This window comes from Salmo salar, chromosome 01, assembly GCF_965601325.2.
Source record: "Salmo salar chromosome 01, fSalSal1, whole genome shotgun sequence".
Classification (NCBI taxonomy): Eukaryota; Metazoa; Chordata; class Actinopteri; order Salmoniformes; family Salmonidae; genus Salmo; species Salmo salar.
Genome location: NC_138291.1, coordinates 6,595,636 through 6,667,724, shown reverse-complemented (window position 1 = coordinate 6,667,724; position 72,089 = coordinate 6,595,636). Strand labels below are relative to the sequence as shown.

The following is a 72,089-nucleotide window of genomic DNA, read 5'->3' as shown; positions in this document are numbered from 1 at the left end:
ATTGACTCCCGGTCTAAATAAAGAGACCTTGGTCTCAGCATTGACTCCCGGTCTAAATAAAGACACCTTGGTCTCAGCATTGACTCCCTGTCTAAATAAAGGGTAAATAAAATGTTGTATTCCCTATATAGTGCAGAACTCCATGGGCCCCCCGGGCAAAAGTCCTGCACTACACAGGAATAGGGGTGCCGTTTGGGAAACAGACCTACTGTGTTTCATTTGTAACTGTGCAATATTAGTGGTTCAAAGGAAAGGACCAGAGACTATTGTGTCCCCTACTGCCGTTGTCCCAGAGACTATTGTATTCCCTACTGCCATTGTCCCAGAGACTATTGTGTCCCCTACTGCCATTGTCCAAGAGACTATTGTATTCCCTACTGCCATTGTCCCAGAGACTATTGTGTCCCCCTATTGCCATTGTCCCAGAGACTATTGTGTCCCCTACTGCCATTGTCCCAGAGACTATTGTGTCCCCTACTGCCATTGTCCCAGAGACTAATGTGTCCCCTACTGCCATTTTCCCAGAGACTATTGTGTCCCCTACTGCCATTGTCCCAGAAACTATTGTGTCCCCTACTGCCATTTTCCCAGAGACTATTGTGTCCCCTACTGCCATTGTCCCAGAGACTATTGTGTCCCCTACTGCCATTGTCCCAGAGACTATTGTATTCCCTACTGCCATTGTCCCAGAGACTATTGTGTTCCCTACTGCTGTTGTCCATATTGAAAACATCCCAAGTTCCTATTGAATCCTGACATTTTGTGAAGAGGAATGTGGCTCCAACAACAGCTGCTATTGGACCACAAAGTGATGTTATAAATACAACACTACACACAGCGATCTACTACTAAAGAGGGAATGACTGAGACTTTTTTACAGGAAATAAAGGCATTTTGTGAATACAGGGAAGCTATTTGGTTTGAGTGGATCTCCTTTTCATATTCAGTGTTTGGTTGATGTTGTATTGTTCTTGTACAGAGGTACAGTAGATTGTGGGCAAGGCCCAGCGTCATGTCCAGGGGTGTACTTGTACGTCATGCTGCCTCGCACTACAGAAACAGGAGATAGACCCCTGCTCCTATGAGCTGTTCTCATCAAGCCGCCTCACTACAGAAACAGGAGATAGACCCCGGCTCCTATGAGCTGTTCTCATCAAGCCGCCTCACTACAGAAACAGGAGATAGACCCCTGCTCCTATGAGCCGTTCTCATCAAGCTGCCTCACACTACAGAAACAGGAGATAGACCCCTGCTCCTATGAGCCGTTCTCATCAAGCTGCCTCACACTACAGAAACAGGAGATAGACCCCGGCTCCTATGAGCCGTTCTCATCAAGCCGCCTCAATACAGAAACTCTCTTGTTTTTTTCTATATCAAATTGGCCCTCATGTCAGATTACTCATGGAGACATTATTTGGACATGCAAGCAATGTTATAAAATGCTTCTTGCCTAGTGTATTTCATCATAGATTATGCTCAGTAAAATGTGTGAGAGCTTGGGAATCAAATGGCATTTCCTCTTTCTAGGTCGGACCAGATGTATTTGAATCAGTCCAGTCAGTGACCCCCAACCCAGACCTGAACCCTTGTTCTCCACTCAGCACTCGGATTCAGGTGTGAAATACATCCCAAATGGCACCCTATTCCCTATTTACATTTTAATAATTTAGCAGTAATTTAGCAATAATTTACATTTTAATAATTTAGCAGATTCTCTTATCCAGAGCGATTTACAGGAGCTATGAGGGTGAAGTGCCTTGCTCAAGGACACAGCTACAGATGTTTCACCTCGTCAGCTCGGGGATTCAAACCAGCAACCTTTCAGTTACAAACCCGATGCTCTTAACTGGATGTCTAAAGTAGTGCACTATATAGGGAATAGGGTGTCAGTAGAGCACTATATAGGGAATAGGGTGCCAGTAGAGCACTATATAGGGAATAGGGTGCCAGTAGAGCACTATATAGGGAATAGGGTGCCAGTAGAGCACTATATAGGGAACAGGGTGCCAGTAGAGCACTATATAGGGAACAGGGTGCCAGTAGAGCACTATATAGGGAACAGGGTGCCAGTAGAGCACTATATAGGGAACAGGGTGCCAGTAGAGCACTATATAGGGAACAGGGTGCCAGTAGAACACTATAGTGTCACAAACCAGCTCGAAGTTCGTAACAAAAAGGGAGCCAACGTGGAGATAAGGAATAACAAAATATATTTATTAACTGAAGTAAACTAAATACAATTAACAATGATGTGTGTAGTCAGTAATCAGTAGTGTAAGTGAGTGTTTGCGTGCATAAATGTGATAATGAGGGGTGTTGAAAGGTGCCAACGAAAACAAACGGCCACAAAAAAAAAAATACCACAACCAAAATCTATCAGTGTGTCAGCATGGAGAGAGTCTCCTCAATGAACGGGGAAGAGGTGTATTTATCCTGGGACACACCCGGGCCCAGGTGTGTCCCATTTACCTGACAAGCCTCCCAGCTCCGCCCGCCAACATCCTAATAAGGAAAACAAGAGCAGAGAGACAGAATACGGCAGTTTTTACATTATAACCTTTAGTTACCAAGAGCACAATTCTCACTCAGGTTACACACTAAGAATCAAAACTGTATGGATTCCTTGTGACTTTCTTATGTTCAATGCATCTCAGTGTGTACCCAAAATGGCACCCTATAAGTCCTGGTCTAAAGTTGTGCAGTATAAAAGAAGTAGGGTATCATTTGACACATCCCTCAGCAATGATAGGAAGCAGAAATAAACCAGCACATTAACCTTCCCATGCTAATCCAATGGGTCTTGACCTTGTGACTGTTTGTCCCAGCTTTAAATGACAGCCCAGTCTCATATGGGTGGATATTTTTAGTTTTATTTTCAGCAGGGAAATCTCTTTTAAAACTGATTTTTTTTTTTGTTTTTTTTGAGAGAAGGGGGTTGTTGGTCTGCTTTGGACCACTTCGTTAATTTGGAAATGCTTCAAATCACAGAACAAGGGGAAGAAGTTAGTAAGTAGTTTTATATATTTATACAAATCTTTGTTCAAAATGTGAAAATCTACCCTTCACCATTCCCATCCCTGATTTGTGGAGACGTTGAGCAGTTTTTGTGATGTGATGTGATGACATGGGCTGGATAAACGCACTGAATAGAAAAACAGTTGACTTCAAGTGCCTGGAGAAGACAATCTGTGATTTTTTTTTTTTTTATTAACTGGGAGAAAACAGTTTACTTCAGCATAACTGGTTAACGTTTAATTGATACAAACAATCGGTCTGTTTTGGCTTTTTGTCTTAAATGAAGTGTGACAGTAACTAGTCAAGTCCGTAACTAGCTGAAATATCCACGCTGCAGATTGGAAGGGACTCTGGTCGTTTTGGGGGAACTTCTGTACGACTTTCTGACATTGCATTGATGTCTCTTTTTTTGAGTTATGCTTTCAAGAAAGAAAAGTAAAAAGGAAGCGTCGACACCAGCCGATGTACATGTGAAATATGTGAAGAAGGAGACATCACCACTCCAGAAAAGTAAGTTGGTTAAGTAGATAAATTCGCAACATAGTTGGGTTATCTAGTCAGGTTAACTAGCCAAATTAAATGATATTGGTCACATACACATATTTAACAGACGTCATTGCGGGTGGGTATAATTTGTTGAAACGTTTCAACAGGAATCAGTTCCAAAAAACTTCGTAAAGTACAAGGTTGCCAACAAACAACGCATACAATAATGCATAATTAATTCACCTAACATGATCTAAATAAGGACCGAATAGGCATCAACTCATCACCTAGTTTATTCTTCATGTTTGTCCATAGTCTACCAGAGTGAGGACAGACATGGTGAGTGAGAAACGTAATTAATTAGTCCGGTATGCACTCTGCCGTTGTATAATCTTTGTATGCGTTATTTGTTGGAAACCTTGTTATTTACGAAGTTTTTGGAACTGATTCCTGTTGGTAAATTCCACTAATTATACCCACAAGTGAAATGACGGTTCCTATCTCCAGCAGTGCACAAGTATCTAACAATTCACACATCTAAAAGTAAAATCATGGAATTAAGAAATATAATATTAGGATGAGCAATGTCGGAATGGCATAGACTAAAATACAGTAGAATACAGTAACGTTATACATATGAAATGATTAAAGCAGTATATAAACATTATTAAAGTGTCTATGTATATAGTATAGGGTAGCAGTCTGTAAGGCGCAGGGTTGAGTAACCGGGTGGTCACCTGCTGGTGCTACCAATGTCTCTTCGTAAAAACACTTCTTTTTACAATTCACACGTTTTAGGTCATATGATGATACCCAAGCATAACACGTTGGTAAACTGATTCTACTATCTAATAGTTATTGTGGCTTATGCATGGCTGACTAGCATCTAGCTTGCTAGTGTTAGCCAAAGATGAGATCTGTAGCTAGCTCTGGTCCAGAAGGTTACATTGAGTCAAATCAAATGTATTTATAAAGCCCTTCATACATCAGCTGATATCTCAAAGTGCTGTACAGAAACCCAGCCTAAAACCCCAAACAGGAAGCAATACAGGTGTAGAAGCACGGTGGCTAGGAAAAACTCCCTAGAAAGGCCAGAACCTAGGAAGAAACCTAGAGAGGAACCAGGCTATGAGGGGTGGCCAGTCCTCTTCTGGCTGTGCCGGGTAGAGAGGAACCAGGCTATGAGGGGTGGCCAGTCCTCTTCTGGCTGTGCCGGGTAGAGAAGAACCAGGCTATGAGGGGTGGCCAGTCCTCTTCTGGCTGTGCCGGGTAGATAGGAACCAGGCTATGAGGGGTGGCCAGTCCTCTTCTGGCTGTGCCGGGTAGAGAGGAACCAGGCTATGAGGGGTGGCCAGTCCTCTTCTGGCTGTGCCGGGTAGAGAGGAACCAGGCTATGAGGGGTGGCCAGTCCTCTTCTGGCTGTGCTGGGTGGAGATTATAAAAAAACATGGCCAAGATGTTCAAATGTTCATAAATAACCAGCATGGTCAAATTGAGTCTATTGAGTCTTCTTCTCAAAGCCCTGTAGCTCTACATTCATCCATCCATTGTGGATTCCCCACAGATTTTTTAAAAGTTTTTTTCTTATGTGACATGCTTCAATTTACTTTCGTTAGCCAGCCAATGTAAAGATGTTGGTGGAGTGTTGACTAACCTTGTTGTTTCTGTATGCGCAAAATGTCCATAGCATTGACCACAGGTAGTTAGCTAGCCATCTAAATGTCAAAATATGGTTTGTTGTGCTACATGCTAACTACCTAGCTAAATTATTATGACCTGTAGAATAGATGTCGTTTTTCAGTGTAGAGAACATGGACATATTCCTGGAGGGTTGCAATATTTTTTTTTAATCAATAATCAGATTGTGTATTGGTCAGTTATTTTTTTTTATTTAACCAGGTAGGCCAGTTGAGAACAAGTTCTCATTTACAACTGCGACCTGGCCAAGATAAAGCAAAGCAGTTCGACACATACAACAACAGAGTTACACATAGAATAAACAAAACATACAGTTGAAGAAAATCTATATACAGTGTGTGCAAATGAGGTAAGAAAAGGGGGGTAAGGCAATAAATGGGCCATGGTGGCAACGTAAATATAATATATTGTAGAATACCCAGTCAGTTATCTTTTGGATGATCGTTAGTAACATCCTTTGTCTTGACAAACACCTGTTGGTCCCGTTTCAGCTCTCATGCCCTCGTTCATCCGACATGGACCCACTGTCTCCAGACGCACCGAGGTCCCTCTGCCAGAGCCTGGCCCAGGACCTTCATCCTGCCCCGTGGGACCCAACCCTGAGGTCGCGTTGGCCGACAACAAGAGCTTCCTAAGCTCCCCTGTGCAGAGGCCACCCCACGAGGCGGCTCTGCGGGAACGCCGTCGGATGTCAGCCCCTCCGTACCTACCTGGAAGCCTGGGGGATATAACCCACGAGTTCGGAGGCTCCTCGCAGTCATTCCTCGCAGACGTGAGCGCCATGGCTGAGAACACGGATGCTGGGCTTTACTACTACCCCCTGACTCCGGAGCCTTACTGCGACAGCCAGCAGCAGCAGCAGCAGCAGCAGAGACTGCCTCAGCCACATCAGCACCCCAGAGCCCCTGACCACTTCCATGAGGACTATAGATGCTATGAACATCAAAGACCACCACAACAACACACTCCCTCGGCCCCCAACAGACCGGCAGCAGGTAAAACATAAACAAGTCTTACTCAAGTCAATATCCGTATTCATAATAGTCAAATCAGTTGAACCAATTTAATATTGATGAAATGTCTTATAAGGACTCGGTAATTAGATAGTTGTTTAGTCAACAAGAACAAAATGATGACAAAGGCTTGGAATTGTCTTTATTATGTGAGTTATAATGCTATGAAGGTGGTGCTGGTAGGTCTCTACACTTATGCGCTATTAGCCTTGGTCAAAAGTAGTGGCCTATCAAATTTTATTAGTCACATGCACCGAATGTGAAATGCTTATGAGCCCCTAACCAACAATGCAGTACAAATAACAATAAGAAATAAAAGTAAGAAATCATTAAAGAGCAGCAGTAAAATAACAATAGCGAGACTATATACCAGGGGGTACCGGTACAGAGTCAATGTGGAGGCTATATACAGGGGGGTACCAGTACAGAGTCAATGTGGAGGCTATATACAGGGTGTACCGGTACAGAGTCAATGTGGAGGCTATATACAGGGTGTTACGGTACAGAGTCAATGTGGAGGCTATATACAGGGTGTTACGGTACAGAGTCAATGTGGAGGCTATATACAGGGGGTACGGGTACCGAGTCAATGTGGAGGCTATATACAGGGGGTACCGGTACAGAGTCAATGTGGAGGCTATATACAGGGTGTTACGGTACAGAGTCAATGTGGAGGCTATATACAGGGGGTACCGGTACAGAGTCAATGTGGAGGCTATATACAGGGTGTTACGGTACAGAGTCAATGTGGAGGCTATATACAGGGTGTTACGGTACAGAGTCAATGTGTGGTGGCACCGGTTCGTCGAGGTAATATGTAGGTAGAGTTGGGCCTTTTATAGGTAAAATAGTGCCAGTAGGGAGGTACCCTTGCTTATTGGATGTGGTAACTAGGACTGCCGCTCCTCAGTATGAATACATTGGCTATGGAGCTATAGTTTAACCAGTTGAACACATCTTAGGAACCGGTGTTAAAATAAGTGTTTGTTGCTACCGTGTTTCTGGCTGCTCAACTAGCAGATTCTTGTTTTTAGTTTGGATAGAGCCTTAAGCAAAATGGGTGATACACCTCGCTGTGTCTTCAATACGGCCTCGCTGTGTCTTCAATACGGCCTCGCTGTGTCTTCAATACGGCCTCGCTGTGTCTTCAATACGGCCTCGCTGTGTGTGTCTTCAATACGGGCCTCGCTGTGTGTGTCTTCAATACGGCCTCGCTGTGTGTGTCTTCAATACGGCCTCGCTGTGTGTGTCTTCAATACGGCCTCGCTGTGTGTGTCTTCAATACGGCCTCGCTGTGTGTGTCTTCAATACGGCCTCGCTGTGTGTGTCTTCAATACGGCCTCGCTGTGTGTGTCTTCAATACGGCCTCGCTGTGTGTGTCTTCAATACGGCCTCGCTGTGTGTGTCTTCAATACGGCCTCGCTGTGTGTGTCTTCAATACGGCCTCGCTGTGTGTGTCTTCAATACGGCCTCGCTGTGTGTGTCTTCAATACGGCCTCGCTGTGTGTGTCTTCAATACGGCCTCGCTGTGTGTGTCTTCAATACGGCCTCGCTGTGTGTGTCTTCAATACGGCCTCGCTGTGTGTGTCTTCAATACGGCCTCGCTGTGTGTGTCTTCAATACGGCCTCGCTGTGTGTGTCTTCAATACGGCCTCGCTGTGTGTGTCTTCAATACGGCCTCGCTGTGTGTGTCTTCAATACGGCCTCGCTGTGTGTGTCTTCAATACGGCCTCGCTGTGTGTGTCTTCAATACGGCCTCGCTGTGTGTGTCTTCAATACGGCCTCGCTGTGTGTGTCTTCAATACGGCCTCGCTGTGTGTGTCTTCAATACGGCCTCGCTGTGTGTGTCTTCAATACGGCCTCGCTGTGTGTGTCTTCAATACCGGCCTCGCTGTGTCTTCAATACCGCCTCGCTGTGTCTTCAATACCGCCTCGCTGTGTCTTCAATACCGCCTCGCTGTGTCTTCAATACGGCCTCGCTGTGTGTGTCTTCAATACGGCCTCGCTGTGTGTGTCTTCAATACGGCCTCGCTGTGTGTGTCTTCAATACGGCCTCGCTAAAAACGAGTTATTTGCAGATGGGAGTGGGACCACCTCGAGTCACATGACTAAACCCCAGACTGGTGCATGTCATCTGTTGCCTTTTACCTGTCTTCTCTGTGTTAAACACATGACATTATACACACACGTTACTCTAGAATGCGAGTCTTGATGTAAATTCCCACTGGTGCATCTGGAGGGATGCTGGTGGTGTTTTCAGTGTAGAGAACATGGACACATTCCTGGTAAAATGTCTGCCCTGCTAGAGCTGCCCTGGTCAACTGTAAGTGCTGTTATTGTGAAGTGTAAACATCTAGGAATAATGACTCGGCCTCAAAGTGGTTGGTCACACATGCTCACCGAACGATACCGCTGCGTGCTAAAGTGCGTGAAAATCGTCTGTGCTCAGTTGTAACACTCACTATCGAGTTCCAACCTGCTTCTGGAAGCAACGTCAGCACAATAACTGTTCGTCGGGAGCTTCATGAATTGGGTTTCCATGGCCGAGCAGCCGCACACAAGCATAAGATCACCATGACCAATGCCAAGCGTCGGCTGGAGTGGTGTAAAGCTCACCGCCATTGGACTCCGACGGACTGGTAACACTTCTCTGGAGTGATTAATCACACTTCACCATCTGGCAGTCAGACGGATGCATCTGGGTTTGGCGGATGCCAGGAGAACGCTACTTGCCCTAATGCGTAGTGCCAACTGTAAAGTTTGGAGGAGGAATAATGGTTTGGGCTAGTCCCCTTAGTTCCAGTGAAGGGAAATCTTAACGATTCTGTGCTTCCAACTTTGTGGCAACAGTTTGGGGAAGGCCCTTTTCTGTTTCAACATGACAATGCCCCATGCACAAAGCGAGGTCTGTACAGAAATGGTTTGTCGAGATCGGTGTGGAAACTTGACTGGCCTGCACAGAGCCCTGACCTCAACCTCCATCAAGCACCTTTGGGATGAATTGGAACGCAGACTGCAAGCCAGGTGTCTACATACTTTTGGTAATGTAGTGTATAAGTACTATGGTAGGCGAACGCGGGCTCTGGCCTATGCTTCCAACAATACAATGGGTTTTTATTGTGTGGAGAGGTGTGCACACTTCAGGAGAAAGGACAGATGTAAGCTCTGTTTGAATTTGAGCTCAGATCTCAGCCTTCCTGTCCATTGAATACATTTACTCTCCCATTTCCTACCATTCATCAAGAGAGGTGGGTCACACATCACAGTGTGAGTCAGAGAGAGTAGTACATCTAGGACCGTGTTGTTAGAAAGGGATCAGCAGCAACGCTGTGTTTCAGTGTTTGTACAGTTGGTGTGTCAGAATGTCTCTTTAAATAGAAGTGGACATGTTTCCTCTATAAATGGATGCTGTCACCGGAGGACATGATTCCTCCTCTATAAATGGATGCTGTCCCCTACTCTTTCCTCATAGAGGATGGTACCAGGGCCTGGCAGCAGGTTTTACTACGGGACAGTACCAGGGCCTGGCAGCAGGTTTTACTACAGGATACTTGAAGGTTTAGGGTTTTTAAGGCTTAGGGGTTTTAAGGGTATGTCCCAAGTGGCACCCTATTCCCCATAGGGCTCTTGTCAAAAGTAGTGCACTACATAGGGAATAGGGTGCCATTTTGGAACTTGGTGCATTTGTTTGACCAGCCAGCCATCCTCTGAAGATTTAAGGTATCTAACTCCTCCCCTCCAGGTATCGATCGAATGCAGTCCAAGTCTCTGGGGAACCTGTCCAGTCTGAGCTGTGAGGACCTGCCCCGTGGTTGGATGGTAGACTGGACCATTAGAGGCAGGAAGTATTACATCGACCACAACACCAACACCACCCACTGGTCCCACCCCCTGGAGAGAGAGGGTCTGCCCCCTGGCTGGGAGAAGGTGGAATCGGCTGAGTTTGGACCCTACTACGTGGACCACCTCTACAAGAGTGCTCAGTATAGACACCCCTGTGCTCCTAGGTAGGCTGTATAGACACCCCTGTGCTCCTAGGTAGGCTGTATAGACACCCCTGTGCTCCTAGGTAGGCAGTATAGACACCCCTGTGCTCCTAGGTAGGCTGTATAGACAGATGTACTCCACCCTTGTGCCCCTAGGTAGGATTTCAGAGACACACACACACACGGTGTAAGATGACGTTGCCCTTTGACACTGATCTTGGGTCAGTTTGTCAATTTTGTCACTAATGGTTAGGATTGGAGCAGAGGACCCCTATCCTAGATCTGTACCTAAGGGAAACTCGCACGCGCACACATTTGGTATTCAGTCTCTTTTTAAAAAGTGAGAATTTGTTCAGTCAAATAATTTTATTCTGATATTGTAACTTGACTCCTAGCCTCTGCCAATACTACGCTGAACAAAAATATAAACGCAACATGTAAAGTGTTGGTCCCAGGTTTCATGAGATGAAATAAAACATCCCAGAAATGTTACATATGTACTAAACTTATTTCTCTCAAATGTATTGCACAGATTTGTTTACATCCCTGTTAGTGAGCATTTCTCATTTGCCAAGATAATCCATCCACCTGACAGATGTGGCATATCAAGAAGCTGATTAAACGGCATGATCATTACACAGGTGCACCTTGTGCTGGAGACAACTGTCAGAAACCGTCTCAGGGAAGCTCATCTGCGTGCTCGTCGTCCTCACCATGGTCTTGACCCCACTGTAGTACTGCATTGTAACTGACTTCAGTGAGAAAATGCTTACCTTTGATGGCCACTGGCATGCTGGAGAAGTGTCCTCTTTATGGATGAATCCACGTTTCAACTGTACCGGGCAGATGGTAGACGGCGTGTAGTGTGGGGGAGCGGTTTGCTGATGTCAACGTTGTGAACAGAGTGCCCCATGGTGTCGGTGGTGTTATGGTATTGGCAGACATAAACTACGAACAACAAACTCGATTGCTTTTTATCGATGGCAATTTGAATTCACAGATACCGTGACGAGATCCTGAGGCCCATTGTCGTGCCATTCATCCACCGCCATCACCTGTTTCAGCATGATAATGCACTGCCCCATGTCAACAAGGATCTGTACACAATTCCTGGAAGCTGTAAATGTCCCAGTTCTTCCATGGCCTGCATACTCACCAGACATGTCATCTACTCAGCATGTTTGGGATGCTCTGGACAGACGTGCACGACGGCGTGTTCCAGTTCCCGCCAATATCCAGCAACTTCACACAGTGGGACAACGTTCCACAGGCCACAACCAACAGCCTGATCAACTCTATGTGAAGGAGATGTTGTGCTGCATGAGGCAAATGGTGGTAACACCAGATAGTGACTGGTTTTCTGACCCAATCCCCTACTTTACCTTAATGTTTTTTTTTTAATCAGTGACCAACAGATGCATATCTGTATTCCCAGTCATGTTTAATCCTTAGATTAAGACCTAATGAACTTATTTCAATTGACTGATTTCCTTTGTATATGAACTGTAACTCAGTAAAATGTTTGAAATTGTTGCATGTCGGGGTTTTTTCTTCTTCATTGTAACTGTATAACCTCCTTCTAATCCAGTGTTCCTCACTATGACCAGCCCACTCTGGTTGTACACTGACACACAATTCATTTGTAGTCCTTTTAAAAAAACCAAAAGGGAATACATTTTTAAATATATTATTTGGACTTTTCCATTTCCAGCGTGCTCCAGTATGACCAGCCACCCCTGCCTTCTCCCGTTGTATACCAGCCTCGCCCAGCAGAGAGGGACCATCCAGTGCTGGTACCAGCCAACCCATACCACATGGCAGCGATCCCTGACTGGCTACAGGTGTACGCCCGTGCCCAGCTCAAGTGAGTAGACCGTACCTGGCATTTCTCCCATATACTGGCTCATAACTTCGGAGGTTTCATTGATGAAAAAATAATGTAAAGAAATAAATAAAAATGAACCGGTATTGAAGACACCTTGTGGTTTTGGAGACTGCGTGGCATTTCGATAAAACGATAATTAACGATAAAAATAAGTTAATTGTTTCACCTCAGTCAAGATGCTTAGGTAGCCTGCTAAAATAGTTTACAGATCTAAACTATTTTGCTAGCTATACTAGTTCTGCCGTATCTCCAGACATGACCAAAGTTTCTCCAGTTTTGTTTTACATTTTATGCATTGTGACATGCATCCATGTTCGTTGTCAAATAAAATCTCTGTGTTCCCTTCTGCTCCAGGTATGACCACATCCTGAAGTGGGAGCTGTTCCAGCTGGTGGATCTGGACACGTACCAGGGCATGTTGAAGCTGCTCTTCATGAAGGAACTGGAGCGCATCGTCAAGTCCTACGAGGCTTACCGTCACGCCCTGCTGTCTGAGGTGGACCAAAGGAAACCGAGGCAGCAGTGGTACGCTCAGGCCCAGGAGCAGCCAGGAAAGAACTTCACAGGGAACATGTGAAGTAGGTCATATTCACTAGGAAGCAAACAAGACAAAATGGTGGGGGGGGGGGGCTACCTGGATTTGTCCAATGTTTTTGTTCCTAAATGGGTTGCTACAGTGTGTGCTAATGAATATGACCCTGAACTGACTGGACAGAGGAATGGAGCCTGTGGATAGCTGGACCTGGGACTTCAACCCTTCTCGTTCTACATTGTTCATATGAAGTTCAGTCTGTTCCATTGTCCCACCCCCTTTGAGGTTTTCTATGGTAAGGGAGTTCCGCCCATCGGAGGCCTTCTATGGTAAGGGAGCTCCACCCTCTTGAGGTTTCTACAACAAGAAAGTCTGCCCCTTTGAGGTTTCCGCCCCGGTCGGTCAGGGGTTAATCTCTTTATGATTGACCTCCTTATTGCCGCCGCCTCTTCACCAAAACGTATGTTGTCTCCCGTTATATCAGCCGAATGTCCAGATGCTGCTCACATCATGTGGCTACGCAGGCACCTCTCCCTTCGTGATGATTCAGGACCAGTGAAGAGAGAACATGTGAATGCGCCAATGAAGAAAGAAAATGATACTCCAGCTGGAGAGAGGGAGAAATGTGTTTCTACTAAAGTCGCTTACAGCAAATGTCATCTGAGAACTGGGTTGTGTTCATTAGGCAACAAATGGAAGAACAGACTGAAACATGGAGGGACTACCGGGACTTAAGAAACCATTTGGTTTTTCCGTTTTCAAAAGGTTTTGCTACAGTGTGCCCCACTGAACACGGCCCTGGGTTGTTGTATGGAATCTGTTCTTTTTATAAAGACTGAAGACGATCACAGGGTCTTAAAGACCTGTTAGTGTTTGTTTGAATGTCCATAAGTGACTATAAGATGTACAGACTCTTTTCCTCACAGGAGCAGCACAATGCCTGTTTATATTGCGCTTTGTAAAATGATTGCAACTCTGTCACTTTCTTTTTTTTTTCCCAAGTTGGGAGAGAAGGACTGGCAGCTTCACCTTTTTTATAAATGTATGTTTCCAGAAAAAACATTTATGGAGCAGAATTGATCATTGTATTTCTTTGGCAGCATTTGTAGCCCCTAAAACTGAAGATTTCTTTAACAATAAAAATGTGATGCAATGTTGTTTTTTTTAAATGTCATTATTTTTAAATAAGACAATCCTCTAAAACGTGTAATTGCCTTGCACAAGAAATGTACATCTTTGATATTACATATTTTATGTGAAGACCTGAAACTGTAGGATAAAGCATCACATTCGATGCAGTCATTGGTGTGACTCAGGGCTCACTGCATCACTACACATCAGGAATATCCTTATTATAATGCGATCTGTGTATTAAGACACTCTGGGCCCTGGTCCAAAGAAGTGCACTATAAAGGGAATAGGGTGCCATTTGGCATGGCATAGTTCATATACAGTGGAAAGTATTCAGACCCCTGGACTTTTTCCACATTTTGTTACGTTACAGCCTCATTCTAAAATGGATTAAGTCGTCGTCGTCCCCCTCCTCAATCTACACACAATATCAAATAATGACAAGGCAAAAACAGGTTTTACGTTAACTTATTTTTTGGGGGCTGAAATATCTAATTTACGTAAGTATTCAGACCTTTTTACTCTGTACTTGAGCGTCCAACAAAGTACTTTCAGAGACTTGTCCCGAAGCCAGTCCTGTGTTGTGGGATCTTATAGACATTCACATTACATTTACGTCATTTAGCAGACGCTCTTATCCAGAGCGACTTACAAATTGGTGCATTCACCTTATGATATCCAGTGGAACAACCACTTTACAATAATGCATCTAAATCTTTTAAGGGGGGGGGGGGGGGGTTAGAAGGATTACTTTATCCTATCCCAGGTATTTCTTAGAGGTGGGGTTTCAGGTGTCTCCGGAAGGTGGTGATTGACTCCGCTGTCCTGGCGTCGTGAGGGAGCTTGTTCCACCATTGGGGTGCCAGAGCAGCGAACAGTTTTGACTGGGCTGAGCGGGAACTGTGCTTCCTCAGAGGTAGGGAGGCGAGCAGGCCAGAGGTGGATGAGCGCAGTGCCCTTGTTTGGGTGTAGGGCCTGATCAGAGCCTGAAGGTATGGAGGTGCCGTTCCCCTCACAGCTCCGTAGGCAATCACCATGGTCTTGTAGCAGGTGTGTGCCTTTCCAAGTCATGTCTAACCAATTGAATTTACCACAGGTGGACTCCAAGTTGTAGAAACATCTCAAGGATGATCAATGGAAACCGGATGCACCTGAGCTCAATTTAGTCTCATAGCGAAGAGTCTGAATACTTATGTAAATAAGGTATTTCTGTTTTTTTATTTTTAATAAACTTGCAGACATTTCTAAAAACCTGTTTTAGCTTTGTCATTATGTGGTATTGTTTGTAGGTTGAGGAAACAAATGTATTTAATCATTTTAGAATAAGGCTGTAACTTAACATAATGTGGAACAAGTCAAGGACTCTGAAGGCTTTCTGAAGGCACTGTACTGTATATCACTGAAGGTTCAGATGCCTTTTCCAAACAACTGAAGTGCATTTTCCTCTGTATCAAGACTAACTCTGGTTACGTCCAACATGACACCCTATCCCCTAGTGCACTAGTCCCATAGGGTTAGTATAACGTAGGGAATATGGTGCCATTTGGGATATAACATCCGATAACTGGTTATGTTCTTGATGTGGATTTTGTAATGCCTTGTTTTTAATGGACTGATATTGAATGATGTCACCGTACGGCTGGCTCCCAACCCATCGGTTCAGGATGATGTCACCGTACGGCTGGCTCCCAACCCATCGGTTCAGGATGATCTATATTAATATTTATTTATTTAACCCTTTCTGAAGGGCAGATCCAGGACAAACACAAAATCTACTGTGACAAAAAAGAACATACGTTTCAAGCCTGTGAAGAGGGCCTAAAATGTTTAGACTTTTTTTCCCTTCAAAACACCCAACTATGTAGCTACTCCTCAAACGATTCACACAAACCTCTCATTGGCCGTTGTCATTTACTATTTTGTTCTTGTAATTATTGGCTTTTGGAAAAGCAACTGTCAATAAATAATTGAATCCCAGTTTGGAGATGATTCTGGTTCCATAGTTGTTTGTAACACCATACTGGCAGATACATGTACTAAACCTGACCAATATCTATTCGTTTTCTTTCCACAAGTCAATACCTGGGTCGTGCTGAGTAACGTTTCTGTAACGGAAAACAACAATGAACATTTCTCATTGGACAATTGCAGGTTGCAGTTCCTCCCCTTCCTGTTTCAGGCACGGCCCAGATGTGCAGCAGGACAGCTGACGTCCTCCTTTCATTATTCAGTCACTGTGTATATTGAAGCTCAGACAACAGACACGTTTTTCTCCCATTTTAATAAAAAAAACGATGACTTGTTGTGAATGGTTACGTTATACTGTAGTGTGGAAGACCATGAGGATGAAACCACTTTGATGCTGCTGCTGTGTATTTGTCTTTGTCCGTCCCAAATGGCACCCTAATCCTATGGACCCTAGTCATAAAGTAGTGCACTATAAAGGGAATAGGGGGGCCATTTTGGACTCAAGCCCTGGGCTTGCGTGTTCATGGCTCTCTCTGAGAGATTGTTACAGTACAAACCTCTTTGGTCAGACCTTTTTTATAGACATCCTGCTTGACATGTAACCATAACAACAACCTTACAGGTTACATAAAACATAGAAACAACTAAATTACCCCCCGAAAAATAAGCTGTTTATATTTTTGCGTAAGCAACAACTGGATAGTTGTTTTCTCATCAAATTTAACACACTCTACACATTTTAACAGTCCACCAAGCCCACAAGATATATTGTTTGCAAACACGGAAAAGCGTTCCCAACAATAACACAACCACTACTGCTTAACGAGTACAAGCTGTTGAGGAGACGGTGTGGCCTTTCAGAAGGGTATACCGCACAGCAGAATCAAGGAGTTAGCCAGATAACTTGCCTGAATTATTCTAAAATAAACTTTCTATTTCTTAGGAAGATAGCCTTGAAATGGGTATAGTCTAACTGACTCAACAACCAAAAACACATATACTGTATTAGCTTTTCTATGAATCAGAAAATCCACAGTTATTTCTGGTTGTTTATCAAACTAACTCATTGATCCTGTGTTGTAGTATACCCCTCTGGTCTTTTCCCATGCAGTAGTCCAGATAGACAGACTCCTATGGTCATTGTCACAGTGGCATGACATTGACCACAGGAGTTGGTAAGACTACCATCTATTCCCCCACTATCTACTACCATCTATTCCCCCACTATCTACTACCATCTATTCCCCCCACTATCTACTACCATCTATTCCCCCCACTATCTACTACCATCTATTCCCCCCACTATCTACTACCATCTATTCCCCCCACTATCTACTACCATCTATTCCCCTCACTATCTACTACCATCTATTCCCTCACTATCTACTACCATCTATTCCCCCCACTATCTACTACCATCTATTCTCCCCCAGCCCTCATTATCCAGTTTAAAATATCATTTTTTTACCAAATCGTGCAAGAAGCAGACTAGTATGAAGTGATAGAGACAAATATAATATATATAGAATATAGTCAACTGTAGTGAAACTGTTTATAATGTTCTATATTTCTCTGTCTACCTCTAAGCCGGCCCATCGCCGCCTACTCACCTAGCCGGCCCATCGCCGCCTACTCACTGGTCCATATCTACTAAACTATCCAGTGACTTACTCTTGATCTCAGCCCCGGCAGTCAATTCTGTTCCAGGCTAAATGTGTGACCATAGAGACAACATAGGCTATATCGGCCCGATTCAGAGAACATGGACTTAAGTCAGCATTTTTTTTAAGTCAACTTATCTCAAGTCTGAATAGGGCCCTATTTGAATCTCTGTGTATGATACTCTGACATCATGGGTACAGACTAAGGGAGTACAGACAGCTCACCCCAGCTCCCCAAACCAAAACATGTGTGAGGGGTTTGTTTTATAGACAATGGATGCTTGTGTTCTGCCCAACAAGTGGTATCATAATGCAGCAGGTGTGTGAGTGCTGTCGTAGCTATCAATTTATAACATTTTTGACATGCGTTTTTCTGGAATTTTGTTGTTGTTATTCTGTCTCTCACTGTTCAAATAAATCTACCATTAAAATTATAGACTGATCATTTCTTTGTAAGTGGGCAAACGTACAAAATCAGCAGGGGATCAAATACTTTTTTCCCCCCCACTGTATATGAAACTGTAGTTGCATGACATTGGCACGCAGTACCTATATTACAAAAATAAACAAAGTTCCCGGTCAAGTACAAGCTCTAAACATGTGAAATGTCAAGAAATATACCGCACTGAAGATAAGCTTGGAGAGCCTAAAATGGTAGACACTGATGAGTTACCATGCTGACAAAAATAGGTATATTTAAACAAAGACTTTGTACGTGTCCCTAATGACATCCTATTCCCTACAGAGTGGCACAGTGGTCTAAGGCACTGCATCTCAGTGCTAGAGGCGTCACTACAGTCCCTAGTTCGATTCCAGACTGTATCACAACCGGCCCGTGAGTCCCATAGGGCGGCGCACAATTGGCCCAGTGTCGTTAGGGTTTGGCCGGGGTAGACCGTTTGTTAAAAATAATTTGTTCTTAACTGACTTGCCTAGTAAAATAAAATTATTTTTAACCAGAGCACTATGGGCCCTGGTAAAAGAAAAAGTAGTGAACCATATAGGGAAGAGGGTGCCATTTGGGACACAACCATTGGCTTTCAAACATGGAATAAATTCCTTAGAGAAGCAAGCACTTAACCTGATAAAACATGAAAATCAATATACATGGACCACCATTCTGTTATAGGTCAGAGGTTAATTTGATCCTCCTCAATGGCATTGCTCAGGAAATCTCCCATTCATGAACTCAGAAGCATTGTCTTCCGACAGATAACATTCTAAAGTGATGGTGATGCCATGAACTGTCAGTGCTGACGTCCGTCATGCTATCTCGCGTAGTAAACACAACGAAATCAGCAGTTAACTGTAACTTACTGCACCTCAGTCCAAACAAAACTGCTGATTAGGAATTTGCATGTGGAGTGTGATCTGTACACCTCTTTGCCTGCTGTTCTGCGTGTATTTACAGATTTACTTACTTACAGACAAACAGACAGACAGACAGACAGACAGACAGAAAAGGTTGAATGTGGTTTGTGAAAGACAATGATATGTGAAATACCCATTATTATGAAGGCAACAGGCCAAGCAACCCAGTTCAAAGGGAGATTGTGCCACTACCTCTGGGACATTACATTGTCCACATTAAGATTTAAAATAGTGAACGCTTCACTGGACTGTTCCAGCCAATACCATAGTAAAAGAATGTCCAACGGGTGAGGATGCCTCCCCCTCCTTCCTGCTTCTCCTCCCCCTCCTCCCCCCCCCTCTCTATCCATCATGCTATTGAAGAGATACCCAGCAGTCCCTGCTGTGCTCTGGCCAATCAGGTCGCCAGGTCAGTTCCTCTTCCTGGTGGGTTCCTCAGGGGTCTCGCTCATCTCTCCGGGGGCCTGGGGGCCAGGGAACGCATGGTGGTACAGGTGCCTGTGACTGGCTGCAACAGTATACAGCTTATATAGAGCCTGGAAAGGAAAATAGGAGAGGAGAGAGGGGTCGTCACTATCTGGCTAAAAAAGAGGGGTGGAATTCTACATGTTAACCGTTGTCAGAATGCTAAAGATAATTTGTTTCAAATGTGCAATATGGCGAAATACAGAAAGGTTACATCCTAGGTCAAATGTAGACTTATACTGAGCCTGATCAACAGCAGAGGAAGAGGGTGCATTTGGGACTTTAACCATTATTGGAATGCTCAAGATAGATAGGAAAATATACCCCCCCCCCCCCCCCCCCCCGTGTACTTACCTCATTTGTGCTTCCCTGTTGCAAAACAGAGCGAAACAAACAAAAAAAACCAGTCTTAGACAAATAATACAAATATCAAGTGTAATATAAATATGAACATGTTATAAATATTTGTTTCCTTCAGCTCAAACTCTGAAAAATACTTTGATCATTTCCAGATGTCGTATTGTTCAACACGGTCATCTGGGTGTATGTCGCCACCTAGTGGTTCGGATGCTCTGTAAATACATGTCTCTAGGTCAGGGGACTTTTCTACCATGAGAGCTATTTAAAAAAGATTAACTGCTGATTTTTTTTCTAGCTTTCAAATAGGAACATTCTCCTCTCCCTGCAACTCTTCCCCTGGTCCTTAGTGTACAAGAGGAAGTAGTACACTATGTTGTCAACTCTTCTCCTGGTCCTTAGTGTACAAGAGGAAGTAGTACACTATATTTTTTGTAAATATACCTGGTCAAATAATGGTTAATAAACAACTTTAAGCGGTGCTCTATAAAATCTAAAAAAATTTCACCAAATTATGTTTTATATTTTCACCAAATTATGTTTTATATTTTCCCATAATTATATTTTCTCAGGTTTCTTTTTTTCCCCTCAAAATTACAATAATTCATAGAGAAACAACAAAATTGGATGTTCTGAGTTCATGGCAATGCTTAAATCACAGCAGAATACCATTTTGGTCTGGAACGTGTAATTCCCCATAATTGCACATCTAGCAGGTGAGGAATGTGCCGTCTAATTTGCCAATGGTTCTGTACTGCTGCTGCTCATTCCGTGGCAAAGTTCGCAAACCGGTAAGGTAAGCCTACTTTTGTAGTTAACATTGAATTGAGAACGTGTTGGGGAAAGTATTTCTGTCAACCCACAAGACAGTTATCACATCAACTGACTACACACGGCGTGATCGACAAACGCACGCACCACACCAGACAGACGGGCAATATTCCTGGAAATGAATTGGCAGTTATTGTGTTAAGTTTGGCTTTTTAAGCTAACCAGGGGCATTTCTGGGTACCTCTTTAGAGTCTACAGACTGGTCTCAGGGCAAGGTTACCCTGTGGTCTAGGACTCTCCAAATCTTGAACCAATTTAACTGTATCTGTCCCGATACCCCAGCAAAAATCTGCTTTTTATTTATCTGACTTTCATTTATCTGCAAGTCCAGCCCTTACATTTAGCCTCACAATGAAGTGTTTAAAAAAAAAAAAAATCCCAGGATAACGACAGCTTAAAGTACAACAATTTGACATAAACAGTTGATTTCATGAGTTTTACTGACAAATGTCAATAAAATAAGGTCCGCCAAAGCAACAACCTGATAAAAATGAATTTATATGAATGCTGTAAGTACAGAAATCATTTACTCAGTGGGAAATTAATATCCAACTAGTCAGTGACAACTGTGTGGAGTTCGGAGTTTGTAGCAGCAACTATGTGAACTTATTACAGTATTATAGACACTATGTGCTGGGATTTCCGATGATCTTCTATGTAGAAGAAGCCCTTACCTTCTAACAACTCTTGTATAGCTTGTGACTGTCATAGAAATGTTCTAATAATTTGAAGCTCCAACCACTCCGACTCTACAGACTTTACTGCAGAAAGACCCCGCCCCCTCGAGCCCCTTCGGGATCCGCCCCTTTGTCACACAAACCTCTCTAGCTCAGCCACCATTAATCACACAGACTAATTGTTGGTATCTACGGATGCAGAAGAAATAAACTCTGAATTGGAAACTAATTTCCAATTCACACGTGTATTAATAGGACAAATATAAGCACCCACCAAATGATTTATATTACAAACTGTATGCTTTCAATTAATGGGTCTTTCACTTGAATGTCTTTTTAATAGTCTTGGCATATTATAAAAAGTATTTCAATGTTTTATATAAAACATTTAAATACTTTTTATAATATGCCAAGACATATAATATTATATGCCAAGACATATAATATTATATGCCAAGACATATAATATGCCAAGACGTATTTAAATGTTTTATATAAAACATTTAAATACTTTTTATAATATGCCAAGACATATAATATTATATGCCAAGACATATAATATTATATGCCAAGACATATAATATGCCAAGACGTATTTAAATGTTTTATATAAAACATTGAAATACTTTTTATAATATGCCAAGACATATAATATTATATGCCAAGACATATAATATGCCAAGACGTATTTAAATGTTTTATATAAAACATTGAAATACTTTTTATAATATGCCAAGACATATAATATTATATGCCAAGACATATAATATGCCAAGACGTATTTAAATGTTTTATATAAAACATTGAAATACTTTTTATAATATGCCAAGACATATAATATTATATGCCAAGACATATAATATGCCAAGACGTATTTAAATGTTTTATATAAAACATTGAAATACTTTTTATAATATGCCAAGACATATAATATTATATGCCAAGACATATAATATTATATGCCAAGACATATAATATGCCAAGACGTATTTAAATGTTTTATATAAAACATTGAAATACTTTTTATAATATGCCAAGACTATTAAAAAGACATTCAAGTGAAAGACCCATTAATTGAAAGCATACAGTTTGTAATATAAATCATTTGGTGGGTGCTTATATTTGTCCTATTAATACACGTGTGAATTGGAAATTCTTTTTTTTGCATATCCCAACTCTTCCCAAGACACCCTCGGAGAGTGGTACAAACCAATCACACAATGTTTAAAAGTGGTTAGGAGTCCAAAATGCGCCGCCGTTATGGTGAGACTCAATTGGTTAAGGTACACATTTATAAGGTAACGCCGTAGAGTACATGGTCAGAAATAAAATACCAGGTCGACTCAACTAGAGGTGAAGTAAGGTGACAATGTCCTAAAATGGACACCTTATCCATTTTGACACACTGAACTTTCCCCTTGATACAGATCTATGATCAGCTTCCTTTCCCCCAATTGTAACTTTAAACATTAGTGGGGAAGATTCTACACTGAACCAAGATCAGGGTCTTGGCGCAACTTCCCGCTACTCCTCCTGGCCATACATAAAGTAGGTTCTGGGACTTACCTGGTCCCAGAAGGCTCCAGCCACCTGGTCGATGACCTGGCCCAGCTCTCGGTACTCCCCAGAGTAGCGTATGTAAGCCCAGGTACACAGGGTGATCAGCGCCAGGCCCAGAATCATATTACACACGCTGGCGATGATGTCCACCCCCACGAAGCCCGTGATGCCCGCCACCACGTACATGCTGAAGATGACCACGAACAGCGTGGCCGGGGTGCGGGCGGCGTGGAAGATGTTCTTGGAGTCGTTGTGCTTGATGTACTGAACGAACACCTCGTCCACCTGAAACAAAGTTGGTTATGTTTAGGGTTGCAAAATTCGAGTAAATGTCCAGGTTTTTCAGAAGTGCAGGAATCAAGAGGGAATAAGCAGAAAATCTGCAATCCTTCAACCAGGATTTCTGGAAAAACTGGGAATTCTGGGAAAGCAACACTAGTTAAGGTGATTGGTTCCACTTCCCAACTAGCACATTTCGTTCCTTGGAAGTTGTGGGAACGTACGTTTTTGGTTTCTCATTGGTTCTGGGAATGAAAGACGTTGCCAGACGGGTAAAACTGAACGTTTTTTAAACATTCTGAGAACGGTCGTGAAAACTTCGCCTTTTCTGGGAACATACATTTTTAGGTTCCAACGAGGTTCTGAGAACGTTTTACTATGTTTCCAGGGAGGTTCTGAGAACGTTTTACTATGGTTCCCTGAACGTTTTCCTGGGAGGATTTATTAACGTTCTGAGAAGATAGTTAAATAATGTTCTGAGAACTTTTAATAACACTGCTAGCGGAGGTTAACTGATTTAAACTCCAAGCACAGATAAAACATTAAAACACATGTATTTTTTATTGTGGCATGGCGTCAGTGAGATTCGGCAGGGCAGCCTAGTGTTTAGAGCGTTGGACTAGTAACCGAAAGGTTGCAAGTTCGAATCCCCGAGCTGACAAGGTACAAATCTGTCGTTCTACCCCTGAACAAGGCAGTTAACCCACTGTTCCTAGGCCATCATTGAAAATAAGAATTTGTTCTTAACTGACTTGCCTAGTTAAATAAAGGTAAAATAAAAATGTTTAATTCAAGACTATGATCTTCTGTTCTCTATCCATGGAATGAGTCCTCTGCGCTACCAGGATGGAGCTAGCTTGCCATGTTTTTTTTGTCTATTCAAACAGACCCCATTTCAAAGGAAAACAAGCACTCATTAAGATGAGGTGTGACCAACGCACTTGAACCCGCTTAAAAAGGTAGAGGATAGAGAGAGTTTTGTTGCTGCTGAGAACAGAATATAACTGGGTTATCTTGCAACAAATATCCATTGGACAACCATGCTTTCACCAAGGTCTAAGAAAAATATGCTTCTCAGAACGTTATGTGCTAGCTGGGTTGCCACTTGCCAAATATGTATTTAACGGGCGGGTTCAGGGCACAGATTAAGCATAGTCCTTAGTCCAGGATTAGGCTTAATCTGTGTCCGGGAAACCGCCCCTCAATGTTTATGTATTCAGGTTGATTGTTTGAAATGGTGAATGAAGCAGAGGTAACTCAGACATACACTCTCGTGATGAGGTAGCCTTACTTCTTTGCGACTTAAAATCAGTGTCACCTGACCCTCGACCCAAGAGGGAATTTCCTATTGGGCTAATGGTTAAGAAAGGTTTCCCGAGCGGAAGACAGCGGTGACATACTTCTCCCTCCAGCTGTAGCAGGTAGCGTCGACTGAACTCCTCCCCTCCCATCTTCTTGACCCCTCGGAACACCTGGAGGGCTTCCTCTCTGATGTCACTTTGTCTGGCCTGGAGCTCTGCCGGAGCCAGGAAGGGCCGGTCCCCACCGCACACCTGGAAAGGAAGGAGGGGTGGTTATTAGATACCTTCACCATAGTGGGATAATAGAGCAGTGGTTCTCCAACCTCTCCTCGGGGACCCCCAGACGTTTCACAACATTGTTGTAGCCCTGAACTAGCTCACCTGGTTAAACCCCAGACGTTTCACAACATTGTTGTAGCCCTGAACTAGCTCACCTGGTTAAACCCCAGACGTTTCACAACATTGTTGTAGCCCTGAACTAGCTCACCTGGTTAACCTAGTCAAGGGCTTGATGATTAGTTGAATCAGGTGTTCTAGCTCTGGAATAGATCAAACACATGGAACGGCTGGGTTCCCTCGAGGAGAGGTTTGAAAAACGCCTGAAAAAGAGTATTCACTCTTCAGGAGAACGACTATTGGCCGGTGGGGAATGACTATTGGCCGGGAGGAATGACTATTGGCCGGGGGAAACGAGTATGGGGGGGGGAATGCCGACTATTGGCTGGGGACGACGACTATTGGCTGGGGACGACGACTATTGGCGGGGGGGACGACGACTATTGGCTGGGGACGACGACTATTGGCTGGGGACGACGACTATTGGCCGGGGACGACGACTATTGGCCGGAAGAAGGGAGGGGGGTAAAAAACATTTCTGGATCCGGGAGGGACAACAGTAGGTCTCAGTAGGTCTCAGTAGGTCTCAGTAGCTCTCAGTAGCTCTCAGTAGGTCTCAGTAGCTCTCAGTAGGTCTCAGTAGGTCTCAGTAGCTCTCAGTAGCTCTCAGTAGGTCTCAGTAGCTCTCAGTAGGTCTCAGTAGCTCTCAGTAGGTCTCAGTAGCTCTCAGTAGCTCTCAGTAGCTCTCAGTAGCTCTCAGTAGCTCTCAGTAGGTCTCAGTAGCTCTCAGTAGCTCTCAGTAGCTCTCAGTAGGTCTCAGTAGCTCTCAGTAGGTCTCAGTAGGTCTCAGTAGCTCTCAGTAGCTCTCAGTAGCACTCAGTAGGTCTCAGTAGCTCTCAGTAGGTCTCAGTAGGTCTCAGTAGGTCTCAGGAAGGCAGCAGCATTAGAATTGGAGGTAAATATAGAAACAACCATGCCTTCTTACAGTACCTGCTCCATCTTCTTGTTGTACAGGTCCCTGGCTGCTGCCACTGCTGCCAGGTTGTTGGCCTCTGCTGTGGCCTGAGGAAAGAGAACAAAACACAACAGAACACATGTTATATCTTTGTCAGGAATATATATATATATATATATATGTGTGTGTGTGGCATAATGCATTGTAATGCGGTAAGCCTTGGCTTGTCTGAGCCGGAACGGCTCATAGGAGCAGGGGTCTATCTCCTGTTTCTGTAGTGAGGCGGCTTGATGAGAACGGCTCATAGGAGCAGGGGTCTATCTCCTGTTTCTGTAGTGAGGCGGCTTGATGAGAACGGCTCATAGGAGCAGGGGTCTATCTCCTGTTTCTGTAGTGAGGCGGCTTGATGAGAACGGCTCATAGGAGCAGGGGTCTATCTCCTGTTTCTGTAGTGAGGCGGCTTGATGAGAACGGCTCATAGGAGCAGGGGTCTATCTCCTGTTTCTGTAGTGAGGCGGCTTGATGAGAACGGCTCATAGGAGCAGGGGTCTATCTCCTGTTTCTGTAGTGAGGCGGCTTGATGAGAACGGCTCATAGGAGCAGGGGTCTATCTCCTGTTTCTGTAGTGAGGCGGCTTGATGAGAACGGCTCATAGGAGCAGGGGTCTATCTCCTGTTTCTGTAGTGAGGCGGCTTGATGAGAACGGCTCATAGGAGCCGGGGTCTATCTCCTGTTTCTGTAGTGTGAGGCAGCTTGATGAGAACGGCTCATAGGAGCAGGGGTCTATCTCCTGTTTCTGTAGTGTGAGGCAGCTTGATGAGAACGGCTCATAGGAGCAGGGGTCTATCTCCTGTTTCTGTAGTGTGAGGCAGCTTGATGAGAACGGCTCATAGGAGCAGGGGTCTATCTCCTGTTTCTGTAGTGTGAGGCAGCTTGATGAGAACGGCTCATAGGAGCAGGGGTCTATCTCCTGTTTCTGTAGTGAGGCGGCTTGATGAGAACGGCTCATAGGAGCAGGGGTCTATCTCCTGTTTCTGTAGTGAGGCAGCTTGATGAGAACGGCTCATAGGAGCAGGGGTCTATCTCCTGTTTCTGTAGTGAGGCGGCTTGATGAGAACGGCTCATAGGAGCAGGGGTCTATCTCCTGTTTCTGTAGTGAGGCGGCTTGATGAGAACGGCTCATAGGAGCAGGGGTCTATCTCCTGTTTCTGTAGTGTGAGGCGGCTTGATGAGAACGGCTCATAGGAGCAGGGGTCTATCTCCTGTTTCTGTAGTGAGGCGGCTTGATGAGAACGGCTCATAGGAGCAGGGGTCTATCTCCTGTTTCTGTAGTGAGGCGGCTTGATGAGAACGGCTCATAGGAGCAGGGGTCTATCTCCTGTTTCTGTAGTGAGGCGGCTTGATGAGAACGGCTCATAGGAGCAGGGGTCTATCTCCTGTTTCTGTAGTGAGGCGGCTTGATGAGAACGGCTCATAGGAGCAGGGGTCTATCTCCTGTTTCTGTAGTGAGGCGGCTTGATGAGAACGGCTCATAGGAGCAGGGGTCTATCTCCTGTTTCTGTAGTGAGGCGGCTTGATGAGAACGGCTCATAGGAGCAGGGGTCTATCTCCTGTTTCTGTAGTGAGGCGGCTTGATGAGAACGGCTCATAGGAGCAGGGGTCTAGCTCCTGTTTCTGTAGTGAGGCGGCTTGATGAGAACGGCTCATAGGAGCAGGGGTCTATCTCCTGTTTCTGTAGTGAGGCGGCTTGATGAGAACGGCTCATAGGAGCAGGGGTCTATCTCCTGTTTCTGTAGTGAGGCGGCTTGATGAGAACGGCTCATAGGAGCAGGGGTCTATCTCCTGTTTCTGTAGTGAGGCGGCTTGATGAGAACGGCTCATAGGAGCAGGGGTCTATCTCCTGTTTCTGTAGTGAGGCGGCTTGATGAGAACGGCTCATAGGAGCAGGGGTCTATCTCCTGTTTCTGTAGTGAGGCGGCTTGATGAGAACGGCTCATAGGAGCAGGGGTCTATCTCCTGTTTCTGTAGTGAGGCGGCTTGATGAGAACGGCTCATAGGAGCAGGGGTCTATCTCCTGTTTCTGTAGTGTGAGGCAGCTTGATGAGAACAGCTCATAGGAGCAGGGGTCTATCTCCTGTTTCTGTAGTGAGGCAGCTTGATGAGAACAGCTCATAGGAGCAGGGGTCTATCTCCTGTTTCTGTAGTGAGGCGGCTTGATGAGAACGGCTCATAGGAGCAGGGGTCTATCTCCTGTTTCTGTAGTGTGAGGCAGCTTGATGAGAACGGCTCATAGGAGCAGGGGTCTATCTCCTGTTTCTGTAGTGTGAGGCAGCTTGATGAGAACAGCTCATAGGAGCAGGGGTCTATCTCCTGTTTCTGTAGTGAGGCGGCTTGATGAGAACGGCTCATAGGAGCAGGGGTCTATCTCCTGTTTCTGTAGTGTGAGGCAGCTTGATGAGAACGGCTCATAGGAGCAGGGGTCTATCTCCTGTTTCTGTAGTGAGGCGGCTTGATGAGAACGGCTCATAGGAGCAGGGGTCTATCTCCTGTTTCTGTAGTGAGGCGGCTTGATGAGAACGGCTCATAGGAGCCGGGGTCTATCTCCTGTTTCTGTAGTGAGGCGGCTTGATGAGAACAGCTCATAGGAGCAGGGGTCTATCTCCTGTTTCTGTAGTGTGAGGCAGCATGGTGTTCAAGTACCAGCAGCATACCACCCTGCATCCCACTGTTGGTTTGCCTCTGAAGCTAAGCAAGGTTGGTCCTGGTTGGTCCCTGTATGAGACCAGATGCTACTGGAAGTGGTGTTGGAGGGCCAGTGGGATGCACTCTCCCCTCTGGTTTAAAACAAATATCCCAATGCCCCAGGGTAGTGATTGGGGACATTGCCCTGTGTAGGGTGCCATCTTTCAGCTAGGACATTAAACTGGTGTCCTGACTCTAACCTCGGTGTCCTGGCTAAATTCCCAATCAGGCCCTCATACCATCACGGTCACCTAATCATCCCCAGCTTACAATTGGCTCATTCATCCCCCTATAACTATTCCCCAGGTCGTTGCTGTAAATGAGAATGTGTTCTCAGTCAACTTACCTGGTAGAAAATAACACCTAATGGACATGACCCTAACCCTTTCCTTATTCCACATTTTGTTGTGTTACAACTTGAATTCAAAATGGATTACATTAATTGAAAATGAAATACTTTACATTAGTATTCACATCCCTGCTGTCCTATATACATAGACTTGGAATCACTGGCCACTTTAATAATGGAACACTAGTCACTTTAATAATGTTTAAATTATGTTACATACTACTTTACACATCTCATATGTATATACTGTATTTTATTCTACTGTATTTTTAGTCAATGCCACTCCGACATTGCTCAATCTAATATTTATATATCTCTTAATTCCAATTATTTGACTTTTAAATTTGTGTGTATTGTTGTTAATCCATTTTTGATACTACTGCACTGCTAGATACTACTGCACTGTTAGATACTACTGCACTGTTGGAGCTAGAAGCACAAGCATTTCACTACACCCGCAATAACATCTGCTAACCATGTGTATGGACCAATAACATCTGCTGAATATGTGTATGGACCAATAACATCTGCTGAATATGTGTATGGACCAATAACATCTGCTAAACATGTGTATGGACCAATAACATCTGCTGAATATGTGTATGGACCAATAACATCTGCTGAATATGTGTATGTGACCAATAAAATTTGATTTGATTTGGATTTGCTACATGTTAGAATCACCTTTGGTAGTGATAACAGCTGTGAGTCTTTCTGGGTAAGTCTATAAGTGTTTTGCAAACCTGGATTGTACAATATTTACACATTATTATTATTATTGTAATTCGTCAAGCTCTGTCAAGTTGGTTGTTGATAATAGCTAGTCAGCCATTTTCAAGACATGCCATAGAGTTTCAAGACGATTTAAGTCAAAACAGTAACTAGGCCACTCAGAAATATTCAAAGTCGTCTTGGTAAGCAACTCCAGTATATATATTTGGCCTTGTGTTTTAGGTTATTGTCCTGCTGAAAGGTGAATTTGTCTCCCAGTGTCTGTTGGAAAGCAGACTGAACCAGGTTTTCCTCAAGGTTTCTGCCTGTGCTTAGCTCTATTCCTTTTATTTTTTATCCCCCCAAAAAACTCCCTAGCCCTTGCCGATGACAAGCATACCCATAACATGATGCAGCCACCATCATGCTTGAAAATATAAAGAGTGGTACTCAGTGATATGTTGTGTTGGATTTGCCCCAAACATAACGCTTTGTATTCAGGACATAAAGTTTAATTTGGGAATGTTTTTATTCTGTACAGGCTTCCTTCTTTTCACTCTGTCATTATGTGGCTTGCGACAGCAGCGACATTTTAAATATTGTAAGAATTATTCCGGACTAATTATCATTATTATTTGGAACGATAAGATAGAAATGCCATTCAAACTTTAAAATGTGTAGACTGATCTGGATTAGGCTGCTTGCATACAACGATATCTTTTATACTTTTTAAACGATTAAACTTTTTTGTCCTTCTTTTTGTCCTCCATTTTGTCTTCCATTCACTTTCATGGGATTTTCCCCCAAAGAATTCTAAAAGACCCCATTGTGACATCATCACTTCCGTTATTCTATTCACTGTAAATGCAACGATGCAACTCTTGACACAAATCAGACATTTTAACCACTTTGCCAAAAACAGACAAAAAAAAGTTAGAGCATATGAAATCTTCCACTACATCTCTGCTTTTCAAATCTGAACTTCGAACAAAAATATGTTATTCAGATAAAAGTAACAACTGTTTTAGTAACAGCATCAATAATCCTTTTCTGTCATTTTTTATAAACAATTTACATTTTTACCACTTTCCCCAAGAAGTTAGACAAAAAGTTAGAGGGTATGACATCTCCGTCTACTTCTCTGCTTTTCAAATCTGTTCACGGATTAAAAATACATGCTATGGATCTAATGATACAGGTGTTTCAGTAACTGCATTAAGAAACGTTTTCTCAACTTTTTCCAAACAACAGCCGGTTTGACCTCTCCCCCAACAAGTCACACAAAAACGTAAGAGCATGTGAAATCTTCCTCTACTTCTCTGCTTTTTAAATATGAAAATAGGAATAGCTTCTACCAATCATTAGATATAGCTGTTTTAGTAACCCATCAAATGCTTTCATTAAGGATGCAGAAAGTCATGTCAGAAGATAGCGGACTCATTGCTTACCAACAACAGCTGCAAATTACATTTTGAAGTTCACTACTGACCACACAACTACTGACCACACAACTACTGACCACACAACTACTGACCACACAACTACTGACCACACAACTACTGACCACAACTACTGACCACACAACTACTGACCACAACTACTGACCACACAACTACTGACCACACAACTACTGACCACAACTACTGACCACAACTACTGACCACAACCACACAACTACTGACCACAACTACTGACCACAACTACTGACCACAACTACTGACCACAACCACACAACTACTGACCACACAACTACTGACCACACAACTACTGACCACAACTACTGACCACACAACTACTGACCACAACTACTGACCACACAACTACTGACCACAACTACTGACCACACAACTACTGACCACACAACTACTGACCACAACTACTGACCACAACTACTGACCACAACTACTGACCACAACCACACAACTACTGACCACAACTACTGACCACAACTACTGACCACAACTACTGACCACAACTACTGACCACACAACTACTAACCACACAACTACTGACCACACAACTACTGACCACACAACTACTGACCACACAACTACTAACCACACAACTACTAACCACACAACTACTGACCACACAACTACTAACCACACAACTACTGACCACACAACTACTAACCACACAACTACTGATCACACAACTACTGACCACAACTACTGACCACAACTACTGACCACAATCCAAAAAATACTGACCACAACCACACAACTGCTGGCCACTACCAACCACCACTACTGAGCACAACCACACAATTACTGACCACAATTACTGACCACATCTACTGACCACAACTGCACAACTACGAGTGCCAAGCAGAGATGCATTGTGCCCCATTTTTTGTCCTTACTATGACTCAGTATTTGGTATGACTCGGCCGGGGTCTGTACTCCGAACTTTCCAATTTCAGAGCGGACATTCTAACCACAAGGCCACTGAAAGGCATAACACTATAAGCTATAAGACAACGAGGTAATTGCATACCTGCAGCATGGACTTAGGGTGTGGCAGCTCCTCACCCTGGTAGATTTTGATGTATGCCTGAAAGAAAAAAGATAATGTCACCAAACACCTACAGTACCAGTCAACAGTTTGGACACACCTACTCATTCAAGGGTTTTTCTTTATTTTACTATTTTCTACATTGTAGAATAATAGTGAAGACATTAAAACTATGAAATAACACATATGGAATCATGTAGTAACCAAAAAAGTGTTAAACAAATCAAAATATATTTTATATTTGAGATTCTTCAAAGTAGCCACCCTTTGCCTTGATGACAGCTTTGCACACTCTTGGAACTCTCTCAACCAGCTCCATGAGGTAGTCACCTGGAATGCATTTCAATTAACAGATGTGCCTTGTTAAAAGTTAATTTGTGGAATTTATTTTCTTAATGCATTTAGCCAATAAGTTGTGTTGTGACAAGGGTGGTATACAGAGTATAGGCCTATTTGGTAAAAGACCAAGTCCATATTATGGCAAGAACAGCTCAAATAAGCAAAGAGAAATGACAGTCCATCATTACTTTAAGACATGAAGGTCTGTCAATGCGGTTAATGTCAAGAACTTTGAAAGTTTCTTCAAGTGCAAAACCCATCAAGCTCTATGATGAAACTGGCTCTCATGAGGACCGCCACAGGAAAGGAAGACCCAGAGTTACCTCTGCTGCAGAGGATAAGTTCATTAGAGTTAACTGCACCTCAGATTGCAGCCCAAATAAATGCTTCAGAGAGTTCAAGTAACAGACACATCTCAACATCAACTGTTCAGAGGAGACTGCGTGAATCAGGCCTTCGTGGTCAAATTACTGCAAAGAAACCACTACTAAAGGACACCAATTAGAAGAAGAGACTTGCTTGGGCCAAGAAACACGAGCAATGGACATTAGACCGAGTGGAAATCTGTCCTTTGGTCGGATGAATCCAAATTGGAGATTTTTGGTTCCAACCGCCATGTCTATGTGAGACGCAGAGTAGGTGAACAGATGATCTCCGCATGTGTGGTTCCCACCGTGAAGCATGGAGGAGGAGGTGTCATGGTGTGGGGGTGCTGTGCTGGTGAGACTGTCTGTGATTTATTTACAATTCAAGGGACACTTAACCAGCATGGCTACCACAGCATTCTGCAGCAATACGCCATCCAATCTGGTTTGCGCTTAGTGGGACTATCATTTGTTTTTCAACAGGACAATGACCCAAAACACACCTCCAGGCTGTGAAAGGGCAATTTTACCAATGAAGGCTATTTGGGATGAGTTGGCCTGCTGAGTGAAGGAAAAGCAACCAACAAGTGCTCAGCATATGTGGGAACTCCTTCAAAACTGTTGTAAAAACATGTTTTATTTTACCAGGTAAGTTCTCATTTACAGCAACTACCTGGGGTATAGTTACAGGGGACGATTAGGTGTCCACGGTGGTACAGTATGAAGACCAGATTGTGACTTTAGCCAGGACACTGGGGTTAAAACGCCTACAAAAGACAGCACCCTACACAGGGCAATGTCCCCCAACAAAATTTTAGGTCAGAGAAAAGGGTGCCTCCAACTGGCCCTCCAACACCATCTGGTCTCCCCTCCAGGACCAACCCTGTTTAGCTTCAGAAGCAAGCCAGCAGTGGGATGCAGGGTGGTATGCTGCTAACCAATGAAATAACTATGAAATTCCAAGCATTCCAAGTGAAGCTGGTTGAGAGAATGCCAAGAGGGTGCAAAGCTGTCATCAAGGCAAAGGGTTATATTTTGATTTGTTTAACAGTTTTTTTTTTGGTTACTACATGATTCCATATGTGTTATTTCATAGTTTTGATGTCTTCACTGTTATTCTACAATGTAGAAAATAGTAAAAATAAAGAAAAACCCTTGAGTAGATGTGTCTAAACTTTTGACAGGTACAATACATTTGAATGTTTCTTAACAAAACATATGTTTAGATGTAGGTACATACAGTATCATATAGATATAGGTACATTCAGTATCATATAGATACATACAGTATCATATACATACAGTATCATATAGATGTAGGTACATTCAGTATCATATAGATACATACAGTATCATATAGATGTAGGTACATTCAGTATCATATAGATACATACAGTATCATATAGATGTAGGTACATATAGTATCATATACATACAGTATCATATAGATATATACAGTATCATATAGATGTAGGTACATACAGTATCATATAGATGTAGCTACATACAGTATCATATAGATACATACAGTATCATATAGATGTAGGTACATACAGTATCATATACATACAGTATCATATAGATATATACAGTATCATATACATACAGTATCATATAGATGTAGCTACATACAGTATCATATAGATACATACAGTATCATATACATACAGTATCATATAGAAGTAGGTACATACAGTATCATATACATACAGTATCATATAGATACATACAGTATCATATACATACAGTATCATATAGAAGTAGGTACATACAGTATCATATACATACAGTATCATATAGATGTAGGTACATATAGTATCATATAGATATATACAGTATCATATAGATACAGTATCATATAGATATATACAGTGTCATATAGATACAGTATCATATAGATGTAGGTACATACAGTATCATATATATGTAGGTACATACAGTATCATATAGATGTAGGTACATACAGCATCATATACATACAGTATCCTATAGATGTAGGTACATACAGTAGCATATACATACAGTATCATATAAATACAGTATCATATAGATGTAGGTACATACAGTATAATATACATACAGTATCATATAGATGTAGGTACATACAGTATCATATACATACAGTGTCATATAGATGTAGGTACATACAGTATCATATACATACAGTATCATATAGGTGTAGGTACATACAGTATAATATACATACAGTATCATATAGATGTTTCTACATACAGTATCATATACATACAGTATCATATAGATATATACAGTATCATATACATACAGTATCATATAGATGTAGCTACATACAGTATCATATACATACAGTATCATATAGGTGTAGGTACATGCAGTATCATATACATACAGTATTACATTTACATTTTTGTCATTTAGCAGACGCTCTTATCCAGAGCGACTTACAGTAGTGAATACATTTCATACATTTTTTTCCCCGTATCATATAGATGTAGCTACATACAGTATCATATACATACAGTATCATATAGATGTAGCTACATACTGTATAATATACATACAGTATCATATAGATGTAGCTACATACAGTATCATATACATACAGTATCATATAGATGTAGGTACATACAGTATCATATAGATGTAGCTACATACAGTATCATATACATACAGTATCATATAGATGTAGGTACATACAGTATCATATAGATGTAGCTACATACAGTATCATATACATACAGTATCATATAGATGTAGCTACATACAGTATAATATACATACAGTGTCATATAGATGTAGCTACATACAGTATAATATACATACAGTATCATATAGATATATACAGTATCATATACATACAGTATCATATAGATACAGTATCATATAGATGTAGGTGCATACAGTATAATATACATACAGTATCATATAGATGTAGGTACATACAGTATCATATACATACAGTATCATATAGATGTAGGTACATACAGTATCATATAGATGTAGCTACATACAGTATCATATAGATGTAGGTACATACAGTATCATATACATACAGTATCATATAGATGTAGCTACATACAGTAACATCTCTTCAATCAAAAGCTCTGTCTCTAACCTTGAAGTACTCCAGCAGGCCTCTACAGGTGATGTTACTGCCGTTGATCTCCTTGACATCCAGGTTCTTAGGACTCAGCAGCCACGGGACCAGGATCTGCAGGTTGTTGATGAACTCACGGTCGATCTCTAAACACAGGTTAGGGAGAAGATTGGAAGGGTCGTTATGTAAACAGTAGAGGCTGATGACCCTGACCTGGACGTGAACCAGCGACCCTCTGCACACAGGTTAGGGAGAGGAATAGGAGGCCTATAGAAAAAAACCTACTGGTATCCTTCTTGTCATGGTGTCATAATTCCTTGACCTTTTCTATTATATGGAATTTGATCAGACAATTACTGTATATTTTGTAGGAAAGAAACTGCTGTGTGTATGAAGCCTGGGTGATCATGATGTAGTCCACCTTTGAGTCTGCCGTCGAAGTTCGGGTTGGTGGCCACTTTGAGTCCGGGGTGAGGCATCAGGAAGCAGGAGATGTTGGTGAAGCAGGAGTGGATGTGTTTACGAACGTTCTGCAGCTCCTCGTGCTGGTTCTCAGAGATCTAGAACACACAACCACAGACACGTACAACCACAGACCAACCACAGACCAACCACAGACCAACCACAGACCAACCACAGACCAACCACAGACACACACAACCACAGACCAACCACAGACACACACGACCACAGACACACACGACCACATACCAACCCCAGACCAACCACAGACCAACCACAGACACACACAACCACAGACCAACCACAGACACACACGACCACAGACACACACGACCACATACCAACCACAGACCAACCACAGACCAACCACAGACCAACCACAGACACACACAACCACAGACCAACCACAGACCAACCACAGACACACACGACCACAGACCAACCACAGACCAACCACAGACACACACGACCACAGACCAACCACAGACCAACCACAGACCAACCACAGACCAACCACAGACACACACAACCACAGACCAACCACAGACACACACAACCACAGACCAACCACAGACACACACGACCACAGACCAACCACAGACCAACCACAGACACACACGACCACATACCAACCACAGACCAACCACAGACACACACGACCACATACCAACCACAGACCAACCACAGACACACACGACCACAGACCAACCACAGACCAACCACAGACACACACGACCACAGACCAACCACAGACCAACCACAGACACACACGACCACATACCAACCACAGACCAACCACAGACACACACGACCACATACCAACCACAGACACACACGACCACATACCAACCACAGACACACACGACCACATACCAACCACAGACCAACCACAGACCAACCACAGACACACACGACCACATACCAACCACATACCAACCACAGACACACACGACCACATACCAACCACAGACCAACCACAGACACACACGACCACATACCAACCACAGACCAACCACAGACACACACGACCACATACCAACCACAGACACACACGACCACATACCAACCACAGACACACACGACCACATACCAACCACAGACCAACCACAGACCAACCACAGACACACACAACCACAGACCAACCACAGACCAACCACAGACACACACAACCACAGACCAACCACAGACAGACATCAACCCCACACACACACACACACACACACACACACACACACACACACACACACACACACACACAGCCACAGACGTGCACCGCCACAGACACAACCACAGACCGACATCAGAAAGACACAGATACAACCACAGACACAGACAAACACAGACAGAGACACAAACACAGTTGGTAACAGTGTTGTTACTACTGATGCCGAGGTTGTGGGTTCCATTCCTGCAGGGGGATCACAGGGATCTGTACGTTTCTTTGGATGAAATCGTCTGCTTATAATAATAATAATATTATTACAGCTTACATGATGATGTAGAATAAATAGCATCCTTTTTAGTTTCAATGAATCACAAACTGTTAATATAACTGTTGTTGTTGTTATTGTTGTTATCTTTAGATGAACCACGATAATCCTCTGTGACCTCTGACCTTGAGCCTCTTCTCCAGGAACTTCATGCCTCCTTCCTGTCCGTAGCCAAACTCGTAAGGGAAACTCCAATCCCGGACTAGGAATATCATGGACTGAAACGACACACAGGTTCACTAAGTTACCACGCAGTAAGAAAGTAAACAGCATGAGCTGATGTACAGTACCCCAAAAATCTATGTAGAGGTGCTGACTAATAGAGAGTAAAGTGTATAAAAATAAACAAGGTGCAGTAGCAAGGCAAGTTTGTGACAGCAAGACGCTACTAAAGTAGAGAGGATGTACAGTGCCTTCAGAAAGTGTTCAGACCCCTTGGCTTTTTCAACAAAAACAATGATTTAATTGAGATTGTGTCACTGGCCTACACACTATAGCCTATAATGTCAAAGTGGAATGATATTTTTAAGAAATGTTTACACATTAATTAAAAAGGAAAAGCTGAAATGTCTTGAGTCAATAAGTATTCAACCCCTTTTGTTATAGCGAGCCTAAATAAGTTCAGGAGTAAAAATGTTCTTCACAAGCAGCATGTTGCATGGACTCTGTGCGCAATAAGTGTTTAACATGATTTATGAATGACTATCTCATCTCTGTACCCCACTGCTCAGTTTGGGGACAATTCCTTCGACCTCATGGCTTGGTTTTTGCTCTGACATGCACTGTCAACTGTGGGACCTTATATAGACAGGTGTGTGCCTTTCCAAACCATGTCCAATCAATTGAATTTACCACAGGTGGACTCCAATCAAGTTGTAGAAACATCTCAAGGATGATCAATGGAAACAGGATGCACCTGAGCTCAATTTAGAGCCTCATAGGTCTGAATACTTACGTAATTCAGTTTTTTATTTTTAATACATTTGCAAACATTTCTCAAAACCTGTTTTTGTACGATAAATTAGATATTTCCATATTTCATTTTCAATAAATTAGAAAAAGTTCAAAAAATATGTTTTAACTTTGTCATGTACAGTTGAAGTCGGAAGTTTACATACACCTTAGCCAAATACATTTCAACTCAGTTTTTCACAATTCCTGTCATTTAATCTTAGTAAACATTCCCTGTCTTAGGTCAGTTAGGATCACCACTTTATTTTAAGAATGTGAAATGTCAGAATAATAGTAGAGAGAATGATTTATTTCAGCTTTTATTTATTTCATCACATTCCCAGTGGGTCAGAAGTTCACATAAACTCAATTAGTATTTGGTAGTATTGCCTTTAAGTTGTTTAACTTGGGTCAAATGTTTCAGGTAGCCTTCCACAAGCTTCCCACAATAAGTTAGGTGAATTTTGGCCCATTCCTCCTGACAGAGCTTGTGTAACTGAGTCAGGTTTGTAGGCCTCCTTGCTCACACACATTTTTTTAGTTCTGCCCACAAATTTTCTATAGGATTGAGGTCAGGGCTTTGTGATGGCCACTCCAATACCTTGACTTGGTTGCCCTTAAGCCATTTTGCCACAACTTTGGAAGTATGCTTGTGGTCATTGTCCATTTGGAAGACCCATTTGCGACCAAGCTTTAACTTCCTGAATGATGTCTTGAGATGTTGCTTCAATATATCCACATCATTTTCCATCCTCATGATGCCATCTATTTTGTGAAGTGCACCAGTCCCTCCTGCAGCAAAGCACCCCCACAACATGATGCTGCCACCCCTGTGCTTCACGGTTGGGATGGTGTTCTTCGGCTTGCAAGCCTACCCCTTTTTCCTCCAAACATAATGATGGTCATTATGGCCAAACAGTTCTATTTTTGTTTCATCAGACCAAAGGACATTTCTCCAATAAGTACGATCTTTCCCCATGTGCAGTTGCAAACCGCAGTCTGGCTTTTTTATGGCGGTTTCGGAGCAGTGGCTGAGCGGCCTTTCAGGTTTTGTCGATATAGGACTCATTTTACTGTGGATATAGATACTTTTGTGCCTGTTTCCTCCAGCATCTTCACAGGGTCCTTTGCTGTTGTTCTGGGATTGATTTGCACTTTTCGCACCAAAGTACGTTCATCTCTAGGAGACAGAACACGTCTCTTTCCTGAGCGGTATGACGGCTGCGTGGTCCCATGGTGTTTATACTTGCGTACTATTGTTTGTACAGATGAATGTGGTACGTTTGAAAATTGCTCCAAAGGATGAACCAGACTTGTGGAGGTCTACAATTTTTCTTCTGAGGTCTTGGCTGATTTCTTTTGATTTTCCCATGATGTCAAGCAAAGAGGCACTGAGTTTGAAGGTAGGCCTTGAAATACATCCACAGGTACACCTCCAATTGACTCAAATGATGTCAATTAGCCTATCAGAAGCTTCTAAAGCCATGACATAATTTTCTGGAATTTTCCAAGCTGTTTAAAGGCACAGTCAACTTAGTGTATGTAAACTTCTGACCCACTGGAATTGTGATACACTGAATTATAAGTGAAATAATCTGTCTGTAAACAATTGTTGGAAAAATGACTTGTGTCATGCACAAAGTAGATGTCCTAACCGACTTGCCAAAACTACAATTTGTTAACAAGAAAAACAAGTTTTAATGACTCCAACCTAAGTGTATGTAAACTTCCGACTACAACTGTAGATGGATGAGAGAAAAAAATAAAATGTAACCAATTTTGAATTCAGGCTGTAACACAACATAATGTGGAATAAGCAAAGGGGTATGAATACTTTCTGAAGGCACTGTAAATAGTTCCTGCTCTGGTAAACTGAATTATTTTTTTAAACCAGCCTTATTGTGTAAGCTCATATTCTGTTTCACAGCATTCAGTCTGGTTCATAGAGGTAGATAGAGGGCATTTCTTTGCATCTGTGTGATAATGGCTTCTGTGACAGCATGGGCAGCGCCATTAGGGGAATTCTCAATTTTAAAGTAGTCAAATTCTTCTTCTACTACTTGTATGAGTCAGTAAACAAAGTGAAAAGGTGCATACTGCCACCTGGTTTGTGTTGTCTGAACAGGTATAAATCCAAGGTTGGTGATTTATTTCATCCTGCGGTTATGGAATGTTTGCGCAGGAGTTACATTCATTGGCTGATCCCTCCCGATGTGATTCTTTCTTAATCCATAGAAAGTCCCACTCAGTTTATTATTTCAAACTGGTGAAAGTTTTCAATGGCGTTGCCCGTGCTAAAACAGGCTTTGGGGCACTAGAGCTGTCTATCTAAGTCTATGGTCCGTTTGCACAAGGCTGGAACGGAATAACAGGAAGGGAAATGTCCTACCTGGAATGGTTTAAGGAACGTCTCCTCCATGGCTAGTCTGCCATACTCAGTGAAGAGCTACAAACAGGAAAATACTACAATTCAACATCGATCACAATCAGGAATTTAAAGTAAAGTGAATTTATTCAACATGTTCGGAGAAACAGTTCATTTCTGGGGGGGGGGGGGGGTCATCATCTATCTGAACGTCTCGACAGTAAAAGACCTCAGTGATACTGTAGATGATGTCATCAACCCGTCTATTGTACCTGTAAGTGTTGAAGATCATCTTCCTGGACATTCTGGGAGATGTTGTACACCTGGGAAATATAACATATAATAATAATAATAATATAATAATATAACATAAAAGTGTTTGAAAGTTATTACATTTTCTACATTTAAAAAAAAAAAAAAAAACGTATTTTCTTTTTTGTTGCCACAAAAGTAATCCTGGATAGCAGAGAAGATCTTACCCTCGTCAAGGTCTCTAAGCAATTTCATTATTTCTGTTGAAATCCAGTGGGGTTATTAAGGCAGGAGGTATTGTACCTGCATGGAACTGATCATAGTGCTTAGTGCGAACACAGTGGCTGAATCCCTCAACGTCGACTGGCTGTCGAACGTGCCCTGGGTATCCATCAGTAGAACTGCCACCTGAGGGACGAGACGGGAGAACACAAGTCTTCATTCAAACACTGTTCATGTTGTTACAGTTTCACTAAAGCTTGTGAGGAATGCATAAAGGGATATTCTTTAAGAATAAATTGGTGTGTACAGGTAACTGCCAGAATAAAGAACATGCACACACACACACACACACACACACACACACACACACACACACACACACACACACACACACACCCTTGGTATAGATTCTACAAGTGTCTGGAACTCTACAGGAAAGATGTGACACAATTCTTCCATTAAAAATTCAAACGTATATAGTTTACATATTGTTGTCATGCTCATCAAACCATTCAGTAACCACTTGTGCCGTGAGGATGGGGGCGTTTGTCGTCCTGAAAGAGACCACTCCCATCTGGATAGAAATGATTCCCCATAGGTTGAAGGTGATCACTCAGAATGGCTGTGTAGGCCTATTTATTGGTGTTTACCTTGTCCTCTAAGGCGCCGAGTGGACCTTAACCATGCCATGAAAATGCAAACCCCGCACCATAACAGAGCCACCAGAACCCTCATTTACTCAGGTGTTTCCTTTATTTTGGCAGTTACCTCTACATGTACTACAACAGTCTGGATGATACATTTACATGATGAAAAAACATCTGTAAAAAAATAAAATCACAGATTGGGCCTTTAAATGTAGTCGTCATACAGAATCTACCCATAGGGCTCTGGTCTAATGTAGTGCACTACGCTCTGGTCTAATGTAGTGCACTACGCTCTGGTCTAATGTAGTGCACTACGCTCTGGTCTAATGTAGTGCACTACGCTCTGGTCTAATGTAGTGCACTACGCTCTGGTCTAATGTAGTGCACTACGCTCTGGTCTAAAGTAGTGCTCTACGCTCTGATCTAATGTAGTGCACTACGCTCTGGTCTAATGTAGTGCACTACGCTCTGGTCTAAAGTAGTGCACTACGCTCTGGTCTAATGTAGTGCTCTACGCTCTGGTCTAATGTAGTGCACTACGCTCTGGTCTAATGTAGTGCACTACGCTCTGGTCTAATGTAGTGCACTACGCTCTGGTCTAATGTAGTGCACTGGTCTAATGTAGTGCACTATGCTCTGGTCTAATGTAGTGCACTACGCTCTGGTCTAATGTAGTGCACTACGCTCTGGTCTAATGTAGTGCACTGGTCTAATGTAGTGCACTACGCTCTGGTCTAATGTAGTGCACTACGCTCTGGTCTAATGTAGTGCTCTACGCTCTGGTCTAATGTAGTGCACTACGCTCTGGTCTAATGTAGTGCTCTGGTCTAATGTAGTGCACTATGCTCTGGTCTAATGTAGTGCTCTGGTCTAATGTAGTGCACTACACTCTGGTCTAATGTAGTGCACTACGCTCTGGTCTAATGTAGTGCACTACGCTCTGATCTAACGTAGTGCACTACGCTCTGGTCTAATGTAGTGCACTGGTCTAATGTAGTGCACTACGCTCTGGTCTAATGTAGTGGACTACGCTCTGGTCTAATGTAGTGCACTACGCTCTGGTCTAATGTAGTGCACTGGTCTAATGTAGTGCACTACGCTCTGGTCTAATGTAGTGCTCTGGTCTAATGTAGTGCTCTACGCTCTGGTCTAATGTAGTGCACTACGCTCTGGTCTAATGTAGTGCACTGGTCTAATGTAGTGCACTACGCTCTGGTCTAATGTAGTGCACTATGCTCTGGTCTAATGTAGTGCACTATGCTCTGGTCTAATGTAGTTCACTACGCTCTGGTCTAATGTAGTTCACTACGCTCTGGTCTAATGTAGTGCTCTGGTCTAATGTAGTGCACTACGCTCTGGTCTAATGTAGTGCACTACGCTCTGGTCTAATGTAGTGCACTACGCTCTGGTCTAATGTAGTGCACTACACTCTGGTCTAATGTAGTGCACTGGTCTAATGTAGTGCACTACGCTCTGGTCTAATGTAGTGCACTACGCTCTGGTCTAATGTAGTGCACTATACTCTGGTCTAATGTAGTGCACTACGCTCTGGTCTAATGTAGTGCACTACGCTCTGGTCTAATGTAGTGCACTACGCTCTGGTCTAATGTAGTGCTCTGGTCTAATGTAGTGCTCTATGCTCTGGTCTAATGTAGTGCACTGGTCTAATGTAGTGCACTACGCTCTGGTCTAATGTAGTGCACTACGCTCTGGTCTAATGTAGTGCACTATGCTCTGGTCTAATGTAGTGCACTACGCTCTGGTCTAATGTAGTGCACTACGCTCTGGTCTAATGTAGTGCACTACGCTCTGGTCCCTCTCCGCTATGCAATCTGGTTTCAGAGCTGGTTCTGGGTGCACCTCAGCCATGCTCAAGGTCCTAAATGACATCGTAACCGCCATCGATAAGAAACAATACTGTGCTGCCGTATTCATTGACCTGGCCAAAGCTTTTGACTCTGTTAATCACCACATCCTCATCGGCAGACTCAGTAGCCTTGGTTTCTCAAACGATTGCGTCGCCTGGTTCACCAACTACTTCTCTGACAGAGTTCAGTGTGTCAAATCGGAGGGCCTACTGTCTGGACCTCTGGCAGTCTCTATGGGGGTACCACAGGGTTAAATTCTTGGGCCAACTCTTTTCTCTGTATACATAAATGATGTCGCTCTTGCTGCTGGTGAATCTCTGATCCACCTCTACGCAGACGAGACCATTCTGTACACTTCTGGCCCTTCTTTGGACACTGTGTTAACAACCCTCCAGACGAGCTTCAATGCCATTCAACTCTCCTTCCGTGGTCTCCAACTGCTCCTAAACACAAGTAAAACTAAATGCATGCTCTTCAACCGATCGCTGCCTGCACCTGCCCGCCTGTCCAGCATCACTTCTCTGGACGGTTCTAACTTAGAATTTGTGGACAACTACAAATACCTAGGTGTCTGGTTAGACTGTAAACTCTCCTTCCAGACTCACATCAATCATCTCCAATCCAAAGTGAAATCTCGAATTGGCTTCCTATTTCGCAACAAAGCATCCTTCACTCATGCTGCCAAACATACCCTCGTAAAACTGACCATCCTACCATTCCTCGACTTCGGCAATGTCATTTACAAAATAGCTTCCAATACCCTACGCAACAAGCTGGATGCAGTCTATCACAGTGCCATCCGTTTTGTCACCAAAGCCCCATATACTACCCACCACTGCAACCTGTACGCTCTCGTTGGCTGGCCTTCGCTTCATAATCGTCGCCAAACACATTGGCTCCAGGTCATCTACAAGACCCTGCTAGGTAAAGACCCCCCTTATCTCCGCTCACTGGTCACCATAGCAGCACCCACCTGTAGCACGCGCTCCAGCAGGTATATCTCTCTGGTCACCCCTAAAGCCAACTCCTCCTTTGGTCGTCTCTCCTTCCAGTTCTCTGCTGCCAATGACTGGAACGAACTACAAAAATCTCTGAAACTGGAAACACTTATCTCCCTCACTAGCTTTAAGCACCAGCTGTCAGAGCAGCTCACAGATCACTGCACCTGTACATAGCCCATCTATAATTTAGCCCAAACTACTACCTCTTCCCCTACTGTATTTATTTATTTTATTTATTTTGCTCCTTTGCACCATATTATTTATATTTTATCTCTGAACTTTCTTCAAACTACAAATCTACCATTCCAGTGTTTTTCTTGCTATACTTTATTTACTTTGCCACCATGGCATTTTTTTGCCATTACCTCCCTTATCTCACATCATTTGCTCACATTGTATATAGTCTTATTTTTTATTTTTTTCTACTGCATCATTGATTGTATGTTGTTTTACTCCATGTGTAACTCTGTGTTTTTGTATGTTGTCGAACTGCTTTGCTTTATCTTGGCCAGGTCGCAATTGTAAATGAGAACTTGTTCTCAACTTGCCTACCTGGTTAAATAAAGGTGAAATAAAAAAATAAATAAAAATAAATAATGTAGTGCACTACGCTCTGGTCTAATGTAGTGCACTGGTCTAATGTAGTGCACTACACTCTGGTCTAATGTAGTGCACTACGCTCTGGTCTAATGTAGTGCACTACACTCTGGTCTAATGTAGTGCACTACGCTCTGGTCTAATGTAGTGCACTACATAGGGAATAGGGCTCTGGTCAAAAGTAGGACACGATGTAGAGAATAGGGTGCCATTTGGTACGCAACCAAACAGTGACAACAGGTCAAAGGTCAGGCTCTGGTACCTTGCGTCCATCTGGCTTGTCCACCAGAAAGACTTCGCTCCAGATCTGAATCCCTGTGGTCTCTCTCTCAGATCCACCTCTCCAGGAGAACCCTGTCAGAGGCTCCTCTGCCTCCCCCAGCCACTCCTCAGACGCCTGGGGAGTATGGACACAGATATAGCCCAGCATGAGTCAATACATAGATACAGGCCAGTCAATGATATATATATATACAGGTGAGTGAATTCAGAGACAAAATGCAGGGAAAAGACGGCACAGTTAAAATGCTTCTGGGAATGCACCAATACTCCCTAACCTAAATCACACATCATCCGATAATCTTCATCATCACATTATGTCACTGCAAGATGCTGATGGAAAGTTTACAGCATGTCGCTTTCATGCTGAGAGAATGGGTCCTAACCGGGTCAAAGGGACATGAACCCATGCCAGTCATGACATCACTGTGTTCGCTGAACAATAATACCACTTCCTGCATCACCCACTCACACTGGGTCTGGAGCTTAAGAACCACTATCTAACAAACACATCTGACCACCCAAAAAGTCTTAGCCAGCTGCACCACCCAAACGTCTTAGCCAGCTGCACCACCCAAACGTCTTAGCCAGCTGCACCACCCAAACGTCTTAGCCAGCTGCACCACCCAAAAGTCTTAGCCAGCTGCACCACCCAAACGTCTTAGCCAGCTGCACCACCCAAACGTCTTAGCCAGCTGCACCACCCAAACGTCTTAGCCAGCTGCACCACCCAAAAGTCTTAGCCAGCTGCACCACCCAAAATGCTGCTGCTACTCTCTGTTTATCATATATGCATAGTCACTTTAACTATACATTCATGTACATACTACCTCAATTGTCCCGACCAACCAGTGCTCCCGCACATTGGCTAACCGGGCTATCTGCATTGTGTCCCACCACCCACCCGCCAACCCCTCTTTTTACGCTACTGCAACTCTCTGTTCATCATATATGCATAGTCACTTTAACCATATCTACATGTACATACTACCTCAATCAGCCTGACTAACCAGTGTCTGTATGTAGCCTCGCTACTGTATATAGCCTCGCTACTGTATATAGCCTCTCTACTGTTATATAGCCTCTCTACTGTTATATAGCCTGTCTTTTTACTGTTGTTTTATTTCTTTACTTACCTATTGTTCACCTAATACCTTTTTTGCACTATTGGTTAGAGCCTGTAAGTAAGCATTTCACTGTTGTATTCGGCGCACGTGACAAATACACATTGATTTGATTTGATAATTTGGCAGCGTGGGTGGAGACATTTCAACCTGGAGTGAGGTTACCAATCCCCATCATTTACACAAGCATGACCTTTGAACTCACCTGGCTGTACATGTAACGCAGCATGAAGTCCATGAGGAAGGACTTGCCCTTGCGGAACGCCCCGGCCACAGATATGGCCACCACTTCCCTGTCCTGGACCTCTTCGGCCAATAGGATCCGGCTCAGCGCCGCCTCGTCCAGCTCAAAGGTGTGGTCGTCCTTGACAACCAGCACCTGGATGGGCCGCGCACTTCCATCAGGCTCCTCCTCCTCCGAGCTCCAGTCGTAGGTGGCTTTGTCTGTGAAGGACCCTGTCACATGATGGGGGATGTCACATGATGGGGGAGGGAATGTAAACATTTACATTTTAGTCATTTAGCAGACGCTCTTATCCAGAGCGACTTACAGTAGTGAATGCATACATTCCATACATTTTTTTTCCTTCTTCTCCGTAAAAATGAAAGAATATTGCACATCCTAGTTTGTAACGTTCCCAAGTGCAGCTGACATGGCTGTCTATTCCCCGTATAGTGCACAACTCTTGACCAGAGCCCTACTGTATGTGGGGCCATTTAGGATGCTCAGGTCAGCTGTTGTGCCCTGTCACACCCTGATCTGTTTCACCTGTCTTTGTGATTGTCTCCACCCCCCTCCAGGTGTCGCCCATCTTCCCCATTATCCCCTGTGTATTTATACCTGTGTTCTCTGTTTGTCTGTTGCCAGTTCGTCTTGTTTGTCAAGTTAACCAGCAGTTTTCGTCTCAACGCCTGCTGCTCCCCAGTCTCGCTTTTTTCCTCGCCCTCCTGGTTTTTGAACCTTGCCGATCCTGTCTCTGAGCCCGCTTGCCTGACCACTCTGCCTGCCCCTGAGCCTGCCTGACGTCCTGTACCTTTGCCCCACCTCTGGATTACCAACCTCTGCCTGACCTGAGCTTGCCTGCCATCTTGTACCTTTCCCCCACTACTCTGGTCATCGACCCCTGCCTGCCTTGACCTGTCGTTTTCCTGCCCTGTTGCCGTAATAAACATTGTTACTTCAACACAGTCTGCATCTGGGTCTTAACGTCAAACCTGATACCTATCACTTGCACAGAGGAGAGAGAGAAGCCTTCAAACCTGATACCTATCACTTGCACAGAGGAGAGAGAGAAGCCTTCAAACCTGATACCTATCTCTTGCACAGAGGAGAGAGAAGCCTTCAAACCTGATACCTATCACTTGCACAGAGGAGAGAGAGAAGCCTTCAAACCTGATACCTATCTCTTGCACAGAGGAGAGAGAAGCCTTCAAACCTGATACCAATCACTTGCACAGAGGAGAGAGAGAAGCCTTCAAACCTGATACCAATCACTTGCACAGAGGAGAGAGAAGCCTTCAAACCTGATACCTATCACTTGCACAGAGGAGAGAGAGAAGCCTTCAAACCTGATACCAATCACTTGCACAGAGGAGAGAGAAGCCTTCAAACCTGATACCTATCACTTGCACAGAGGAGAGAGAAGCCTTCAAACCTGATACCAATCACTTGCACAGAGGAGAGAGAAGCCTTCAAACCTGATACCTATCACTTGCACAGAGGAGAGAGAGAAGCCTTCAAACCTGATACCAATCACTTGCACAGAGGAGAGAGAAGCCTTCAAACCTGATACCTATCACTTGCACAGAGGAGAGAGAGAAGCCTTCAAACCTGATACCTATCTCTTGCACAGAGGAGAGAGAAGCCTTCAAACCTGATACCTATCTCTTGCACAGAGGAGAGAGAAGCCTTCAAACCTGATACCAATCACTTGCACAGAGGAGAGAGAGAAGCCTTCAAACCTGATACCTATCACTTGCACAGAGGAGAGAGAGAAGCCTTCAAACCTGATACCTATCTCTTGCACAGAGGAGAGAGAAGCCTTCAAACCTGATACCTATCACTTGCACAGAGGAGAGAGAGAAGCCTTCAAACCTGATACCTATCTCTTGCACAGAGGAGAGAGAGAAGCCTTCAAACCGGATACCAATCACTTGCACAGAGGAGAGAGAAGCCTTCAAACCTGATACCTATCACTTGCACAGAGGAGAGAGAAGCCTTCAAACCTGATACCTATCACTTGCACAGAGGAGAGAGAGAAGCCTTCAAACCTGAAACCAATCACTTGCACAGAGGAGAGAGAAGCCTTCAAACCGGATACCTATCACTTGCACAGAGGAGAGAGAAGCCTTCAAACCTGATACCTATCACTTGCACAGAGGAGAGAGAGAAGCCTTCAAACCTGATACCTATCACTTGCACAGAGGAGAGAGAGAAGCCTTCAAACCTGATACCTATCACTTGCACAGAGGAGAGAGAGAAGCCTTCAAACCTGATACCTATCTCTTGCACAGAGGAGAGAGAAGCCTTCAAACTTGATACCTATCACTTGCACAGAGGAGAGAGAGAAGCCTTCAAACCTGATACCTATCTCTTGCACAGAGGAGAGAGAAGCCTTTAAACCTGATACCTATCTCTTGCACAGAGGAGAGAGAAGCCTTCAAACCTGATACCAATCACTTGCACAGAGGAGAGAGAGAAGCCTTCAAACCTGATACCTATCACTTGCACAGAGGAGAGAGAGAGAAGCCTTCAAACCTGATACCTATCACTTGCACAGAGGAGAGAGAGAAGCCTTCAAACCTGATACCTATCACTTGCACAGAGGAGAGAGAAGCCTTCAAACCTGATACCTATCACTTACACAGAGGAGAGAGAGAAGCCTTCAAACCTGATACCTATCACTTGCACAGAGGAGAGAGAGAAGCCTTCAAACCTGATACCTATCTCTTGCACAGAGGAGAGAGAGAAGCCTTCAAACCTGATACCAATCACTTGCACAGAGGAGAGAGAAGCCTTCAAACCTGATACCTATCACTTGCACAGAGGAGAGAGAGAAGCCTTCAAACCTGATACCTATCACTTGCACAGAGGAGAGAGAGAAGCCTTCAAACCTGATACCTATCACTTGCACAGAGGAGAGAGAGAAGCCTTCAAACCTGATACCTATCACTTGCACAGAGGAGAGAGAGAAGCCTTCAAACCTGATACCTATCACTTGCACAGAGGAGAGAGAGAAGCCTTCAAACCTGATACCTATCTCTTGCACAGAGGAGAGAGAAGCCTTCAAACTTGATACCTATCACTTGCACAGAGGAGAGAGAGAAGCCTTCAAACCTGATACCTATCTCTTGCACAGAGGAGAGAGAAGCCTTTAAACCTGATACCTATCTCTTGCACAGAGGAGAGAGAAGCCTTCAAACCTGATACCAATCACTTGCACAGAGGAGAGAGAGAAGCCTTCAAACCTGATACCTATCACTTGCAAAGAGGAGAGAGAGAGAAGCCTTCAAACCTGATACCTATCACTTGCACAGAGGAGAGAGAGAAGCCTTCAAACCTGATACCTATCACTTGCACAGAGGAGAGAGAAGCCTTCAAACCTGATACCTTTTACTTACACAGAGGAGAGAGAAAAGCCTTCAAACCTGAAACCAATCACTTGCACAGAGGAGAGAGAAGCCTTCAAACCGGATACCTATCACTTGCACAGAGGAGAGAGAAGCCTTCAAACCTGATACCTATCACTTGCACAGAGGAGAGAGAGAAGCCTTCAAACCTGATACCTATCACTTGCACAGAGGAGAGAGAGAAGCCTTCAAACCTGATACCTATCACTTGCACAGAGGAGAGAGAGAAGCCTTCAAACCTGATACCTATCTCTTGCACAGAGGAGAGAGAAGCCTTCAAACCTGATACCAATCACTTGCACAGAGGAGAGAGAGAAGCCTTCAAACCTGATACCTATCACTTGCACAGAGGAGAGAGAGAAGCCTTCAAACCTGATACCTATCTCTTGCACAGAGGAGAGAGAAGCCTTCAAACCTGATACCTATCACTTGCACAGAGGAGAGAGAGAAGCCTTCAAACCTGATACCTATCTCTTGCACAGAGGAGAGAGAGAAGCCTTCAAACCGGATACCAATCACTTGCACAGAGGAGAGAGAAGCCTTCAAACCTGATACCTATCACTTGCACAGAGGAGAGAGAAGCCTTCAAACCTGATACCTATCACTTGCACAGAGGAGAGAGAGAAGCCTTCAAACCTGAAACCAATCACTTGCACAGAGGAGAGAGAAGCCTTCAAACCGGATACCTATCACTTGCACAGAGGAGAGAGAAGCCTTCAAACCTGATACCTATCACTTGCACAGAGGAGAGAGAGAAGCCTTCAAACCTGATACCTATCACTTGCACAGAGGAGAGAGAGAAGCCTTCAAACCTGATACCTATCACTTGCACAGAGGAGAGAGAGAAGCCTTCAAACCTGATACCTATCTCTTGCACAGAGGAGAGAGAAGCCTTCAAACTTGATACCTATCACTTGCACAGAGGAGAGAGAGAAGCCTTCAAACCTGATACCTATCTCTTGCACAGAGGAGAGAGAAGCCTTTAAACCTGATACCTATCTCTTGCACAGAGGAGAGAGAAGCCTTCAAACCTGATACCAATCACTTGCACAGAGGAGAGAGAGAAGCCTTCAAACCTGATACCTATCACTTGCACAGAGGAGAGAGAGAGAAGCCTTCAAACCTGATACCTATCACTTGCACAGAGGAGAGAGAGAAGCCTTCAAACCTGATACCTATCACTTGCACAGAGGAGAGAGAAGCCTTCAAACCTGATACCTATCACTTACACAGAGGAGAGAGAGAAGCCTTCAAACCTGATACCTATCACTTGCACAGAGGAGAGAGAGAAGCCTTCAAACCTGATACCTATCTCTTGCACAGAGGAGAGAGAGAAGCCTTCAAACCTGATACCAATCACTTGCACAGAGGAGAGAGAAGCCTTCAAACCTGATACCTATCACTTGCACAGAGGAGAGAGAGAAGCCTTCAAACCTGATACCTATCACTTGCACAGAGGAGAGAGAGAAGCCTTCAAACCTGATACCTATCACTTGCACAGAGGAGAGAGAGAAGCCTTCAAACCTGATACCTATCACTTGCACAGAGGAGAGAGAGAAGCCTTCAAACCTGATACCTATCACTTGCACAGAGGAGAGAGAGAAGCCTTCAAACCTGATACCTATCTCTTGCACAGAGGAGAGAGAAGCCTTCAAACTTGATACCTATCACTTGCACAGAGGAGAGAGAGAAGCCTTCAAACCTGATACCTATCTCTTGCACAGAGGAGAGAGAAGCCTTTAAACCTGATACCTATCTCTTGCACAGAGGAGAGAGAAGCCTTCAAACCTGATACCAATCACTTGCACAGAGGAGAGAGAGAAGCCTTCAAACCTGATACCTATCACTTGCAAAGAGGAGAGAGAGAGAAGCCTTCAAACCTGATACCTATCACTTGCACAGAGGAGAGAGAGAAGCCTTCAAACCTGATACCTATCACTTGCACAGAGGAGAGAGAAGCCTTCAAACCTGATGAAGCCTTCAAACCTGATACCTATCACTTGCACAGAGGAGAGAGAAGCCTTCAAACCTGATACCTATCACTTGCACAGAGGAGAGAGAGAAGCCTTCAAACCTGATACCTATCACTTGCACAGAGGAGAGAGAGAAGCCTTCAAACCTGATACCTATCACTTGCACAGAGGAGAGAGAGAAGCCTTCAAACCTGATACCTATCTCTTGCACAGAGGAGAGAGAAGCCTTCAAACCTGATACCTATCACTTGCACAGAGGAGAGAGAGAAGCCTTCAAACCTGATACCTATCTCTTGCACAGAGGAGAGAGAAGCCTTCAAACCTGATACCTATCTCTTGCACAGAGGAGAGAGAAGCCTTCAAACCTGATACCAATCACTTGCACAGAGGAGAGAGAGAAGCCTTCAAACCTGATACCTATCACTTGCACAGAGGAGAGAGAGAAGCCTTCAAACCTGATACCTATCACTTGCACAGAGGAGAGAGAGAAGCCTTCAAACCTGATACCTATCACTTGCACAGAGGAGAGAGAAGCCTTCAAACCTGATACCTATCACTTGCACAGAGGAGAGAGAGAAGCCTTCAAACCTGATACCTATCACTTGCACAGAGGAGAGAGAGAAGCCTTCAAACCTGATACCTATCTCTTGCACAGAGGAGAGAGAGAAGCCTTCAAACCTGATACCAATCACTTGCACAGAGGAGAGAGAAGCCTTCAAACCTGATACCTATCACTTGCACAGAGGAGAGAGAGAAGCCTTCAAACCTGATACCTATCACTTGCACAGAGGAGAGAGAGAAGCCTTCAAACCTGATACCTATCACTTGCACAGAGGAGAGAGAGAAGCCTTCAAACCTGATACCTATCACTTGCACAGAGGAGAGAGAGAAGCCTTCAAACCTGATACCTATCACTTGCACAGAGGAGAGAGAGAAGCCTTCAAACCTGATACCTATCTCTTGCACAGAGGAGAGAGAAGCCTTCAAACCTGATACCTATCACTTGCACAGAGGAGAGAGAGAAGCCTTCAAACCTGATACCTATCTCTTGCACAGAGGAGAGAGAAGCCTTCAAACCTGATACCTATCTCTTGCACAGAGGAGAGAGAAGCCTTCAAACCTGATACCAATCACTTGCACAGAGGAGAGAGAGAAGCCTTCAAACCTGATACCTATCACTTGCACAGAGGAGAGAGAGAAGCCTTCAAACCTGATACCTATCACTTGCACAGAGGAGAGAGAGAAGCCTTCAAACCTGATACCTATCACTTGCACAGAGGAGAGAGAGAAGCCTTCAAACCTGATACCTATCACTTGCACAGAGGAGAGAGAGAAGCCTTCAAACCTGATACCTATCACTTGCACAGAGGAGAGAGAGAAGCCTTCAAACCTGATACCTATCTCTTGCACAGAGGAGAGAGAGAAGCCTTCAAACCTGATACCAATCACTTGCACAGAGGAGAGAGAGAAGCCTTCAAACCTGATACCTATCACTTGCACAGAGGAGAGAGAGAAGCCTTCAAACCTGATACCTATCACTTGCACAGAGGAGAGAGAGAAGCCTTCAAACCTGATACCTATCTCTTGCACAGAGGAGAGAGAAGCCTTCAAACCTGATACCTATCTCTTGCACAGAGGAGAGAGAAGCCTTCAAACCTGATACCAATCACTTGCACAGAGGAGAGAGAGAAGCCTTCAAACCTGATACCTATCACTTGCACAGAGGAGAGAGAGAAGCCTTCAAACCTGATACCTATCTCTTGCACAGAGGAGAGAGAAGCCTTCAAACCTGATACCTATCACTTGCACAGAGGAGAGAGAGAAGCCTTCAAACCTGATACCTATCTCTTGCACAGAGGAGAGAGAGAAGCCTTCAAACCTGATACCAATCACTTGCACAGAGGAGAGAGAAGCCTTCAAACCTGATACCTATCACTTGCACAGAGGAGAGAGAGAAGCCTTCAAACCTGATACCTATCACTTGCACAGAGGAGAGAGAGAAGCCTTCAAACCTGATACCTATCACTTGCACAGAGGAGAGAGAGAAGCCTTCAAACCTGATACCTATCTCTTGCACAGAGGAGAGAGAAGCCTTCAAACCTGATACCTATCACTTGCACAGAGGAGAGAGAGAAGCCTTCAAACCTGATACCTATCTCTTGCACAGAGGAGAGAGAAGCCTTCAAACCTGATACCTATCTCTTGCACAGAGGAGAGAGAAGCCTTCAAACCTGATACCAATCACTTGCACAGAGGAGAGAGAGAAGCCTTCAAACCTGATACCTATCACTTGCACAGAGGAGAGAGAGAAGCCTTCAAACCTGATACCTATCACTTGCACAGAGGAGAGAGAGAAGCCTTCAAACCTGATACCTATCACTTGCACAGAGGAGAGAGAAGCCTTCAAACCTGATACCTATCACTTACACAGAGGAGAGAGAGAAGCCTTCAAACCTGATACCTATCACTTGCACAGAGGAGAGAGAGAAGCCTTCAAACCTGATACCTATCTCTTGCACAGAGGAGAGAGAGAAGCCTTCAAACCTGATACCAATCACTTGCACAGAGGAGAGAGAAGCCTTCAAACCTGATACCTATCACTTGCACAGAGGAGAGAGAGAAGCCTTCAAACCTGATACCTATCACTTGCACAGAGGAGAGAGAGAAGCCTTCAAACCTGATACCTATCACTTGCACAGAGGAGAGAGAGAAGCCTTCAAACCTGATACCTATCACTTGCACAGAGGAGAGAGAGAAGCCTTCAAACCTGATACCTATCACTTGCACAGAGGAGAGAGAGAAGCCTTCAAACCTGATACCTATCTCTTGCACAGAGGAGAGAGAAGCCTTCAAACCTGATACCTATCACTTGCACAGAGGAGAGAGAGAAGCCTTCAAACCTGATACCTATCTCTTGCACAGAGGAGAGAGAAGCCTTCAAACCTGATACCTATCTCTTGCACAGAGGAGAGAGAAGCCTTCAAACCTGATACCAATCACTTGCACAGAGGAGAGAGAGAAGCCTTCAAACCTGATACCTATCACTTGCAAAGAGGAGAGAGAGAGAAGCCTTCAAACCTGATACCTATCACTTGCACAGAGGAGAGAGAGAAGCCTTCAAACCTGATACCTATCACTTGCACAGAGGAGAGAGAAGCCTTCAAACCTGATACCTATCACTTGCACAGAGGAGAGAGAGAAGCCTTCAAACCTGATACCAATCACTTGCACAGAGGAGAGAGAAGCCTTCAAACCTGATACCTATCACTTGCACAGAGGAGAGAGAAGCCTTCAAACCTGATACCTATCACTTGCACAGAGGAGAGAGAGAAGCCTTCAAACCTGATACCTATCACTTGCACAGAGGAGAGAGAGAAGCCTTCAAACCTGATACCTATCACTTGCACAGAGGAGAGAGAGAAGCCTTCAAACCTGATACCTATCTCTTGCACAGAGGAGAGAGAAGCCTTCAAACCTGATACCTATCACTTGCACAGAGGAGAGAGAGAAGCCTTCAAACCTGATACCTATCTCTTGCACAGAGGAGAGAGAAGCCTTTAAACCTGATACCTATCTCTTGCACAGAGGAGAGAGAAGCCTTCAAACCTGATACCAATCACTTGCACAGAGGAGAGAGAGAAGCCTTCAAACCTGATACCTATCACTTGCACAGAGGAGAGAGAGAAGCCTTCAAACCTGATACCTATCACTTGCACAGAGGAGAGAGAGAAGCCTTCAAACCTGATACCTATCACTTGCACAGAGGAGAGAGAAGCCTTCAAACCTGATACCTATCACTTGCACAGAGGAGAGAGAGAAGCCTTCAAACCTGATACCTATCACTTGCACAGAGGAGAGAGAGAAGCCTTCAAACCTGATACCTATCTCTTGCACAGAGGAGAGAGAGAAGCCTTCAAACCTGATACCAATCACTTGCACAGAGGAGAGAGAAGCCTTCAAACCTGATACCTATCACTTGCACAGAGGAGAGAGAGAAGCCTTCAAACCTGATACCTATCACTTGCACAGAGGAGAGAGAGAAGCCTTCAAACCTGATACCTATCACTTGCACAGAGGAGAGAGAGAAGCCTTCAAACCTGATACCTATCACTTGCACAGAGGAGAGAGAGAAGCCTTCAAACCTGATACCTATCACTTGCACAGAGGAGAGAGAGAAGCCTTCAAACCTGATACCTATCTCTTGCACAGAGGAGAGAGAAGCCTTCAAACCTGATACCTATCACTTGCACAGAGGAGAGAGAGAAGCCTTCAAACCTGATACCTATCTCTTGCACAGAGGAGAGAGAAGCCTTCAAACCTGATACCTATCTCTTGCACAGAGGAGAGAGAAGCCTTCAAACCTGATACCAATCACTTGCACAGAGGAGAGAGAGAAGCCTTCAAACCTGATACCTATCACTTGCACAGAGGAGAGAGAGAGAAGCCTTCAAACCTGATACCTATCACTTGCACAGAGGAGAGAGAGAAGCCTTCAAACCTGATACCTATCACTTGCACAGAGGAGAGAGAAGCCTTCAAACCTGATACCTATCACTTGCACAGAGGAGATAGAGAAGCCTTCAAACCTGATACCAATCACTTGCACAGAGGAGAGAGAGAAGCCTTCAAACCTGATACCTATCACTTGCACAGAGGAGAGAGAGAGCCTTCAAACCTGATACCTATCACTTGCACAGAGGAGAGAGAGAAGCCTTCAAACCTGATACCAATCACTTGCACAGAGGAGAGAGAAGCCTTCAAACCTGATACCTATCACTTGCACAGAGGAGAGAAAGAAGCCTTCAAACCTGATACCTATCACTTGCACAGAGGGAGAGAGAAGCCTTCAAACCTGATACCTATCACTTGCACAGAGGAGAGAGAAGCCTTCAAACCTGATACCTATCACTTGCACAGAGGAGAGAGAGAAGCCTTCAAACCTGATACCTATCACTTGCACAGAGGAGAGAGAGAAGCCTTCAAACCTGATACCTATCACTTGCACAGAGGAGAGAGAGAAGCCTTCAAACCTGATACCTATCTCTTGCACAGAGGAGAGAGAAGCCTTCAAACCTGATACCTATCACTTGCACAGAGGAGAGAGAGAAGCCTTCAAACCTGATACCTATCTCTTGCACAGAGGAGAGAGAAGCCTTCAAACCTGATACCTATCTCTTGCACAGAGGAGAGAGAAGCCTTCAAACCTGATACCAATCACTTGCACAGAGGAGAGAGAGAAGCCTTCAAACCTGATACCTATCACTTGCACAGAGGAGAGAGAGAAGCCTTCAAACCTGATACCTATCACTTGCACAGAGGAGAGAGAGAAGCCTTCAAACCTGATACCTATCACTTGCACAGAGGAGAGAGAGAAGCCTTCAAACCTGATACCTATCACTTGCACAGAGGAGAGAGAGAAGCCTTCAAACCTGATACCTATCACTTGCACAGAGGAGAGAGAGAAGCCTTCAAACCTGATACCTATCTCTTGCACAGAGGAGAGAGAGAAGCCTTCAAACCTGATACCAATCACTTGCACAGAGGAGAGAGAAGCCTTCAAACCTGATACCTATCACTTGCACAGAGGAGAGAGAGAAGCCTTCAAACCTGATACCTATCACTTGCACAGAGGAGAGAGAGAAGCCTTCAAACCTGATACCTATCACTTGCACAGAGGAGAGAGAGAAGCCTTCAAACCTGATACCTATCACTTGCACAGAGGAGAGAGAGAAGCCTTCAAACCTGATACCTATCACTTGCACAGAGGAGAGAGAGAAGCCTTCAAACCTGATACCTATCTCTTGCACAGAGGAGAGAGAAGCCTTCAAACCTGATACCTATCTCTTGCACAGAGGAGAGAGAGAAGCCTTCAAACCTGATACCTATCTCTTGCACAGAGGAGAGAGAAGCCTTCAAACCTGATACCTATCTCTTGCACAGAGGAGAGGAGAAGCCTTCAAACCTGATACCAATCACTTGCACAGAGGAGAGAGAGAAGCCTTCAAACCTGATACCTATCACTTGCACAGAGGAGAGAGAGAAGCCTTCAAACCTGATACCTATCACTTGCACAGAGGAGAGAGAGAAGCCTTCAAACCTGATACCTATCACTTGCACAGAGGAGAGAGAGAAGCCTTCAAACCTGATACCTATCACTTGCACAGAGGAGAGAGAGAAGCCTTCAAACCTGATACCTATCACTTGCACAGAGGAGAGAGAGAAGCCTTCAAACCTGATACCTATCTCTTGCACAGAGGAGAGAGAGAAGCCTTCAAACCTGATACCTATCACTTGCACAGAGGAGAGAGAAGCCTTCAAACCTGATACCTATCACTTGCACAGAGGAGAGAGAGAAGCCTTCAAACCTGATACCTATCACTTGCACAGAGGAGAGAGAGAAGCCTTCAAACCTGATACCTATCACTTGCACAGAGGAGAGAGAGAAGCCTTCAAACCTGATACCATCACTTGCACAGAGGAGAGAGAAGCCTTCAAACCTGATACCATCACTTGCACGGAGGAGAGAGAAGCCTTCAAACCTGATACCTATCACTTGCACAGAGGAGAGAGAGAAGCCTTCAAACCTGATACCTATCTCTTGCACAGAGGAGAGAGAGAAGCCTTCAAACCTGATACCAATCACTTGCACAGAGGAGAGAGAAGCCTTCAAACCTGATACCTATCACTTGCACAGAGGAGAGAGAGAAGCCTTCAAACCTGATACCTATCACTTGCACAGAGGAGAGAGAGAAGCCTTCAAACCTGATACCTATCACTTGCACAGAGGAGAGAGATAAGCATTCAAACCTGATACCTATCTCTTGCACAGAGGAGAGAGAAGCCTTCAAACCTGATACCTATCACTTGCACAGAGGAGAGAGAGAAGCCTTCAAACCTGATACCTATCTCTTGCACAGAGGAGAGAGAAGCCTTCAAACCTGATACCTATCTCTTGCACAGAGGAGAGAGAGAAGCCTTCAAACCTGATACAAATCACTTGCACAGAGGAGAGAGAGAAGCCTTCAAACCTGATACCTATCACTTGCACAGAGGAGAGAGAGAAGCCTTCAAACCTGATACCTATCTCTTGCACAGAGGAGAGAGAGAAGCCTTCAAACCTGATACCTATCACTTGCACAGAGGAGAGAGAGAAGCCTTCAAACCTGATACCTATCACTTGCACAGAGGAGAGAGAGAAGCCTTCAAACCTGATACCTATCTCTTGCACAGAGGAGAGAGAAGCCTTCAAACCTGATACCAATCACTTGCACAGAGGAGAGAGAAGCCTTCAAACCTGATACCTATCTCTTGCACAGAGGAGAGAGAAGCCTTCAAACCTGATACCAATCACTTGCACAGAGGAGAGAGAAGCCTTCAAACTTGATACCTATCACTTGCACAGAGGAGAGAGAGAAGCCTTCAAACCTGATACCTATCTCTTGCACAGAGGAGAGAGAAGCCTTCAAACCTGATACCTATCACTTGCACAGAGGAGAGAGAGAAGCCTTCAAACCTGATACCTATCTCTTGCACAGAGGAGAGAGAAGCCTTCAAACCTGATACCTATCACTTGCACAGAGGAGAGAGAGAAGCCTTCAAACCTGATACCTATCACTTGCACAGAGGAGAGAGAGAAGCCTTCAAACCTGATACCAATCACTTGCACAGAGGAGAGAGAAGCCTTCAAACCTGATACCTATCACTTGCACAGAGGAGATAGAGAAGCCTTCAAACCTGATACCAATCACTTGCACAGAGGAGAGAGAAGCCTTCAAACCTGATACCTATCACTTGCACAGAGGAGAGAGAGAAGCCTTCAAACCTGATACCAATCACTTGCACAGAGAAGCCTTCAAACCTGATACCTATCACTTGCACAGAGGAGAGAAAGAAGCCTTCAAACCTGATACCTATCACTTGCACAGAGCGGAGAGAGAAGCCTTCAAACCTGATACCTATCACTTGCACAGAGGAGAGAGAGAAGCCTTCAAACCTGATACCTATCTCTTGCACAGAGGAGAGAGAAGCCTTCAAACCTGATACCTATCACTTGCACAGAGGAGAGAGAGAAGCCTTCAAACCTGATACCTATCTCTTGCACAGAGGAGAGAGAAGCCTTCAAACCTGATACCTATCTCTTGCACAGAGGAGAGAGAAGCCTTCAAACCTGATACCAATCACTTGCACAGAGGAGAGAGAGAAGCCTTCAAACCTGATACCTATCACTTGCACAGAGGAGAGAGAGAAGCCTTCAAACCTGATACCTATCACTTGCACAGAGGAGAGAGAGAAGCCTTCAAACCTGATACCTATCACTTGCACAGAGGAGAGAGAGAAGCCTTCAAACCTGATACCTATCACTTGCACAGAGGAGAGAGAGAAGCCTTCAAACCTGATACCTATCACTTGCACAGAGGAGAGAGAGAAGCCTTCAAACCTGATACCTATCTCTTGCACAGAGGAGAGAGAGAAGCCTTCAAACCTGATACCAATCACTTGCACAGAGGAGAGAGAAGCCTTCAAACCTGATACCTATCACTTGCACAGAGGAGAGAGAGAAGCCTTCAAACCTGATACCTATCTCTTGCACAGAGGAGAGAGAAGCCTTCAAACCTGATACCTATCTCTTGCACAGAGGAGAGAGAAGCCTTCAAACCTGATACCAATCACTTGCACAGAGGAGAGAGAGAAGCCTTCAAACTGATACCTATCACTTGCACAGAGGAGAGAGAGAAGCCTTCAAACCTGATACCTATCATTTGCACAGAGGAGAGAGAGAAGCCTTCAAACCTGATACCTATCACTTGCACAGAGGAGAGAGAGAAGCGTTCAAACCTGATACCTATCACTTGCACAGAGGAGAGAGAGAAACCTTCAAACCTGATACCTATCTCTTGCACAGAGGAGAGAGAAGCCTTCAAACCTGATACCTATCTCTTGCACAGAGGAGAGAGAAGCCTTCAAACCTGATACCAATCACTTGCACAGAGGAGAGAGAGAAGCCTTCAAACCTGATACCTATCACTTGCACAGAGGAGAGAGAGAAGCCTTCAAACCTGATACCTATCACTTGCACAGAGGAGAGAGAGAAGCCTTCAAACCTGATACCTATCACTTGCACAGAGGAGAGAGAGAAGCCTTCAAACCTGATACCTATCACTTGCACAGAGGAGACAGAGAAGCCTTCAAACCTGATACCTATCACTTGCACAGAGGAGAGAGAGAAGCCTTCAAACCTGATACCTATCTCTTGCACAGAGGAGAGAGAGAAGCCTTCAAACCTGATACCAATCACTAGCACAGAGGAGAGAGAAGCCTTCAAACCTGATACTTATCACTTGCACAGAGGAGAGAGAGAAGCCTTCAAACCTGATACCTATCTCTTGCACAGAGGAGAGAGAAGCCTTCAAACCTGATACCTATCTCTTGCACAGAGGAGAGAGAAGCCTTCAAACCTGATACCAATCACTTGCACAGAGGAGAGAGAGAAGCCTTCAAACTGATACCTATCACTTGCACAGAGGAGAGAGAGAAGCCTTCAAACCTGATACCTATCATTTGCACAGAGGAGAGAGAGAAGCCTTCAAACCTGATACCTATCACTTGCACAGAGGAGAGAGAGAAGCCTTCAAACCTGATACCTATCACTTGCACAGAGGAGAGAGAGAAGCCTTCAAACCTGATACCTATCACTTGCACAGAGGAGAGAGAGAAGCCTTCAAACCTGATACCTATCACTTGCACAGAGGAGAGAGAGAAGCCTTCAAACCTGATACCTATCACTTGCACAGAGGAGAGAGAGAAGCCTTCAAACCTGATACCTATCACTTGCACAGAGGAGAGAGAGAAGCCTTCAAACCTGATACCTATCACTTGCACAGAGGAGAGAGAGAAGCCTTCAAACCTGATACCTATCACTTGCACAGAGGAGAGAGAAGCCTTCAAACCTGATACCTATCACTTGCACAGAGGAGAGAGAAGCCTTCAAACCTGATACCTATCACTTGCACAGAGGAGAGAGAGAAGCCTTCAAACCTGATACCTATCTCTTGCACAGAGGAGAGAGAGAAGCCTTCAAACCTGATACCTATCACTTGCACAGAGGAGAGAGAGAAGCCTTCAAACCTGATACCTATCTCTTGCACAGAGGAGAGAGAGAAGCCTTCAAACCTGATACCAATCACTTGCACAGAGGAGAGAGAAGCCTTCAAACCTGATACCTATCACTTGCACAGAGGAGAGAGAGAAGCCTTCAAACCTGATACCTATCACTTGCACAGAGGAGAGAGAAGCCTTCAAACCTGATACCTATCACTTGCACAGAGGAGAGAGAGAAGCCTTCAAACCTGATACCTATCACTTGCACAGAGGAGAGAGAGAAGCCTTCAAACCTGATACCTATCTCTTGCACAGAGGAGAGAGAAGCCTTCAAACCTTATACCAATCACTTGCACAGAGGAGAGAGAAGCCTTCAAACCTGATACCTATCACTTGCACAGAGGAGAGAGAAGCCTTCAAACCTGATACCTATCACTTGCACAGAGGAGAGAGAGAAGCCTTCAAACCTGATACCTATCTCTTGCACAGAGGAGAGAGAGAAGCCTTCAAACCTGATACCAATCACTTGCACAGAGGAGAGAGAAGCCTTCAAACCTGATACCTATCACTTGCACAGAGGAGAGAGAAGCCTTCAAACCTGATACCTATCACTTGCACAGAGGAGAGAGAGAAGCCTTCAAACCTGATACCTATCTCTTGCACAGAGGAGAGAGAAGCCTTCAAACCTGATACCAATCACTTGCACAGAGGAGAGAGAAGCCTTCAAACCTGATACCTATCACTTGCACAGAGGAGAGAGAAGCCCTCAAACCTGATACCTATCACTTGCACAGAGGAGAGAGAGAAGCCTTCAAACCTGATACCTATCTCTTGCACAGAGGAGAGAGAGAAGCCTTCAAACCTGATACCAATCACTTGCACAGAGGAGAGAGAAGCCTTCAAACCTGATACCTATCACTTGCACAGAGGAGCGAGAGAAGCCTTCAAACCTGATACCTATCACTTGCACAGAGGAGAGAGAGATGCCTTCAAACCTGATACCTATCACTTGCACAGAGGAGAGAGAGAAGCATTCAAACCTGATACCTATCTCTTGCACAGAGGAGAGAGAAGCCTTCAAACCTGATACCTATCACTTGCACAGAGGAGAGAGAGAAGCCTTCAAACCTGATACCTATCACTTGCACAGAGGAGAGAGAAGCCTTCAAACCTGATACCTATCACTTGCACAGAGGAGAGAGAGAAGCCTTCAAACCTGATACCTATCACTTGCACAGAGGAGAGAGAGAAGCCTTCAAACCTGATACCTATCACTTGCACAGAGGAGAGAGAGAAGCCTTCAAACCTGATACCTATCTCTTGCACAGAGGAGAGAGAGAAGCCTTCAAACCTGATACCTATCACTTGCACAGAGGAGAGAGAGAAGCCTTCAAACCTGATACCTATCACTTGCACAGAGGAGAGAGAGAAGCCTTCAAACCTGATACCTATCACTTGCACAGAGGAGAGAGAGAAGCCTTCAAACCTGATACCTATCACTTGCACAGAGGAGAGAGAGAAGCCTTCAAACCTGATACCTATCACTTGCACAGAGGAGAGAGAGAAGCCTTCAAACCTGATACCTATCTCTTGCACAGAGGAGAGAGAGAAGCCTTCAAACCTGATACCATTCACTTGCACAGAGGAGAGAGAAGCCTTCAAACCTGATACCTATCACTTGCACAGAGGAGAGAGAGAAGCCTTCAAACCTGATACCTATCACTTGCACAGAGGAGAGAGAGAAGCCTTCAAACCTGATACCTATCTCTTGCACAGAGGAGAGAGAAGCCTTCAAACCCGATACCAATCACTTGCACAGAGGAGAGAGAAGCCTTCAAACCTGATACCTATCACTTGCACAGAGGAGAGAGAAGCCTTCAAACCTGATACCTATCACTTGCACAGAGGAGAGAGAGAAGCCTTCAAACCTGATACCTATCACTTGCACAGAGGAGAGAGAGAAGCCTTCAAACCTGATACCTATCACTTGCACAGAGGAGAGAGAGAAGCCTTCAAACCTGATACCTATCACTTGCACAGAGGAGAGAGAAGCCTTCAAACCTGATAGTGCCCTATAGGAAATAGGATGCCATTTCTGACATAACTGCACACTCTATAATACCCCTAGTTATCGGAAATGGAGAAATACTTTATATCCTGTAAACAGAGAAAGAATAAGCTGCAAAGAGGATGCCATCAAAGCGTACAAAATTGATCATTTGATACTTTACAGACATAGTCTAATTTTATTTTAACTGATTTACAGCAGGAAACTCAACCCAAACAATACACCATTCACAGTATACTGTGTGCGAATGTAATTAAAATACGGAAATGACCACTTTTAGTAATGACAGGCCGTGTTAGAGGCTTGTTAATACCATAATAGCTGTCTATCTGGTGGTTAACACACTGATATCATCTCATCCCATATAGGCTGTTTACCAAAAGGCACCCTCTTCCTTACATCGTGCACTACATTTGACCAGAGCCCCATGTGCCTTGGTCACAAGTAGTGCACTACAGAGGGAATATAGTGCTATTTGGGATGCAACCCATGTGCATTTGGACTGGCAGAGAGAGAGAGAGAGAGAGAGAGAGAGAGAGAGAGAGAGAGAGAGAGAGAGAGAGAGAGAGAGAGAGAAGCTTTCCTTTCCGGGAAGGCAGTGACTCAGTCTGCCTACAATCTGCCTGCCTCTCCATAGTCTCCAGAGGCCCGCCTCTCCAGTCTCCAATCTGCCTGCCTCTCCACAGTCTCCAATCTACCTGCCTCTCCACAGTCTCCGATCTACCTGCCTCTCCACAGTCTCCGATCTACCTGCCTCTCCACAGTCTCCGATCTACCTGCCTCTCCACAGTCTCCGATCTACCTGCCTCTCCACAGTCTCCAATCTACCTGCCTCTCCACAGTCACCAATCTACCTGCCTCTCCACAGTCTCCAATCTACCTGCCTCTCCACAGTCACCAATCTACCTGCCTCTCCACAGTCACCAATCTACCTGCCTCTCCACAGTCACCAATCTGCCTGCCTCTCCACAGTCACCAATCTGCCTGCCTCTCCACAGTCTCCAATCTGCCTGCCTCTCCACAGTCTCCAATCTACCTGCCTCTCCACAGTCTCCAATCTGCCTGCCTCTCCACAGTCTCCAATCTGCCTGCCTCTCCACAGTCTCCAATCTGCCTGCCTCTCCACAGTCTCCAATCTGCCTGCCTCTCCACAGTCTCCAATCTACCTGCCTCTCCACAGTCTCCAATCTGCCTGCCTCTCCACAGTCTCCAATCTGCCTGCCTCTCCACAGTCTCCAATCTGCCTGCCTCTCCACAGTCTCCAATCTACCTGCCTCTCCACAGTCTCCAATCTGCCTGCCTCTCCACAGTCTCCAATCTGCCTGCCTCTCCACAGTCTCCAATCTGCCTGCCTCTCCACAGTCTCCAGAGGCCTGGTGGTTGTGTAGGCTGCAAAATCCTAGCTGGTCTAGTGTACTAACAGGGAGAAGACTGAGGGACATAGAGTCACGGTATGGTGTTGGTGGCTGTCTATCGGTGTGTATGGTTGACAATAGCCAATATTTCCTCATGTTCCTTCCTGGAAGTAATGTCTTGGGTTAGCATGAACAGGTTAGCTTGCTGCTAACACAGAGAAGGGTTGATAGATAGATTGTTGTCGGAGAGAGAGAGAGGACGTGTTCTAAGGATATCATCACCCACAACTACTCCAAGCTCTAATTCTGCATTTGTAAAATCAGATGACGTAAGAGATGAGAGATTTGTATGACATAACAAACATAGCAAGGCTTATCCCAAAATGGCACCCTATTCCCTATTAAAGTGCACTACGTTACATACTAGCCCTATTGGACCCTGGTCAAAGGTAGTGCACTACATAGGGAATAGGGTGCCATTTGGGACGGAGCCCAAGTCACATTAAGCCAAAACTGACTAATACTTTAGGTGGGAAGGGACTGTTTTGGAGCATTAAAATTAATGAAGGGTGCAGAATACAGTTAATAATTTAAACAGTTTTATCCTCCAATGTTTCTCAGGTCTGGACGAGGCTGAGGCATGTATTTATTCTCACTAACAAAAGGCCATAGCAACGATGCCTGTCCGAAATTAACAGACAAACTTGTTCTCTCCACATAAATGTTATTTATTTATTTATTTATTTAACCTTTATTTAGCTAGTCAAGTCAGTTAAGAATAAATTCTTATTTTACAATGACGGCCTACCCCGGCCAAATCCTAACCCGGACGACGCTGGGCCAACTGTACGCCGCCCTATGGGACTCCCAATCACGGCCGGTTGTGATACAGCCTGGAATCAAACCAGGGTCTGTAGTGACACCTCTAGCACTGAGATGCAGTGCCTTAGACCGCTGAACCAGGGTCTGTAGTGACACCTCTAGCACTGAGATGCAGTGCCTTAGACCGCTGAACCAGGGTCTGTAGTGACACCTCTAGCACTGAGATGCAGTGCCTTAGACCACTGCGCCACTCTGGAACCCAATGCTACATCCCAAATCCCTATTTCCTATGTAGTGCATTACTTTCGACCAGGGCCCCTATTCCCTATGTAGTGCATTACTTTTGACCAGGGACCCTATTCCCTATGTAGTGCACTACTTTTGACCATGGACAAGGGCCCAAATGACACCCTATTTCCTATGTAGTGCACTACTTTTGACCAGGGACCCTATTCCCTATGTAGTGCACTACTTTTGACCAGGGACCCTATTCCCTATGTAGTGCACTTCTTTTGACCAGGGACCCTATTCCCTATGTAGTGCACTACTTTTGACCAGGGACCCTATTTCCTATGTAGTGCACTACTTTTGACCAGGGACCCTATTCCCTATGTAGTCCATTACTTTCGACCAGGGACCCTATTCCCTATGTAGTCCATTACTTTCGACCAGGGCCCACAGGGAAATAGGGTGCCATTTGGGCCCTTGTCCATGGTCAAAAGAAGTGCACCACATAGGGAATAGGGTCCCTGGTCAAAAGTAGTGCACTACATTACATACTAGCCCTATGGACCCTGGTCAAAAGTAGCACACTACATAGGGAATAGGGTCCCTGGTCAAAAGTAGTGCACTACATTACATACTAGCCCTATGGACCCTGGTCAAAAGTAGCACACTACATAGGGAACAGGGTGCCATTTGGGATACAAACCTAACCTCCAGACTAGCTGCTCCTTGTTCCTCCTGTTCCAGAGCAGCTTCAGACATCAGTAGATCCAGAGTCTAGGTCTACTCTACGGTAAATGTAACTAGGTCAATGCTTATTGTTGCTCAGTTCTCTTTGATAATAACCAATAGCATTTCATACCACCCTATATGGTTTCCAACCCAGCCTTCTTAGCTATCATAATATGCTACATTATGCCTGACAGCTCTTAGTCTGTCTAATGACGATGGTTATAACAAGCTCGTTTTAACTATGTGATAACAGACCCAAATTATATGGCACAATTGGTGTTTATCAAACAGATATGAGAAAAACACCAATAGAAAAACAAAGAGATACATGTCGATAGCTGTGAGTGAAATGTAAAATGTAGGACGATGTAATCTGTTTTCTTCAGGTCCACCCATACCCTCTATAGCCTGTAGCATCGCCTTCACAGGTATTTAATTATCCAATTCTGGTTCATTCTAGAGTTGTGTTTGTACTGCTGTCTTTCGTTATTCTATACCAGAATAATTCCAAAGGGTGCGTGGATCTGGGTGCTTAGACAGACGCTGCACTGGCCTGTAGATTGAATATAGTAGGCGCTTGGCTTGGGTTTATATTAGTTTATCAGTGGGGCTTGGTTGGGTCTGGTCCAGCCTAGCGTTTCTGCTGTGGTTCAGAATTGAATAGATATATAATAACGATTTGTTCTGACAACAACATGCAAATATGACAACGACTGCTACATCATGATTCATGCACAAACATCCCGTTCAGCTGCATTGCTGAGACTCTCCGTAGCCTAGTGAATCCCTTATTATGCGGTCTACAGACGACCAATGTAGTTGTCTTCGTAATTATGAACCACTCACCCCAGCTGTCTCTGTCTTTACGGTTTCTCGCCATGGTGTTCCTTTCTGTTGACTGTACGTGCATTCCTAAACGGCTGTCATGTAGACACCGGAGCAATTGAAGAACCTATTAAATCCGACACCGAGGAGAATGCTCATAAAAGGGAGGATGCTGAAGCTGACCGGAGTTGGATGTGCAGTATTTCTATCCGCCGCCAGTAGGTGCTGTTTCAATGGTTGTCGTTTTTTATTGGGGGACGTTATAAAGATACTATATATATATATTCAAGGGTTTTTCTTTATTTGTACTATTTTCTACATTGTAGAATACTAGTGAAGACATCAACACCATGAAATGACACACATGGAATCAAAAAAGTGTTAAAAAATATCAAAATATATTTTGTTTTTGAGATTCTTGAAATAGCCACCCATGATGACAGCTTTGCACACTCTTGGCATTCTCTCAACCAGCTTCATGAGGTAGTCACATGGAATGTGTTTCAATTAACAGGTGTGCCTTCTTAAAAGTTAATTTTTGGAATTTCTTTCCTTCTTAATGCGTTTGAGCCAATCAGTTGTGTTGTGACAAGGTAGGGGTGGTATACAGAAGATAGTCCTATTTGGTAAAAGACCAAGTCCATATTACGGAAAGAACAGCTCAAATAAGCAAAGAGAAACGACAGTCCATCATTACTTTAAGACATGAAGATCAGTCAATACGGAACATTTCAAGAACTTTAAAAGTTTCTTCAAGTGCTGTCGCAAAAACCATAAAGTGTTATGACGAAACTGGCTCTCATGATGATGTCAGGCGGTGGTTAACTGGTGCAGTGGATCAGGCGCAGGAGAGCAGAAATGAGTGTATAAGGTATTTAATTCCACGACAGCACCAGACAATACTCAAAGTGCGGAGGAATACCGGTCACTCGAAAATAACGGGCGTAAATACATAACCCGGCAAACATAACCAGCCGACAAGTACCGCCATGAACAATCAATAAACACTAAACATGTGGGAAACAGAGGGTTAAATAATGAACATGTAATTGGGGAATAGAAACCAGGTGTGTAGAAAACAAAGACAAAACAAATAGAAAATGAAAAAGTGGATCGGCGATGAGCTAAAAGACCGGTGACGTCAAACGCCGTACGCCGCCCGAACAAGGAGAGGGACCGACTTCGGCGGAAGTCGTGACAGAGGACCGCCACAGGAAAGGAAGAGCCAAAGTTTCCTCTGCTGCAGAGGATCAGTTCATTAGAGTTACCAGCCTCAGAAATTGCAGGCCAAATAAAATGCTTCACAGAGTTCAAGTAACAGACTCATGTCAACATCAACTGTTCAGAGGAGACTGCGTGAATCAGGCCTTCATGGTCGAACTGCTGCAAAGAAACCACTACTAGAAACCACTAAGAAGAAGAAACTTGCTTGAGTCAAGTAACACGAGCAATGGACATTAGACCAGTGGAAATCTGTTCTTTGGTCTAGAGTCCAAATTGGAGATTTTTGGTTCAAACCGCTGTGTCTTTGTGAGATGCAGTGTGGGTGGACAGATGATCTCTGCATGTGTATTTCCCACCGTGAAGCATGGAGGAGGAGGAGTTATGGTGTGGGGGTGCTTTGCTGGTGACACTGTCTGTGATTTATTTAGATTTCAAGGCACACTTAACCAGCATGGCTACCACAGCATTCTGCAGCGATACGCCATCCCATCTGGTTTGGGCTTAGTGGGACTATCATTTGTTTTTCAACAGGACAATGACCCAACACACCTCCAGGCTGTGTAAGGGCTATTTGACCAAGAAGGAGAGTGATGGAGTGCTGCATCATATGACCTGGCCACCACAATATCCCAACCACAACCCAATTGAGATGGTTTGGGATGAGTTGGACTGAATGAGTAGGTGTTCTAAAACTTTTGACCGATAGTGTATGTATATATTTAAAAAATGTATTGCCGAAAAAAACAGTAAACATACATACAAGAAGTATACAAATAGACAATGATAACATATGCAACAAATTACAAATTATACAAAGACCTTAGAGGATACACACATATTGATTGTTTTAACAGCTTTCTTATTAGAAGAATGTTGAATGGTCTTAACGTACTGCTAGACTTCCTTATAGAAAACACGAAAGAGTGTTTTTATATTAGTGAATTTACATTTATGAATATTACCTTTTTACCATTAGCATAATTACATTTATGAGGTAAAATTGTTTTTCTATATCCTTTTTATAGATAAGGAAACCGAGCAGCACATTTTCCCCATAAAAACAAAACTCATCAAGAATTTTAACAATTATAAAACTATGAATATCTTTCCATAATTTCTTTACATCAAATCAAATCAAATGTATTTATAAAGCCCTTCGTACATCAGCTGATATCTCAAAGTGCTGTACAGAAACCCAGCCTAAAACCCCAAACAGCAAGCAATGCATGTGAAAGAAGCACGGTGGCTAGGAAAAACTACATGTTGACAAATGCCAAAATTAATGTAAAACTGTTTCTGGATGCTCAACACAACAAGTACAGTTAATGTCAATGTCTTTTTGGAGTTTCTTCAGGTAATGATTCACAGGGTCATACTTATGGATCATTCTGAAAGAGACCTCTTTGACCTTGTTAACAAGCAGGTATTTCTGTGGTAATAACCAGACTTTTTTCCCAACAGATATTATTGACAAATGTATTCCAGTAAGTTGTGACATAGAGGTCTGGCTACACCTGTAAACAACATGAGAGTTCCAGATGGAATAACATCAAAGACTATGGCGAACTCTCTAGGTGTAACAGGGATATTGTAACGAGATAAAAATTCCTCATAATTGAGTAACAATCCTTCTGCATTAAAGGGTTGACTCACCAGCAGGATATGATTATTAAACCAGTTCTTTAAAAAAATAAAGACTTGGTTCATAACAAAATATCATTATTGTTCCAAATACCTATGCAGGGAAAAATTATGTTTATATATTAACGACCACGCTAAGAATCTAAGAGCTAAGAGATCCCTTTTAATAACTCTGTCAGCAATAGAGATCCCTTTTAACTTCTCTGTCAGCAATAGAGATCCCTTTAATATCTCTGTCAGCAATAGAGATCCCTTTTAATATCTCTGTCAGCAATAGAGATCCCTTTTAATATCTCTGTCAGCAATAGAGATCCCTTTTAATATCTCTGTCAGCAATAGAGATCCCTTTAATATCTCTGTCAGCAATATAGATCCCTTTTATATCGCTTGATTTAACAAAACTTGTAAGAAGTTGGTTTGCAAGCAGGAAGAGGTAAGGCAAAATTGGGCAACCTTGCCTAATTCCTCTTTTGAAATCAAATCTAGGAGAAGCAGGGGCGGAAATCCCGGGGGGGACGGGGGGGACACGACCCCCCCCATCCTGGGAAAAATATGATTTGTCCCCCCCAATATATCACTGAAACATAACTATGTAATTTAAATAATATTAATAATATGCAATGAAAGCAATTGTG

The 72,089-nt window shown here is 44.0% G+C and overlaps 2 protein-coding genes across 3 annotated transcripts; one reads left to right on the top strand and one right to left on the bottom strand.

The window, feature by feature from the left end:
- The first annotated feature begins 2,726 nt into the window (after positions 1–2,726).
- Positions 2,727–13,772, top strand: sav1 (salvador family WW domain containing protein 1). 2 transcript variants are annotated; one of them, XM_014194137.3, is made up of 6 exons: positions 2,727–3,006; positions 3,430–3,525; positions 5,691–6,194; positions 9,955–10,219; positions 11,910–12,062; positions 12,438–13,772. In XM_014194137.3, exons 1-6 carry the CDS (start codon positions 2,973–2,975, stop codon positions 12,658–12,660), a joined length of 1,275 nt encoding a protein of 424 aa, XP_014049612.3. In that variant the 5' UTR covers positions 2,727–2,972; the 3' UTR covers positions 12,661–13,772. The 2 variants fall into 2 exon arrangements, with proteins under 2 accessions (XP_014049612.3, XP_014049693.3); XM_014194218.3 differs by lacking the exon at positions 2,727–3,006 and having other exon boundaries at positions 3,089–3,525.
- A 2,236-nt stretch (positions 13,773–16,008) lies between these two features.
- Positions 16,009–68,789, bottom strand: atl1 (atlastin GTPase 1). The gene is made up of 15 exons (XM_014194332.3): positions 68,611–68,789; positions 47,067–47,317; positions 45,721–45,855; positions 41,427–41,531; positions 41,144–41,194; positions 40,896–40,952; positions 37,681–37,773; positions 36,025–36,163; positions 35,622–35,749; positions 31,806–31,862; positions 25,543–25,614; positions 24,316–24,468; positions 22,643–22,921; positions 19,566–19,580; positions 16,009–19,282 (listed from the first exon to the last, which is right to left on the bottom strand). The coding sequence occupies exons 1-15, from the start codon at positions 68,672–68,674 to the stop codon at positions 19,157–19,159; spliced, it is 1,725 nt and encodes a 574-aa protein (XP_014049807.1). The 5' UTR covers positions 68,675–68,789; the 3' UTR covers positions 16,009–19,156.
- Between the last annotated feature and the right edge of the window lie 3,300 nt (positions 68,790–72,089).

Excerpts from the sequence above, each read along its gene's own strand:
- sav1 (XM_014194137.3), top strand. The coding sequence starts at position 2,973 with ATGCTTCAAATCACAGAACAAGGGGAAGAAGTTA. Across the intron at positions 3,526-5,690 it reads GACATCACCACTCCAGAAAA|CTCTCATGCCCTCGTTCATC; the intron begins GTAAGTTGGTTA and ends GTCCCGTTTCAG. Across the intron at positions 6,195-9,954 it reads CCCCAACAGACCGGCAGCAG|GTATCGATCGAATGCAGTCC; the intron begins GTAAAACATAAA and ends CCTCCCCTCCAG.
- atl1 (XM_014194332.3), bottom strand. The coding sequence starts at position 68,674 with ATGCACGTACAGTCAACAGAAAGGAACACCATGGCGAGAAACCGTAAA. Across the intron at positions 41,195-41,426 it reads CTATGATCAGTTCCATGCAG|GTGTACAACATCTCCCAGAA; the intron begins GTACAATACCTC and ends TATATTTCCCAG. Across the intron at positions 25,615-31,805 it reads ACCCTAAGTCCATGCTGCAG|GCCACAGCAGAGGCCAACAA; the intron begins GTATGCAATTAC and ends CTCTTTCCTCAG.